At 43.9% G+C, this 72,089-nt stretch overlaps 1 protein-coding gene and 1 pseudogene across 1 annotated transcript; both read left to right on the plus strand.

The window, feature by feature from the left end:
* The first annotated feature begins 22,010 nt into the window (after nucleotides 1–22,010).
* On the plus strand, nucleotides 22,011–23,732 carry LOC122655172 (receptor-like protein 9b). The gene is made up of 5 exons (XM_043849391.1): nucleotides 22,011–22,336; nucleotides 22,512–22,670; nucleotides 22,849–23,004; nucleotides 23,292–23,453; nucleotides 23,551–23,732. Exons 1-5 carry the CDS (start codon nucleotides 22,096–22,098, stop codon nucleotides 23,730–23,732), a joined length of 900 nt encoding a protein of 299 aa, XP_043705326.1. The 5' UTR covers nucleotides 22,011–22,095.
* Nucleotides 23,733–25,568: 1,836 nt separating this feature from the next.
* LOC122655173 lies at nucleotides 25,569–37,458 on the plus strand (annotated as a pseudogene).
* The last annotated feature ends 34,631 nt before the right edge of the window (nucleotides 37,459–72,089 follow it).

Genomic DNA, 72,089 nt, shown 5'->3' on the forward strand with positions numbered 1-72,089 from the left:
ACGCAAACACATAGGGTACGTATCCACATGAAAGGTTCTGATAGAAATAGAGGCACTAGAGATCGACAACATGAAAAGGTTCTAATCATAAGTAAGAATAAAGTCAGGTGTAACATATGTGCTTTGAGACCAATGATATAGCAGATCAAACAAAGCCAATTGGATCAGGCAAAGTAAAGTGATGATAGTGGAGTACAAAGGAAGAAGATAAAACTAACCTCAAACATATTCAAATATCGAGTGAAAAGCACTGGTAAGAAACTTTCGCAGTGGATAAAGTTGTGGTTCTTTATACAAAGAGCAATAACAGCAGCCCATTGACTGTCCCAAAATTGGCAATTTGGTATGGAATCCCACAGATCCATGCATTGTTTGATCCAATCACTGTCATGGAAAATCATAGGCCAGTTGATAGTGATACTCAGAGACCAAAACTCACAATGAAAAACAACTACCTAAAAAGAACAAGTTTGATATTCTTACTGTGTGTAGAAATCCTGGTTGTTCAAATTTGTAGGAAGAAACAATCTCACAAACCCAGCACCTTCAAAGGATGAGTTATGCCATGGATTTTCCAACAGTGATCTGCAAAGTTTTTAACTAAATGATGTCAACTATATAAACCAATTCAACCTACTACATAAGTTTAATGCAAGCAACACTCAGTTCTTAATAATGAGCAAAGTTACAAAATGATAGTTCAAAGGTTGGAATATAATACAAAACAATTCCCATTATAATTTAACACCAATTTTTTTTTTTTTTTTAATTAATTTATTAATTTATGTTTTTGGGGGCAAAGTCTCAAACGAAAAAAACAAATAAAGTCAAAATTTTGCCTTCACAAAATTCAGAAATATGGAGGGGCAAGGTGTTATTAGAAAGGGGAAGGGGAACAAAAACAGAACAACATCCAGCTACAGAAAGACCGAGAAATAATCGAGGCTTCTTATATCAGTTCTTTGTAATGCATCCATACCACTATTATATACAAATTTGGTAGCCAAAAAGATATGTCATCCATTAGATACTCGAGGCATGTATGCAATGAAAATAAGTATTCTTACAACCCAAAAGTTCCTGTGTCATTAAACCTATTCAAGTTCCCATCACAAATGGATCAACAATTGTTGAAATAGGCTGCTTACACGATTGGGGTAAGCAGTCCTAGTTTGATTAGGATTAGTCCTACTAGTCCTAGCTGATTAGGATTAGTCCAAGTCATGTTAGGAGTAGTACTAGTCAGATTAGATTCTTTTCTTTTCTTTTATTTTTATTGTTTTACCCTCAGTCGAGTCCTATTCTGGCATTCCTAGTTGTATTAGGAATTCCTAGTAGGACTAGGATTGAGGTGTTATTATTCCTATTTGTACTTTGATCAGATTTACTTCAAGTTATTATAAATAAAGGGGCTTGGGTGATCGATTCTAATCACTCAAGCATTCATATCAAAGTTGTTTACATGGTATCAGAGCCATCTCTGATCTGAAGAGCAGCCTCCCCCTCGATTTTTTTTGGTTTTCTTCTCCAACTCTCTCGGCTGCTGGTTTCCTTCTTCTCCAACTCTCTCGGACTCTTTATTTCATTCAGGGCAGCATCTTTGAGGTGATTCAATGAAGAATTAGCTACTGCCCTCAATGACACCTCACTGAAGATTATACAAACACTGGTGTGATCTGAAACTGCCGTAGGTTTCCTCCAACCCTTTGAGATCAAGCTGCTATATTATTCAAGCTGGATTTTTGTTTTTTTTTTTGGAGATTGATCCCTGCACTTGCTGATCTACACCTTACATATTTCAGATTGCAGATCTGAATCCAATCCACATCTGATTCGAACCTGCAATTACCTACATTTAAATATACCTAAATTTTTTAAAAATTTAGGGCTTTTTATTGGCTCATCCAAAGGGGCCAATTTTTTGAGGGAATCTTCTCCACGACAAGGGAGATACTCGATCCTTGTTTCAGCCTATTTTGACGGCTGAAACTCATACAGTTTCAAAACCTAGGGTTTCACTCGATACTATAACCACCCCTATTAGGGTTTCTTATTACATCAGGCTTATTCTCCACCACTTGCAGGGCATTCGATCCAAGTTTCAGCCCATTCCGATGGCTGTAATTGCTGCCACTTCAAAACCCATACTTCAGATCTGATTCAATTTTTTGAAGATTTTTTTTTTGTTCAAATTTATGGATCGGTTTCTACCTGAACTATGGGAGATTCAGAGACAACTACTACTACTTCTGGAGGGGATGGTCAGACTAGGAATGACTTCCTTCCCTATACTGCTGCCATCAAGCTTGATGATACGAATTATTTAATCTGGGCCAGATCACTATCCTTGACTGTGGCTGGTAAGGGATTCACTGGCCATCTTACTGGCACCACCAAACAAGTTCTTTACTTTTCAGGTTACTCGGGGGCGAGCGAGCTACGGCGGCGAGTAGCGGCCTTGTCTACTTCCTACGAGGAGGAGAAGAAAATGAGGGAGCTCATGGAGGAGCAGGCGGAGTCTTCCACGGCCACAATCTCTAAGATGACAGAGGTAGCTAAGGGTCACAAGGACGCGAACAAGTGCTTTACTGAGCATATTACGACGCTGGAGACAAATTTGAAGAAAGCTAAGAATGACGTTGCCATAGATTCCTTCGTGGTGGATTTTGTTGTCTTCCAAAAGAAGCAGCCTCAAGTTATCGACGAGGCGGTCAAGGCGGCGCTGGAGGCCTTCAAGTCTTCAGATGAATTGAGAGAACGTATGAAGGAGGTGAGACGTAAGGGCTATACGACTGGGGTTGATGATACTATGAAATACATCCTCGAGACGACTCCAGGATATAACTTCTCTGGCTTTGGTTACTATGTCCCACCCGTCCCCGCGACCCCGGATGTGCCCGAGGGCGCAAAAGATCCTGTGGATAAGGTGGACCTCCCAGCCCCAGCGTCTTCTCCTAGCACTGGCGTGTCTCCCATGGAAGGGCCTGTTCAACCTACTTCTCCTCCTGCGAGCATGACCTCAGCCTCTGCAGACCTCTTGCTGGATCTCTCCCCTACCAATCCTTCTTTGGACGCAGCCCTTGTTCCTGATCCTGCCACCTAGAGTTGATTGCTTCCTTCTCCCTTCTCCTTCTTCTTTCTCTTCTCTTTTTTTTTTTTTTTTTTATATGTAAAGATCTGCCTTGTCAAGAATGAAATTTTTTTTCTCATGTATCGGTCCACGCCCTTTCTTTTAATTGGCATTCCCTATCTGCAAGCTAGATTACTCTTCAGGTCGCGCCGCTTTGCCTATCTTACCAAGCTTCTCTTTGAGATTGACTTTCTTTTGACATTTCCCTTTTTCAAGACACCATCGTCATTATGACGTCGCGTCTTTCCAAATATTTTCAATGGATTTTCCCAACGAGCCTTTATTGCCTTTTCCTTTGGATTGACCTTTCGACTTTCCCTGTCATTTATGGGAACTAATCCTGGAATTGCTTTTTCGATAATGACGTTCTTTGAGTTTCTTGGAGAAACTCTAAGCCATTTAGGGTTGGACACGTGCCCCTATAAGTATAGGAACTGAATCGTGGCCCCTTTATTTACGCCACTCATCTTCTTGGAGTGGCGTGCGGTTGCTGGGGTCTGGCCACGTGGCTCCTGACGTGATTTATCACTTTATGCGGCTCTGGATTTCAAACCGTCATCCTTCTGTATTTGTACCCTTTTCACAGTTTACAGGAAGTGTGAGCCAATAGGATTAGCCCACGTGGTCCCAAGCTTTATTCATTCCTTGAGCTATTTGAGCAATCGAACCATCATCCCTCCCCTTTAAATAGGGGTGGCATATCCTAACTCTTGTATCATTCATAGGATCATGGCTCCCTCTGCAGGTTTACTATCCTTCATTATCTCTTGTCGTTGCGTATGGGTCCGTCGCTTCTTTAGATGCAAAGGCTTCAAATTTTGAAGACATAATCTGATGCTATTTTTGGCTTCAATCTTCCATCGACAATGAGCTTCACGGCTTCAATCCTCAATCGACATAACCTGTCCTTCGGGCAATTGGCTGTGGAATATCCCCTTTGTGTTTCCTTCCATACCAATCTCTTTTGGGTGGCAAGGTAACTACGAAGGGGTAGAAAATCTGGTGGAGACCGGCGTCGTTGCTTTCCATTGCTAACGTGCTTGGAAGGTTGGGATGTGGAGCTATCAAAGCTATCGAAGGACCCTAAGTCTCCTCACGTTCACGTCTCTCCAACTCTTCTTCTTGGTCGAGGAGGTGGAGGGGATGACTGAGCTTCTTGGGGCCTAGAGCATTTGTATGGTGAATCCCATTTACCATGGCGGTCTTCTCCAGTTTTTGGGTCACTCAAGGGCCGCGACTTTTGATGGGCTCTGTATCAGCCCGTCTGACATTGCTGTTATCAATGCTACTCCTATCTCACCCCTGATGACCCCTGGTGCTGACGCTTCATCCTCCAGCTTGCAAGGCTATGGAACTCTTAGTTTTCCACGTTTTCTCCTTACAGGTTGTTGTGTTTATACTGAGAATGATCTCTGTAACTTTCTTGTATATTACGATCTTCGCATATACTTATATCTTCCAAAAAGGTTAATAAAAGATTCTTTTATTTTTTTTACTTGCACTTGTCTCGTATTCCTTTATCAGCTTCACGTCTGGGATGTTTAAGCTCTATTCTTGACCGAGGAGATCATGTCTTTCTTCTAACTCTGCAAGTCAAGCTTTTGTGTCAACCATGGAGGCCAGTCTTTCGCTTTCACCTCCGCGAGTTAGGCTCTCATGCTAACCACAGGAGTCAGACTTTGGTGCTAGCCCTGGCGAGCTAGGCTTTCGTGCTGACTACGGGAGTCAGACTTTGGTGCTAGCCCTGGAGAGCTAGGCTTTCGTGCTGACTATGGGAGTCTAACTTTGGTGCTAGCCCTGGTGAGCTAGCCTTTCGTGCTGACTATGGGAGTCAGACTTTGGTGCTAACCCTGGCAAGCTAGGCTTTCGTGCTGACTACGGGAGTCAGACTTTGGTGCTAGCCCTGGCGAGCTAGGCTTTCATGCTGACCGCGGGAGTCAGACTTTGGTGCTAACCTTGGCGAGCTAGGCTTTCGTGTTGACTACAGGAGTCAGACTTTCTTGCTAACTTAACGAGTCAGACTCTTATGAATGCTTGCACAGTATTTGGATCACGAAGTGATATTGCATTGATCAAAGATAACTTTACATCGATCACTTACTGATAAATTTTTTTAGATTCTCTGAATTCCATGGCCGTGGTATCTTGTTGCCCCCCGGGGTCTTCAAGCGATAGGTCCTTGGCCTGATCTGCTTGGAGATCACATATGGTCCTTCCTAATTTGCATCCAGCTTGCCTTAGTGCTGTGGTTGGGAGGCGCTAACTTTTTGCAGCACTAAATCTCCAGCCCTGAATGTCCTTTCCTTAACTTTAGAATTATAATAACGAGATGTTCGTTGTTTGTATGCCATGTTTCTCATTAGTGCGTCCTCCCTGACTTCATCTAGGAAATCCAGATTTTCCCTTAGCCCGTCTTGGTATATTCTTTCATTGAAGTTTAAACTTCTGAGTGACCCTGCCACGACTTCTATTGGGGCCAGTGCTTTGATTCCATAGGCAAGCTTGAACGGGCTTTCCCCCGTGGGCGTTCGAACTGTAGTTCGATACGACCATAGCACACTTGGTAGTTCATCAACCCATTTTCCCTTTGCTTCTGTTAGCCTTCTTTTTACCCCTGCGAGCAAGGTGCGGTTTGTGATTTCTCCTTGACCATTTGCTTATGGATATGCTACGGAGATCGTTCGATGTTCAATGCCGTATTGGGCGCAAAATGCATCGAATTGCTGGTTGTCAAATTGTTTCCCGTTATCCATCACCAGGATCTTTGGCAGGCCAAACCTATAGATAATCTTGTCTCTAAAGAATTTCTCCATTTGTTGCCGCGTGATTTTGGCTAAAGGCTCAGCTTCTACCCATTTGGTGAAGTAGTCCACAGCGACCATGAGATATTTTCTATTCCCCGAGACTGGAGTGAAGCTACCCAGTATGTCCATTCCCCACATGGCGAACGGGATAGGACTAAGTATAAAACCCAACTCCATAGAGCGTTGCCACAGCTGCGAACTTCTGACATTGCTAGCACCTTTTCACGTATTGGATAGCATCCTTCTGCATGTTGGGCCAATACAGCCCAGCCCTTAGTATTTTATAGGCTAGGTGGCGGCCCCCCATGTGGCTCCCATATATGCCTTCGTGAACCTCGGTCAAGGCGTTCAAAGCGTTTGTGGGAGTTAAGCATTTCAGCAACAGGCCTATAATTGACCTTTTGTAAAGCTCCCCCTCTACCAAAGTATACCGGGCAGCACGACCTTGAACCTTATGCGCTTCTATTTTGTCTTGGGGTAAGAAGTCATCTTTTAGATAAGCGATGATTGGGTCTATCCAGCTGGGCTCAACTTCGATTTGCGTGAACTCTCGAGCTAGGTGAGCGGGTCCATAAAGTAGCTCAACGTATACCAAACTGTCCAGCTGCACTAGCTCTTCTTTAGTCAAGCGCGAAAGTGCATCCGCCTTTTTGTTCTCGCATCGTGGAACCCTTATTATTTCGAAGCTCTCGAACGAGCTCAGTAGTTGCTTCACTTGTTTCAGGTATGCTGCCATTCGATCATCTTTGGCGCCATAATCACCGTTGACTTGATTCCCCACCAGCTGAGAGTCAGCTCGTACGACTAGATTTTGGACCTGTACAGCCTTTGCGGTTCATAACCCCCCAATTAGCGCTTCGTACTCAGCCTCATTGTTGGAGGCGGGAAAGTGCAGGCATAGCGCAAACTATATTTTGAAGCCTTTTGGGCTTGTTAGAATGAAGCCCGCTCCCTTGACTTCCGCGTTACTCGAACCGTCCATGAACATTATCCAAGGTGGGTCATAGCTGGTCTTTTCTAGTGGCACGATCTCGTTCTCTAACTCGTTCTCGCTCTGTGTACACTTAGCTACGAAATCTGCCAGAGCCTGGCCTTTTATGGCCATTCAGGGCCTATACTCGATCTGGTACTCGCTTAGCTCGATGGCCCAGGCTGTTAGTCTCCCGGATATGTCGGGCTTGTGGAGTACCTTCGTCAAAGGTTGGTCAGTCATGACCGCTATCGGGTAGGCTTGGAAGTGTGGTCTAAGCTTCCGACCCGCTTTCACCAGTGCAAACGCGAGCTTCTTGATCTGGGGATATCAAGTTTCTGGGTCCAGGAGGACATGACTGACATAGTACACCGGTCTTTGGACCCCATCCTCTTCTCTTATTAAGGTGGCGCTCACAGCTGCCGATGATGTTGCCAAGTACTGGAGCAATTCCTTTTCAGGAACTGGTCTCGTTAATAATGGCGAATTAGTGAGGTATGCTTTAAGGTCTTCAAAGGCTCTCTAGCATTCCTCCGTCCATTGAAAACTCTTTGCGCCTGTCAAATTCTTCAGCATTTTGAAGAATGGGAGGCATTTGTCTCCCGAAAGAGAAACAAAGCATGCGAGTGCTGCTATTCTCCCGTTCAGTCTCTGTACTTCACGAACAGTCCTGGGCGGGCTCATCTCTTGTATGGCTTTGATTTTTACAGGGTTGGCCTCAATGCCTCTCTAGGATACCATATAACCCAAGAATTTTCCTGAGCTAACTCCGAAGGCGCACTTGGCAGGGTTCAACTTCATTTGGTGAACCACGCAATACTTGGAAGGCTTCATCCAAATCGGCTAGGTGATCTTGCACCCGAATGCTGTTGACCAGCATATCATCCACGTAAACCTCCATATTTTGGCCTATCTGAGCCTTGAAGATTTTGTTCACCATTCTTTGGTAACTTGCGCTGGCGTTCTTCAGATCGAAGGGCATTACCAGGTAGCAGAAGTTTTCCTGGTCAGATCGAAACGCGGTGTATAGTTTGTCTCCTTCCTTCATGAGAATCTGGTTATACCCAGAATATGCATCCATGAAATTGAGTCGCTCGTGCCCTGTTGTCGCATCTATTAGGAGGTCGATCCTGGGCAACGGGTACTCGTCCTTCAGGCACGCCTTATTGAGGTCGGTGTAATCTACACACATCCTCCATTTTCCATTCGGCTTAGGGACCATCACTACATTCGTGAGCCAGGTCGGGAACTGATCCTCTCTGATAAAGCCGGACGCTTTTAGCATCTCTATTTCTTCCTTCATTGCGGCCTGCTTCTCTGGTGTAAACGTCCTTCTTTTTTGTTATACTGGTTTCCTGTTGGGGTCTACGTGCAGGGCGTGCTTTGTGATTCTGCGGGGTATGCTTGGCATGTCCACTGCCGACCAAGCGAACATGTCCTTGTTCTTTTGTAGGAATAGTATGAGCTCCTTCGCTTCTTCCTAATTTAACGAGGACCCGATCTTAATCGTCTTGGTTGGGTTCTGTTCATCCACCGGGACTTCCACGAGCTCCTCAACTGGTTCACCCTGCTGATATCGTCTATTTCCTTCGCGGTTGTCCATGACCTCTACCTGATAGGTTGTTCCCCTACAGTTGCCCTTGATGCCCTTCAGGAACGCCGCATGGCATTCCCTAGCTTTTTCTGTTCTATCTGGCACTCCCCTATGCCATTAGGGGTGGGAAACTTGACCTTCAGGTGCTTGGTAGAAACCGCTGCTCCCAACTCGTTCAAACTAGGTCGGCCTAATATGGCATTGTAGGCTGTGGCCGCTCGAACGACCATTAAGTTGACTTTTACAATCTTTTGGCATGCGGCCGTTCCCACTGTCATCAGGAGCTCTACAGATCCTTCAATTGGGGCTGGAGCCCCTAAGAATCCATACAATGGTGAGGCCTCAGGCTTCAGCGTACCGGGCTCGAACCCGAATTGTAGGTATGCATCGTAGGATAGCATATCCACAGATGCTCCTGTATCCACTAAGACCCTGTGGACGGGTCGATTGGCTATAACTGCCTAAACCACGATAGCATCATCGTGTGGTCAGCTTAGTCCCTCCATGTCTTTATCCGAGAAGGTGATTTCAGGCTCAGTGCATGCTTTCTTCTCAGAGACTTTCGCTACTGCTATAAATCTCTGTGAGTCAACTCTTGCCCTGGTCCTCCCAAAGTGGTGAGGATTACCGGGGCTGTGGACATGTTGGTCTCGTCCTGATTTCTCCTGACTTCCTGATGATTATTTCTCTGATCGCCTTGGCGATCCCGATCTCCCCCTCTTCGGGCTTTATCATCTCTTCGCCAGTCATTCCTTGGGGTTTCTTGGCCTCGGGGGTTATCTCTTGCCTCCTTGACGTAATTCCTTAGGTGGCCTTTCTGGATCACGTCTTCTATTTCCCTCTTCAGCTATTTGCAGTCTTCCGTGTCATGGCCTATCTCTTGGTGGAACTCGTAAAATTTGTTTGGGTGTCGATCCTCAGGTTTTGAAAACATTGGCTGAGGTCATTGAAGCAGCCCTCGATCCGATACTTCCATCAGGATTTTAGTCCTGGTGGTATTGAGCGGGGTATACTCAGGACTTGAATCCCTCTCTGACCTCGCTCTCTTGTTGTCCCCCTTCTTGTCTTCCTTTTCACTCGTCCTTTTCTTCTCGGGAGCTTTTCCATCCATTGCTTTTCTCGGCTTCATGATATCGAACATGTTGGCGTATTGGTAACAATGATCCAGTAGCTATGGCATAGTCGTCACTGGATCTAGCGCAAGCAACTTTACTAGATCGTGGTTGGTGACTCCATTGTGCAGGGTGTTGAAAGCCATTGCATCGTCCAGGTCCTTGATCTCCAGGCTCTCCACGTTAATGCGGGCGATATAATCTCTGATGGACTCATCAGAGTGCTATTTGACAACCAACAAGTTACCTGCGGTCTTCTTCTGCTTTACACTGCTCTGGAAGCGGCTGACAAAGGCCTTACCCAACTCTGTGAAGCTTCGGATCGAGTTAGGCTTCAATTTGGCAAACCACAATGCCGCGGGCCCCTTGAGAGAGGTGGGGAAAGATCGCCAGGACACTACATCGGACCCACCATAGACTATCATCATGGCATTGAAGTAACTGATGTGGTCATTGGGATCACCCTTCCCATTATAAGCCTCGAATGTAGGGGGTTTAAAGCCCCTGGGAAGCTCTGCTCTCATGAGCTCCCTTGTAAAGGGATGTTGGCCCGGCCTGAAGCTTTCTTCTGGGGCTATTCCCTTCTCCAGGGCCACAATTTTCGTGTTCATCTCTCTAAGCTTACGGTCAAGCTCACTTTCTTCGATCTGGTTGTTGATGACGTTCGTGCGTGTGCGACGTGCATTCAACTCGTCCCTGAGATCTGGACGGGGTAGCCTTGGTGGGTCTACTTGATCAGTGCGTATGTCTGAGGCCCTAGAATGAGTTCTTTCGGACCGGCTGTGAGTTCTCTAGCCAGTGGAAATTGATTGATCTTCCACGTGGGGGCCTGTTCTGGGTAGGCAGGTTCCCCATATGCACTGTTCCTAGAGGAGGTAGCTCTCGCCTGGATGGGTGTGATGACCCTGCTCTACTTCCTGATGCTCGTACATCGTCTCTCGCTATCCTTGGATTCTCTTGGGCCGTTCTTGGGAGTACCAGAGGTTACAACGGTGCCGATGGTGGTATCGGTGTGCGTGGCAGACCTGCAACCGCGGTAGCTACCACAGTGGCTATCCTTAACGCCTGCATCTCACGAGCTATCTCCCTCAGAATCCCACTCTGGTTGAGAACTTGTAGTTGTAGGTCCTAGATTTGTTCAACGTTGGCCGACGCGTTAGGATCTGTCTCGGGGACCAATCCCTGGGGGAGCGGCGGCGAAGGTGGCAAAGCCTAAATTTCGTGACTGGATTGGCCTTGATTTTGCGCTGCCACTGCTTGATCAACCTCTAGTGCAATAGAGGGTTGGGTTCTCGCTACTTCCCTCGCTGTGAGTAGCTGGGGGTCGACGGACGTAGTTGTTGTCCGCGGCGTTTGGGTCTTCTTCCCTGCATTCCTACCGCCGAGAGTGTTCTTCGTTGTCTGACGAGTCACTAGGTTTTCCCTGGCTGGTGGGGCTTGAGTATTGGACGGAACGACATTGGGCTCTCCTGCCATGATCTTAGGTTCAGTTGGATAGAGAATCTAAGGCTTTGAGGATTGTATCGTTCCCACAGACGGCGCCAAACTGTTGCGTCAGAAATCCTCTCGGAGCGAATTCTTCCTGTAAGACAAGGATTAGTAGAGAGTACCGGGCCAGGCCGGTGATCTCACTCCGATGCTTAAGTTAGACCTCTGAGCAATAGTTAGAACAATTATAATTTAGATGATTTGGACGTGTGTTACCAACCCTATTTAAGGTGACGGTAAATGCGATCGTGCCCGGAGTAGCCAGAGAAAATCTCGGTGTGGAGTGAGACCATGGCTGATTGTAATGTGGGATCGTTGATGATCCATTCTATTCCACATGCCGGTTGTGGCGTAACATGGGCAGCAGTTTATTCCCTCCACGCCGGTCGACGGTTTTGGGACTGTGTCGATTCCCGATGATGGTGTTGTTCCTAACCCGTTATTTGATCCACGACCCGTTACTTGATCCATGACCCGTAACTTGATCCACGACCCATTACCTGATCCATGACCCGCTCCTATGGATCGTGGATTTATTCCTCATCACATGTCATTGGGAATTGCGACACCAACTTGATCTCTTAATTAAATAAAGAGTTGGGAAATAAAAATTATTTAAAATAATTTTCATACATCAGATTGGAGTCATAACCAGTATTATCTAATTTTTTTGAATTGTCCACTCAAGATGATAGTTTTGGTATAAATCGCTTGGACGGGTGATGAGCACATTTATGTGTGAAATCTTAGGGCATAAAACATATATTTTACCACATTGGACAGAGTTACTCGGTGCTTTCTTGTGCTTTTCAGGTTTTAGGTGAATTCTTGTGAAAATGGAGGAGATGATGCTAAGGAAATGTTTTTAAACTGTTTAGAGGTGTTAATGGCTTGGATGCATAGCCCATCGAGTCAGCTTCGCAACGGTTCAAACGGCACTTGATTCCGAGTTGAAACGAAGAAGTTACGGCCGTTTCCATAACGAAGTGCGAAAATGGTCTGTAGGGGTTTATTTGTAATTATTGACAGTCAGACAGGGACAAAATGAAGCAAAAGTTCAGATGCCAGGAGTCTTAACGCAATAACCAGAAGTTATATTTCTTGTACCCGAAAGATTCCATTTGGAGGGCTCTGGACAGTCCAACTTCAACTTGAGATATCTTGGGCTCCCGAACTCCAAATTGGACGAAATTTGGGTTTATTTTGGGTGATTTTTTGCAAGGAACACAATGGTGAGGCCTATATAAGCACCCCATGCTCCACGTTTTTTGAAGGACAAAATGGGTATTTTATTTATTCTTGAAGGAATCCTAGTCATCACCCTTACTCTCTCTCTCCTCCAACTTCTCAAGGGCACTTCTAGAATTCTACTTGGGATAGATTTATTTTGAAAGATATTCTCTCACCTATGGAAAGTTGAAAAATCAAAGATGCTTTGATTTTATTGCTTGGAGAAGATATCTTCAAAGAAAAGGAAGCACTTGTTAGAATTGGAAGTTTACTTTTCTGTAAATAGAAGGTCTATGTAAACAATCTTTCTTCTTCTTCTTTCTATTTTTTCTTTTTTCTTAGGATTCAAGGCATTGTAAAAGAGGAAGGAGAAGAGAATATTCTCTTTTCTTAGGGAATATTTCTCCTACACTTCCCTCTTCTCTCTTCTCCTCTCTTCCCCTTATAAATACCCCTTGCCCTCTGGGTTGTAAGGAGTTAGTTTTAGTTCAGTTTTTAGTTAGTTTCTAGTTCAATTTTAATTCAGTTTTTTAGTGTAATTTTTATTTCATTCACTTAGTGAAATTTTCTCTTCTTTTCCTATTTTTGGCTTAAGTTCTTAGTTTTGATTTCAAGTTCTTAATTTTGATTTCATAAGTCTAGTTTAATGATTGTAATAGTTTTAGTTTAAAGCTTCCTAGTCTAAGTTCCTATGTTGATGACAAGACATGGAGATTTAGAAGAGGAAGCCATGGTGAGTTTATTCAAGTATTCAAGCACATCAAGGTATCTCATTCTCTAAACCCTTAATCTCATTCTCCCTTTCCTCTATCTCTCTCTATCTTCTTCTTCTTCTCCCTCTATTTCTTTTATTTTTTTATATGGTTGTGGTATGTGGATGCACTTTTATTCTCTTATTTCTTTTTATGTGATTATGAAGTGTGGCTGCGCTTTTGTTATTCCTTTCAATTCGCTTTAGTTTGATAGGTTAGATGCTCATGTGTTAGGACGCCAATTTAATCCCTTAATTTTGTTAGATGCTTATGAGTTAGGATGCATTAATTTTCATTAGTTTAATTAGTTTAATTTAACACTTTAATTTGGTTCACTTTGCATTACTTTTAAGTTAATTAAATAGAGTGGCGTATATCTCCTCGTGTTCGACCTGTAGCTACGATTGACCCATACGCTTGCGGTATTATTTTAACTCAAACAACGGGACCCTCTAAGGTTGTGCTTGGTTGACAAATAATGGATAGAAAAGAAAAAGAAAAAATAATCAAAATTTTTTCAGGATATACGTATTGATAATAAATATTTGGAAAAATATCCCTCAATAAATAAATATACGTATTGATAATAAATAAAATTTATTTATTCCAAAAATATCTTGGTTTCATTAACACTATTGAGGGATATTGACCGATATACCTTTCCTTTCTCAGTCATTCACATGTGATAATAGATCCTCACATGTGATCATAGAATCTTATCTTATGTAACACAATCCCTTGTATATGTAAACACAACATTTGATTGTATTCCCTTCCTAGTTTAGATTAGCTAGGATCTTATTTCTTGTATTGTATATATACTCTCCATTGAGAGAAATCATAATCAAGGAAATACATTGAAAGCTATTATGGTATCAAGAGCCTTCTAAAACTCCAACGAGTTCTCCCCTCCCCTTCTGTTTTTCTCTATCTTCTTCTTCATGGGGGACGGCACATCTAGCCCCCTCTCCACGGCTGAGAATTCTTCCTCCCTCACCACTGGTTCTGCTCCCTCTTTTCACAATGCGCATCACTACATTTCCATTAAGCTCACATCCAAGAACTTTTTCTTCTGGCAAACTCAGATTGAGCCCTTTCTCGATGGGCAGGACTTATTTGGTTATTTAGATGGCACCATCCAATGTCCAACCGAACCTACTGTGGCTGCTACCTGGCGATGCCAAGACTCTTTGATCAGAAGTTTTCTCATTGCCTCCCTCTCTAAGGAGGTTTTTCCACTCATCCTTGGAAAGTACACTAGTCAAGAAATATGGCAAACTCTCTCCATTGCATTCTCTTCTCCTTCCAAAAGCCATATCATGTCTCTTACGATGACGTTACAAGAGATTCAATAGAAACCTGATGAACCTGTGTCACAATTTTTGTAGCGTGCCAAGTCCATTGCTGGAGAATTAAATGCAGCTGGTCACACTCTTCGACCCAGCACCTTTAATCTGCATATCTACAAAGGCCTCAAGCTTGAGTTCCAGGCTACGGTCTCCTCGCTATTGACAAGGACCGATCCGATCTCCTACGATGATCTTCATGCAATTTTGTTAAGTCATGAGTTTCTCCATGGCACCACTCTCAACAAACTTACAATCACCGATGCTACATCAAGTGGATCGTCCCCATCTGCAAACAATGTTCAACGTTCCTCCTCCCCTGGCCCTAATGGCTCTCCATCTCCTCAAAGTGGTGGTCATGGTGGTAGGGGGGTAGGGGCCGTGGTGGTTGTGGCCAAGGATTCCCCAATCAACAACCTGGTCGTTTCTGGTGTTCTATTTGTCAGCGAACAAATCATTCAACAGATCGGTGCTATTATTGTCAACAGTCTGCTTATGTACCTCCCAATCAACTTCCTTACCCTTCCCCTACCATACCTGCTGCCCACTACACCTATCCCACACACACGGCCTATGCAGCCCAACCATCCCCCTACCATCACCCCAACCCACCACTTTTGCCCAACCCATCACTGCCCTCCCCTCTCCCTTGGTACCCTGACACTGGTGCTAGCCATCACGTAACCCCTGATCTATAGTCTCTATCACATTATGATGAATATAATGGTCAGGATCAATTGCATGTTGGTAATGGTAAGGGCTTACCCATCACTCATATTGGATCCTCTTCTTTGCCTTCTAACTCTTCTCGTTTATTTTCTTTACATAACGTCTTACATGTTCCATCCATGTCTAAATCTCTTCTCTCTGTTCAAAAGTTTACTCATAATAATAATGTGTTTTTTGAGTTTCACCCCTCTCACTTTCTTGTGAAGGATCAGGTCACCAAGTCAACCCTTCTTTCAGGACTAAGTAAAGGTGGTCTCTACAAGCTTCACCCCTTACGTTCTCCAACTGCCCATCATGCTGTTCGTAGCTCTCTTAATATTTGGCATCATTGCCTAGGACACGCACATGAGCAACTTCTCTGTCATATGATAAAAATAAATAATTTACCATCTCAGTCTTCTCGTCTTAGTAATATTTGTAAGGCTTTCCAATTAGGCAAGGCCAGTCGTTTATCTCTGCCTGCTACGCATCATAGGAGTTTATTTTAGTTAGATCTTATTTTTAGTGACGTTTGGGCTCCCTCCCCTCCTGTTTCTGTTGATGGACATCATTTTATGTAATTTTTGTGGACGATAACACTAAGTTTATTTGGTTTTATCCTCTTATTCTTAAATCTGATTTTTTTATGTTTTTCTTAAGTTTCAAGCCCTTGTTGAACGCTTATTTGGTCGCAAAATAAAATCTATTCAAACTGATTGGGGTGGTGAATACCGAACTTTACCCACTTATTTTTTAAAAATTGGAATTTCTCATCGTATTTCTGCACCCCACACTCATAAGTAGCAGGGTTCTGTTGAACGATGTCATAGACACATCGTTGAGATAGGACTCTCCCTTTTAGCTCATGGGTCAGTTCCTTAAATCTACTGGCACTTTGCGTTCGACCCGGCTGTTTATTTGATTAACCGCATGCCTACATCAGTTTCTCTTGGGCTTTCTCCTTTTCAACTGGTTTTTCATCGCAGTCCGGATTATTCCTTTCTTAAGGTTTTTGGCTGCCTCTGTTTTCCATTTTTGTGATCCTTTAATAAACATAAGATGGATTATCGCTCATCCTCGTGTGTGTTCCTAGGCTACAACCCCTCTCATTTTGGGTATCGCTGTCTTAATCTCTCCACGAATCGCATTATTATTGCACGCCATGTTAGGTTTGATGAAGAATCCTTCCCTTTCTCTGTCTCTATTTTAGGACCACCACCCTCCACGCCCATTGTCTCCTCTCCGTGGGCCTCTGCCCCAATTTGGGTTCCCTCAACTCCTATGCCCACCCCATTACCAGCGGTGTAACCTCAGGCACCATTATCGCCAATGGGGGGTACCACCCCTACTCCCGTTTTACCTTTGGCTGCACCTACACTAGCCAAACCCAGTCCTCCACCCATATCGCCTCTAGATGGACCTTCCCTAGATTCCCCACCTCTTAAAACCCGTCCCCTGCATGAACTTTACCCACCCAACACCATTCCCCAATCGGCTGCTACCCAACCGTCCCAACCACCCATGCACCTACGGTCCAGGCCACATGCTTTAAATGCAGTAACTGTTCCTACTAAATCAACTTGTTTTTCGCAGGAAAATAAAATTCAGGAAGGGCGGGTTGCGATGACGGAGGAATTTAAAGCTCTACTTCGGAACAGGATGTGGTCCCTTGTTCCACGGACACCCCATATGAATGTTATTGGTTGCAAATGGGTGTATCATATCAAAAGGAAAGCAGATGGGTCTCTTGAACGCTATAAAGCGTGGTTAGTTGCAAAAGGGTTTCTTCAGCAGGACGGGCTTGATTATGGAGAAACTTTTAGCCCATTCATCAAGCCCACTACGATCCGTCTGGTTCTCTCCATAGCTGTGTCCCAAGGGTGGTCTATCAGACAACTTGATGTTAGCAATGCCTTTTTGCATGGTGTCTTAACTGAGGAAGTCTACATGACTCAGCCCCCAGGGTTTGTCGATGCATCTCATCCCCATTCGGTTTGCAAGCTGCATAAGTTGCTCTACGGATTAAAACAGGTGCCCCGTGCCTGGTTCACCTGCTTGTCTACCTTTCTCTGTACTATTGGATTTCATGGGTCTAAGATAGATACTTCTTTGTTTATCAAACATACAGGCTGTCATGCCTGCTCCATTCTCATTTTTGTTGATGATATTAACATAACAGGCAGTGACACTGCCATGATTACATCTCTTCTGCGTCAACTTTCTGGAGAGTTCTCTGTCAAAGATCTTGGTCCTCTACATTTTTCCTGGGCATTGAAGTGGTTCAGCATTCTCGTGGGGGCTGGTCTATTGAAGCGCACAGGGATGGTTGACTGCAAACCGGTCAAAACCCCTATGGCCACATCAGTTAAGCCATCAGATTCAGGGGGTGCTCTCATGTCTAACCCTACTAAATATTGGTCTGTCGTTGGTGCTCTTCAATATGTAACTCTCACTCGACCGGATGTCAGTTTTTCAGTCAATAGGGTATGTCAATTTAGGCATGCTCCAACAGAGGATCACTAGAAACTTGTTAAACGGATCCTTCGTTATCTCCAAAGTACATAGTCCAATGGACTTCTTATTGAGCGATCTCCCATTCGCTCCCTTCAGGCCTTCTCTGACGCTGATTGGGCCGGTGATAGTGCTGACTGCAAGTCCACAGGGGGATTTGCAATATTTTTAGGTCCCAACTTGATCTCTTGGACCTCTAGAAAACAACAAACTGTGGCACGCTCATCCACCGAGGCCGAGTACAAAGCCCTGGCAGATGCATCGGTCGAACTAGTCTGGTTGGAGTCTCTTATGCGTGAGCTTGGTTACCCATTGGTTGATCCACTGATCTTGTGGTGCGACAATATTGGTGCCACCTATTTATCTACTAATCCTGTGTTTCATGCACTCACCAAGCACATGGAAATCGACTTCCTCTTTGTTCGTGATCGTGTGTCCAAACGGCAACTGTAGGTTCAGTTTATCTCCACCCACGATCAGCTTGTGGATACACTCACAAAACCACTTGCTTCGACGTGCTTTACTTTCTTGAGGGACAAGCTGAAGATTCGGCCCACCTATTCTCCACCTTGAGGGGGTGTATTGAGAGATATCGATAGATATACCTTTCCTTTCTCAGTCATTCACATGTGATAATAGATCCTCACATGTGATCATAGAATCTTACCTTATGTAACACAATCCCTTGTATATGTAAACACAATATTTGATTGTATTCCCTTCCTAGTTTAGATTAGCTAGGATCTTATCTCTTGTGTTGTATATATACTCTCCATTGAGAGAAATCATAATCAAGGAAATACATTGAAAGCTATTAGACACAATCCAACAATATGTACTCCTTAGTCACAAGAAAGAAAAAATTACACAAATGAGCTGAACTTTCACATGGTTTCCTTAGTAGGGACCATGCATGGTAGACTTTGCTTTGTTCACGTAAGTCAAGTCATGCTTTGGATGAGAAGAATGACTTCTTTATCAGTTTACTTTGAATTGACTATGGTGTGAATGGGTGGAGCTTGCTTTTCTTTTTTCTTTTTAATTTCCTTGACACTGGAGTGAGAATGAGTGGAGTTTGCTTTTTAATCTTTATAATCTTTCTAGACATTGGAGTGAGAATGAGTGGTGTTTGATTTTGCTTTTTAATCGTTGTAACTTTCTTGACATTGAAGTGAGAATGAGTGGAGTTAATTTGCTTTTTAATCTTTTTAACTTTCTTGTCATTGGACTGAGAATGAGTGGAGTTTGCTTTTTAATTATCGTTTTAGTTTTCTTGATATTGAAGTGAGAATGAGTGGAGTTTGCTTTTTTCCTTCTTATTTTTTAGTTTTGGTTTCAGACTAGAATTTAATTACGATTACATATTCCAATTCCATAGAGAGAAAGTGCCAATTAGGTAAGAAACCATAGGGTAAGGAACCTTAATTAGTGAGAGTGAGTGGAGATAAGTTGGTGATCATGGAACTGAGGAGGAGCCCTTCCATGATCTCCAACTTGAATTAATTTGCAAGTAACCCTGATCCATCTGTTCACCTAATTAATAAATTGATCAGAATACTACAGATGCGTTTACTTTTAAATTAATTATAGTAAGCACACACATTTGGTTTCATTAATTCTATAGATTCTGAGCAATAATTCTCAGGATTGCAAATTTGGTTCTCATTTTTGAGACTTTTATAGAGAGAATTGCATGCTTACGGATGCACCATTTGCATTTGCCTATTCATTTTGTTAGACTTCGTTTGATTGCAAGGGGAATGAAAGGGAAGGGAAGTGAAATTTTCAAACTAAAAAACAGTAACTTTTGTGGTTAAATGTGGAGAGGATCTGGGCTCATGTGACTAATTGACTATATCACTAATTCTGTGGAGGATTCTGTGCACTGGAACTTGTCGAATTCTGGAGAGTTCTCAGTAGCCTCGGCCTGGGAAGTCCTTACGGTGAAATCTTCAAAAGTCTCTTGGGCCAGTTTGGTGTGGAATAACAATCTTCAACCTCGGCACTCCATGTTTGTGTGGCGGCTGCTTATGGCAAGATCCCTACTGATGATGTTTTTCAAAAACGGGGCATTAGCTTAGCTTCTAGATGCCCTCTGTGCAAGAAGGAAGGTGAATCAATTCTTCATTTGTTTTTAACTTGTGAGTTCAGCTGTGCCATCTGGAATATTTTCTCTTCTTGGTTTGGTATTGTGTGGGGTGCCTTCCAATATTCTGGAGCTTTTTGGGTGGTGGAAAAGAAAAATGAGAAGCTTGAACATTAAGGAGCCGTGGGCTGCTGGTCTTATTGTGGTTTGTGCTTTGATTTGGGACGAACGCAATAGAAGAAGGCAAGAGGGCTGTTCTCTTAACCTGCACCAGTTCTTAGTGTGCATTAAAGGGGAGTTAAGGAACTGTTCTTTAGCGACCAAGGAGATTAAAACTGCTCAAGACCTTTGTTGTGTGAGAGCTCTCTTGGCTTGGCCATCTCTATTGCTGCGTCTCATGGTCCGCTCGAAGTGCTTTGGTGCAAGCCTCCAATCAATTGGATCAAGCTCAACATAGACGGGAGTTCCTTGGGGAATCTAGGAAGAGCAAGGGCTGGGGGTGTGTTTCGCAACCACCATGGCCAAGTGGTTCATTCTTATAGCAGGTTTTTGGGGGTGTCGAACAGCTTTGTGTCTGAATTCGAGGCCCTTGTGGATGGCATCTCTATTGCGAGGGATCGTTGCTACAATAACCTTTGGATCGAATCTGATTCAGCGTCGGTCGTGACAGTCATTCATGCCTCGAATATTCCTTGGTTCGTGCTCCAAAGGTGGCAGGTGATTAAGCCTTTCCTTGAGACTTGCAATTGGAAAATTTTCCACTACTTCAGAGAAGCGAATCCAATTGCAGATTACATTGCAAATCTTGCGGTCAAATCTGGAGTTTCCTCTTCTAATCTGGTTTTCCCTAAATCCATTGAGGAGGAGCTAGCTCAAGATGCTTTGGGGTTGCCGAGATATAGATTCTGAATGTAGCTGTGCCTCTACCATGGTTGGAGGCTAGTCTGTGCTCTTTTGGTTGTTTTTTGTTCCTTTTGTTTTTGTTCTGCCCTTCTTAATACAATGATCATTTAGCAAAAAAAAAATTCTGAATCATACCATATTTGGTTATTAAATTTCATTTTACTTTGCATCAATTTTGATTTGGTTTAAAAAGTAAAATAAAAATTACATGTAAAATGTATCATAGTTAAATATGATAAGAAATTTAAGTAGTTTATACAATCACATGGAATAATGATTATAAAAGGTTTTTTTTAGGTTTAAAATTTTTCACTTCCCTTCCCTTTAATTTCTCTTGCAACCCCTCTAAGAAGTAAGACCATGAAATGAAACATCTATGTATCCCATTTTTTGGTTTGCCTCATTCTATCCTATGATCGTGAGTCACACGTTCAGCGATGATTTTCCAAAGTTCAAACAAAAAATTTTGCTTTTGCCCACATGGAAGGACCCACTCCTAACCATAGTTAATAAGTTCATGTATAATATGCATACACGGTACGTACAATTTATAAAAATGTATTTTTACAATCAATTGAATAGATAAAGTAAAAACACGACTCTGATATGTATGGGTACAGAGTTTTAAGAGCCCAAAGTAGTATTGATTACGAAGGGGCTACCTAAATCGTAATTGCAAATTAAGAGCTAAATTCGTGTTTATGTAGCATTAATTTCTGTAAAGACAGATTTTAATTTTTACCTACTGTTTAATTAATTAATTAATGGTCATATATAGTTCAAATAATCTTAGAAAAATTACCCTTAATACTTATTGTTGTTCATGAAGTGAATTTTTATCCTCTGCTGTTCGCTGCCCAACAGTACAGTGCTATCCCCTCACATGTTCGGGCAGGAAGGTTAAGTCATCATTTCGCCCCCATGTGAGGGGATAGCAGGTGCTGTTCGGACAGCGGACAGTAGAGGATAACGATCCAAGAATGGCTTCCTCTTTATTTATATGTTTACTTTGAATTGAGGCTATGGTGACTTCATCTCAGCCAAAAAAAAACAAAAAAAAAAAAACAAAAGAAAAAAATAAAAAATAAAAAAAGAGACGATGGTGACTAGCTTCTCTATTATTCCAATTCAATGGACACATTAAGATGGAGGCCAATAAGATAAGGAGCAACCTCTGTACCTCATTATAATGACCCACCCATCTTCATCATTTATATACCTCTCGGTTTCTTAATCTTCAAAAACCATAACCGATCGAGTTAATTATGGGAAGAAGTACTGCTTCCTCCTTTTCTTCTTCTTCTTCTTTTTCTTCTTTTGAGATGGTTAAGGGACTAAGATTAATGGTTTTTGTTAGTCTCCTCCTATGTTTAATTAGTTTTGGTCTTCCTGGGTGTGACGGGTGTCTGGAGGAGGAGAGGATTGCTCTCTTACAACTTAGGGATTCTTTCAATTACCCAAATGGCTCTGCTCTTGTTAACAACTGGGTGGAAGATGACTGTTGTAATTGGGCATGCATATCTGTCATGCGGCTTGTTTCATTCCACATACTGTGTAGTTTCTATTAGTCTCTTTGGCAAAAGAGATGTTCAAGGAGTGGGGAATAAATGGTACCCAAATGCTTCTTTATTTACTCATTTCGAAGAGTTACAATCCCTATATTTAGTTGGTAACAATATTGGAGGTTGGATTATGCTAGAAGGTACGTACGTACTTAATTTGGATCCATTCATTGACTTGATCGATGGATCATATATGTGTCTTATTAATAATTTGTCTGTTTGTCTTCCTCTTCCTCCTCCTCAATAATTAAGGATATGTTCATGTGAGTTATTACCCCCTATTGGTTACTTATATATATATATATATATGTGCAGTATTATGTGAACTACGGAATCTCGAAGCGTTGTATCTAGGTGGGAATAGTCTGGATGATGGAGGCCTTCCAAGGTGCCTTGCACGTTGTGGCCTTCCATCTTTGAGAGTGATTTATTTACAACACAATTCATTCAACCTGTCAGCTCCTCTTTTATCAGGTAATTATAATAGGGATGGATGATTGTCAAATCATTAATCTCCGTCTTTACCTGATCTGAAATTTGTGAATTCTTCTTCAATCTGATCATCAATAAGTTACTTATTATGCTTGTTGTTATATAATGTTAATTAATTTGGCCTTACTTTGATCTATGCATGTCTGGTGTGGTGGTGAAGCATTATGTGGATTAAGGAATCTCCGTGTGTTAGATCTAAGCCATAATGTTCTTAGTAATGGAAGTCTACCGCCTTGCATGTTGGATACATTCTCTTCGTTGGAAAGTCTCTCCTTATGGAACTTTACTTTTGAACAATCGCCTAATTTGCTAACAGGTACAAATCTATTTAATGCCAAATTATTTTTAGTTTTACCATAAATACAAAAAGCCATATATATATATATATATATATATATATATATATATATAGTGACTCTTTATATATATACACTACGAAAATACCCATTAATTAATCTACAATCTAATTACATATGTTAGGAGGGATGAAGAAACAATATATATTTGCGATTATTAATTACCAATTAAAAAAGTCTATCACTATGATATCATAAATTAATGCTCTCTTTTTTTTTTTTTGGGAACCCTATATATTATGTTCAGCATTATGTGGAGCAACAAGGAATCTTAGGAAATTGGATTTAAGTGATAGCAATCTCAATGTGGAACGTATACCACCTTGTCCACAACAAAATCTTTCTTCTTTGGCAAATCTTAATCTACGAGGCACTTTTACCAAAAATTACTCAACTGCTCTCTTGAAAGGTAAATATTAAAAGGATTAATTAATCTTTGTAAATTATAAAGTTATTGCAATTTGACCAATGTGTTATACAGTATACATGTGCATTAATTAATGCAGGATTAATATGTGGGTGGAAGAAACTCAAAGTGTTGGATCTACGTCGGAATGGTCTCAGTGATGAAAGCTTACCATCTTGCCTATTCCATAACAACTCTATGCTCGAAGAACTTTATCTATCATCGAATAATTTAAAAGGTTCGCTTGGCTTCTCAATAGGTACCACCAATGCAGTAATTTAGGAGGTCCATTTGTTTCTATGGGGAAAAAAAAAGTTATGATTCTTTTCTATCATATTAGCAAGCTTAGTTCTCCACTATAAAAAAAAATCCTAATTAATATTTTTGCATTATTAGGTTATTAGAAGAGTACTTAAATATTTATGTTAGTTTCAAACACAATTTCTATATTTTGTATACTATATATATACAAGCACCTAGCTATTTGTGTCACATAGAAGCTAGGGTAATGTATGTAGTAATTCAGACGCACCATTGGATGTTTAAGGAATGGTCTAAATTAATGTCAAATTTCAAACCCAAATTAATACAATCATTTTTTCACCCACTTGGACATACAATTAGGAGATCTACTATGGGTATATGCATTCACCAAATTATATATAACTAGACACATACTAAGAAGTTGGTTTGCCAACCAAAGATTCCTTCAGAGTGGGGATTAATTCAAATCTGCTTTCAATTTATTCTTCAACTCTTAATTAGTAAGGACCATATCAGCTCCCCTTATTATATAACTTCACATATGTACATATTAAATTCTTTTTCATCTATCATTATATGTATATATTCCTAATCATCCTCCATCTTCCTCAAATAAAGCTCGATTAGGGGATTGTGTTGGCTTTGGGTGATCAGTACTGGATCTTACCGGCCATTAGTATTATAGACATAAACAAATATGCCTCTTACCATCATCCACTATTAGTATTTTTTTTTGGGAAAATTTTGAAGCATTATCTAATTAAAATTTTCTGAATTATTTAAAGAAATGCACTAATATTAATTATTTGATCATAATTGTTTTTGCAACCGCTAATGGTGCTAATTGAGCAAGCTGGCCAGATTGTTTTAAAAACTTAGTGCCAGTTTGGTCTAGGTCTCTTAAATTTGGCTCAGGTCTGGCCTAGCTGGGTCTAGGCGTCCTCAACCAAGCTCTCAACCTTGGCAAGAAACTGGCCAATTGTGAGTGTAGGAAAGGTTCATACCGTGGTCATGTGGCTCGGCCTACTTTTTTGAATTTCTTTGACAACAAAATATGATAATTTCATCAAAAGTTAGGTCCAACTCAGCTCGATCTGTCTTCCTACCCGAGCTTGGCTGAGCTTAGCACATATATATGGGCCAGGCCAAGGCCAAGCTGATGATATATATATATGTCAAATTATGAAAATTATATTTATCTTGATTAACTTCGTTGATAAAAAAAATCTCTTGTTTTTTGTATGTACGCATGCCTTAGGTTTATAATCTAATAATAATTTCTTATTCCGTACGTTTCTTCTATTCTGCAGGGCTTTGTAAACTAAGAAGGCGCAGTACCTTCATCTTCACAACAATTCGATAGACAATATCTCAAATTGGACATGTTTGAGCCAATTGAATTCTTGGCACCATTCCAGCTCCTCTTATTTCTAACCTAACTTCTCTTGTCACGCTTGATCTTTCCAGTAATATGTTGGAAGGAGTGGTCTTCTTCTCTATTATGTTTGCTAATCTTTCAAACTTTTACGAGATTAACCTTTCAAACAATAGAGATTTAGAAGTTGAAACTGAGCTCGCTGCAACTTGGAGTCCATCTTTCCAACTACATTCCTTAGGCTTAGAAAATTGTAAACCCAGGAACATTCCAAGCTTCATTCCACCCAATATAACCTCATTGATCTATCTTTGTCCTACAGCTCTCTTCAAGGGACAATTCCATCCTGGTTGTTATATAATAATAATGCTACTACTCATCCAACAAATCTGCAGTCTTTGACATTGAGAGGTAACCATTTGCATGGCCCATTTCCTCTGCCCTCCTCCTCCTCCTTAAAAAATGAAACATCATCCTCAATGTCGGAACTCTTGACATTTCCGGCAACAATATCCAAGGCCAACTTCCTACAAACATTGGTGCGCTTTTCCCAAATTTATACTTCTTGAACGTGTCAAAAAACAAACTTGAAGTCTGCATCCCTCCCTCATTGGGCACCCTAGACATATTAGACTTATCAGATAATTACTTTGTAGGCCAAGTACCTCAGACATTAACTCAAAACAGCAGTTCCTTGTTACATTTGATCTTATCAAAAAACAATCTAGATGCATTAATGGCAAGTTCAGTTTCCAATATGACAAATCTACGCACCTTACATCTTGATGGTAATCTCTTCACAAGACCCTTCTCAATCACTCCATCAAGTGCACCCTCACTCGTGCTTCTAGACATAAGTAGGAACTCCATATATGCCTACATCCAAGATTGGTTGCCTGCTTTCCCAAAAATGCTCTAACTCCTTCTGAGAGGAAATCATTTTGTTGGTTATCTTCCATCTTCATTGTGCCAGATGCATAAATTACGTGTCTAGGATCTTTCAAATAACAGTCTATCTGGAAGTATACCTTCTTGCCTCAACAACATCACTTCATGGTTGAATGAATCTGAAGTAGTAGACCACAATTTTGGATTCCAGTTGATGTACGTGGGGCATAGAGGAAGCTAAGTTCGAAATAAATTTCTTCACAAAGGGAAATTTGTATTCATATGAGGGTGATCCTCTTCATCTAATGACAGGGATCGATTTATCTTTAAATCGATTATCGGGTCATATTCCATCTCAAATGGGAGAGTTGAGAGCCCTGCCTTCATTAAACCTTTCTCATAATTCTCTGATTGGCTATTTTCCAGAATCCTTTCAAGAGTTGATATTGTTGGAGAGTTTGGATCTCTCTCACAACAAGTTGGTTGGAAAGATACCTCCTCAAATCATTCAAATCACTTTTCTTACCACTTTCAATGTGGCTTTCAATCAACTCTCAGGCAAGATTCCATACAAGAACAATTTTGCTACTTTCAGCAAGGATAGCTACATTGGTAATCCGGCTCTTTGTGGACGTACCTCCAACCGAAGTCAATTGTTCATCCTCAACTAATCAACCACATCACAAAAAAGGTGATCACAATGATGAAGAAGAACAAAGTCTGCTGGACAACGACTTATTTTTCTATTCATGTGTGGCTATTTCTTACAACTTGGGATTCTGACCTGTTGTTGCTCCCCTTCTTCTCATCAGAAATTGGCGTAGGAAGTACTACAGAGCTGTGGATGGATGCATTGATTGGTGAAGTGATAGACTCTTCTGGTGTTTGTTATATCAAAAAACCAGCGTTGGTAGTTAATTACCTCTCTCTCATTTAATAAAGCAGTAAGTGATGAAGAATTCTACTATTTAAGTGTAATCTATATGCATGTTTTCTTTCTGAGGATTAATTAATTATGTAAATGCCACCCTCCCTCTCTCTCTCTCTCTTTCTCTCTTATATATGCGCTTTCCTCTGCCTGTTGCATAACCCTGGCCTTTATATTCTAGCCCCAGGCCAAATTGTGTATGCTTAATTATACAAATAAGGGCCTTGAGAAAATATGCAAATAGAGGAGGAGAGGAGTGCTGTTTTACAACTATTATGGGACTCCATCAATTAGGCAACTAATTAATATGGGATACATATATGTAAAAATGGGAGGGCAGCAAGAAAGGAATTCCCAATTCAAGCACAGCAATGACAGGGAATAACAATGGTTCTATCACTGAGTTAGGCAGGATGGAGAATAGAAAATAAAACAAGTCATGTAAGAGGGGAGTAGTAGTAGGGGTGTCAATCGGTCGGCTGTTTGGATTTATTGAGAGATATCGACTGATATCCTTTCCTTTCTCAGCCATCCACATGTGATCACAGAATCCTACCTTGTAGAACACAATCTGCACATGTGATCATGAAATCTTACCTTGTAGGACTCAATCCCTTGAATAGGGAAACACAATATTTGATTGTAATTCTTTTGTAATCCATTCCTAGTTTAGAATAACTAGGATCTCATCTCTTGTATTATGTATATAAACTCCCCATTGAGAGGAATGAAATCAAGGAAAATACATTCACGTTATTATGGTATCAAGAGCCATCTAAAGCTCCAACGAGCTCTCTCTCTATCTCCTTCTTTTTCTTTTTTTTCTACAATATCTTCTCCTTCATGGGGGACGACACTTCCAGCCCTCTCTATGTGGCTGAGAACAATCCCTCCCTCACCACCGCAACTGCTCCATCCTTTCATAATGCACACCATTATATTTCAATCAAGCTTACGTCAAAGAATTTCCTCTTCTGGAAGACTCAGATTGAGCCCTTTCTCGCTGGGTAAGAATTATTTGGTTACTTGGATGGCACAAATCCGTGCCCCACTGATGCTATTGTAGCTACTGCCTGGTGACGCCAGGACTCCATGATCAAGAGTTTTCTTATTGCCTCCCTCTCTGAGGAGGTGTTTCCCCTCATTCTTGGGAAACGTACCAATCAAGACATAGGGCAGACACTCTCCACTGCATTTTCTTCACCATCTGAAAGCCATATCATGTCCCTTACAATGGCACTACAAGAAATCCAATAGAAACCTGATGAACCTATGTCGCAGTTCTTACAACGTGCGAAGTCTATTGCTGCTGAATTAAATGCGGCTGGTCACACTCTTCGGCCTAGTACATTCAATTTGCACATCTACAAGGGACTCAAGCCTGAGTTCCAAGCTATGGTCTCTTCACTTTTAACAAGGACTGATCCTATATCCTATGATGACCTTCATGCCATGTTGCTAAGCCATGAGTTCCTTCATGGTACTACTCTGAACAAACTGTCCGTGACTGATGCTACATTGAGTGGATCCTTCCCATCTGCAAATACAGTTCAGCGTTCCTCTTATCCTGGCCCAAATGGATCCCCATCTCCTCAACGTGGTGGTTGTGGTCGAGGCTTCCCAAATCAACAACCTTGTCGTTTCTGGTGCTCTATTTGCCGGCGAACAAATCACTCTACTGATCGGTGCTATTATCGTGAATAGACTGCCTATCCCAATCAACTTACCTACCCTCCTCCTCCACCCATGCCTGCTGCCCATTACACCTATCCCACTCACCAGGCCTATGTTGCACACCCATCCACCGACAATAACCCGAACCCACCTCTTTTACCTAATCCATCACAGCCCTCCCCTCTCCCTTGGTATCCTGACACTGGTGCTAGCCATCACGTAACGCCTGATCTGCATTCTCTATCCCATTATGATGAGTATAATGGTCAGGACCAAGTACATGTTGGTAATGGTAAGGGCTTATCTATTTCTCATATTGGATCCACTTCTTTGCCTTCTAATTCTTCACGTTTATTTTCTTTAAGTAATATATTGCATGTTCCTTCTATGTCCAAGTCTCTTCTTTCCGTTCACAAATTCACTCGTGATGATAATGTGTATTTTGAATTTCACCCTTCTCACTTTCTTGTGAAGGATCAGGTCACCAAGGCAACCCTTCTTTCAGGACCAAGTAAAGATGGTCTCTACGAACTACATCCCGTGTGCTTTCCTACTGCCCATCATGTTGTTCGTAGTTCTCTTGATATTTGGCATCGTTGCCTAGGACACCCACATGAGCAACTTCTCCGTCATATGTTAAAAATTAATAATTTACCAATTTCTTCTTCTCGTCTTAGTAGTATTTGTAAGGCCTGTCAGTTGGGAAAGGCCAGCCGGTTATCTTTACCTGCTACGAACCATAAAAGTTTATTTCCGTTAGATTTAATTTTTAGTGATGTTTGGGGTCCTTCCCCTACTGTTTCTGTTGATGGACATTGATTTTATGTGGTTTTTGTGGATGATAACACTAAGTTTATGTGGTTTTATCCTCTTGTTCGTAAATCTGAAGTCTCTAATGTGTTTATTAAATTTCAATCTCATGTTGAACGCTTATTTGGTCGCAAAATTAAGTCTATTCAAACTGATTGGGGTGGTGAGTACCGCACCTTACCCACCTATTTTTCAAAAATTGGAATTTCTCATAGGCTCTCTGCACCCCATACCCATGAGCAGCAGGGCTCTGTTGAACGACGTCATAGACACATCATTGAGACAGGGCTCTCTCTATTGGCTCATGGGTCTGTTCCTCACCGTTATTGGCATTATGCGTTTGAAACGGCTGTTTATTTGATTAATCGAATGCCTACGTCGGTTTCTTTTGGGGTGTCACCTTACCAACTTGTTTTTCATCGCAGCCCGGATTATTCCTTTCTTAAGGTTTTTGGCTCGGTTTGTTTTCCTTTTTTGCGACCCTTTAATAAACATAAGATGGATTATCGCTCAGCTTCGTGCGTGTTCCTAGGTAACAGCCCTTCCCACCTTGGGTACCGCTGTCTTAATCTTTCATCCAACCGCATTGTCATTGCTCGACATGTGCGGTTTGATGAAGATTCCTTCCCATTTTCCACATCCATTTTGGGACCACCACCTTCCCAGCCCACTTTCTCTTCACCGTGGGCATCTGCCCCATTAAGGGCTCCTTTAGTTTCAATGCCCATGCCATTACTGGTAGTACAATCTCCAGCCCCGGCATCACTAGTGCGGGATATCACTCCACCAAACCGCTCGCCCTTGGCTACACCTACACCAGCCGCACCCAGTCCTCCCTCTCTACCACTAGATGGACCGTCCCTGGACTCCCCACCTCTTAAAACCCGCCCACTACATGAGCTCTATCCACCCAACACCATTCCCCAAACTGGCCCAACCCAACCAACCCACTCCATGACCCTATGGTCCAGGCCTCATGCTTTAAGTGAAGAACCTGTTGCTACTGAACCGACTTATTTTTCGCAGGAAAATAAAGTCCAGGAATGGCAGGTCGCGATGGCGGAAGAATTTAATGCTTTAATCAGGAATGGGACGTGGTCCCTTGTCCCTCATACGCCCAACATGACTGTCATTGGATGCAAGTGGGTGTACTGTATAAAAAGGAAAGCAGATGGATCCCTAGAGCGCTATAAGGTGCGCTTGGTGGCGAAAGGTTTTCATCAGCAACATGGGCTCGATTATGGTGAGACCTTTAGCCCAGTCATCAAACCGACCACGATCCGGTTGGTTCTCTCCCTTGCTGTGTCCCACGGATGGTCCATCAAGCAACTTGATGTCAGCAATGCATTTTTGCATGGTGTTCTTACAGAGGAGGTCTATATGACTCAGCCTCCAGGATTCGTTGACTCTTCTCAACCGCATTCAGTATGCAGGCTACATAAGTCCCTTTATGGGCTGAAACAGGCACCATGTGCCTGGTTTGCATGGCTATCTACCTTTCTCGGCAGTATTGGTTTTTGAGGGTCCAAAACGGATACTTCTTTGTTTATTAGACACACAGGCCGATAGGTTTGTTACATCCTTATTTACGTTGATGATATCATCATCACAGGTAGCGACATGACCATGATTTCTTCTCTTATGGATCAACCGTCTGGCGAATTTTCAGTCAAGGATCTTGGGCCGCTGCATTTTTTCTTGGGTATTGAAGTGGTACAACATCCTCGTGGGCTGGTCCTAACACAGTCTAGATATATCTCTGATTTATTAAAACGAACAGGCATGGTTGATTGCAAACCGGTCAAAACTCCAATGGCCACAGCGACTAGGTCAGACTCAGGGGGTGCATTGATGTCTGACCCTACAAAGTATCGATTTGTTGCGAGTGCTCTTCAATATGTTACTCTTACTAGGCCTGATGTCAGTTTCTCGGTCAACTAGGCAGTTAGTATATGCATGCTCCAACGGAGGATCACTGACAGCTTGTTAAACGGATCCTTCGTTATCTTTAGAGTACACAATCGCATGGACTTTTCATTGAGCGTTCCCCTATACGCTCTCTTCAGGCTTTTTCGGATGTTGATTGGGCCAGTGACAGCACTGATCGCAAGTCTACAGGAGGGTTTGCTATTTTTCTCAGGCCTAACTTAATTTCATGGACCTCTCGGAAGCAGCATACCATGGCCCGTTCATCAACTGAGGCTGAATATAAAGCCCTGGTCGATGCATTAGCCAAACTGGTTTGGTTGGAATCTCTAATGCATGAAATGGGTTGTCCACTGGCTGAACCACCAATCTTGTGGTGTGACAATATTGGAGCAACCTACTTGTCTGCAAATCCAGTGTTCCACGCGCACAGCAAATAAGTGGAAATCGATTTCTACTTTGTTCGTGATCGTGTGTCCAACCTGCAGCTGCAAGTTCAGTTTATTTCTACCCATGATCAGCTCGCAGACACACTCACTAAGCCACTTGGTTCGACGCGGTTCAATTTCTTAAGGGACAAGTTGAAGAATCGGCCAACCGATTCTCCACCTTGAAGGGGTGTATTGAGAGATATCGACTGAGATCCTTTCCTTTCTCAGCCATCCACATGTGATCACAGAATCCTACCTTGTAGAACACAATCTCCACATGTGATCATGAAATCTTACCTTGTAGGACTCAATCCCTTGAATAGGGAAACACAATATTTGATTGTAATTCTTTTGTAATCCATTCCTAGTTTAGAATAACTAGGATCTCATCTCTTGTATTATGTAAATAAACTCTCCATTGAGAGGAATGAAATCAAGGAAAATACATTCACGTTATTAGGATTTGATTAAACTGAACCAATTTTGGATACTCAACATGAAAATTATCTTCCATTAAAAAAAAAAAAAAACAGGAAAATTATCTTGTAAAATATATTCTTTTTTATTGATCAAATCTTTTTGTAGTAATTAGTATGCTCTAATTTCTTATTCTGTTTCTATTCCACAGGGCTTTGTAAACTAAGGAAGTTACAGGACCTTGATCTTAGCATGAACTTGATAGATAACATCCCTTGGCCATGTTTTAGCCAATTGAATTCTTTGCAGGGCCTTTCTCTTCAGAAAAATTAACCAAATATCAAGCACCATTCTTCCTTTTATTACTAACCTAACTTCTCTTGCCAAGCTTGATCTTTCCAGTAATAAGTTGGATGGACTTTCAAAACTTGAAAGCATTAACCTTTCAAACAATAGAGAGTTTGAAGTTGAAATCGAGCTAGACTCAACCCAGTCTAAAAACAAACTTGAACTCCCTCATTTGGGAATTACATCTAACATTCCTAAGTCTTGATGGAAATTGCTTCACAAGATCACTCTTCCCAATCATTCCATCAAGTGTTAACCCTCACACTGGAAGTTAAACTCAAAATAGACTTTGCCACAAATTAGGGAAATTTGTACACATATATGAGGGTCTTCCTCTTGACCAAATTAATGACTGGGATAAATTTATCTCTAAACCAATTATCTTATCTGGTATTATTCCTTCTCAAATGAGAGAGTTGAGAGCATTGCGTTCACTGAATCTTTCTCACAATTCTCTAATGAGTCATTTTCCAGAATCCTTTCATGAGTTGGAAAAGTTGATGAGTTTGGATCTTTCTCACAACAAGTTGGTTGGAAAGATCCCTCCTCAAATAATTCAACTTAATTCTATTTCTCTTTTTAGTGTGGCATTCAATCAACTCTCAAGAAAGATCTAATATGAGAAGTGTTGTGATAGATTCTGACTTAAGCTGCAATCTACCTGGTCGGGTCGACCTGCATAGGTAAACAACAAAAGACAAGGAAGTGCCGGCCTGAGCCTATTAGTACACTCCGATGCCTAAGTCAGACTCTGCAACAGATAATATTCCCAAGCCAAAGAACTTGAGAAAAGTGAAATGGTTGGAGTCCTTTTACCTAGATTAGGTATGCCTATTTATAGGTTTGAGGTTCTAGATGATATCCGAGCTTTGGTTGATCTTAGACGATAATGTTTGTTCCATGTAATCCTAGGTGGCGTGACTTCTACCCGACACATGTAATGCCAAGAGTCATGCCGAAAGCGTGATAGTAGTCATGTTGAAGGCGTGACCTTGACCTGACCGGGGTCCTTGGTTAGGTTAGGTTAGTTAAACATACCTACCTCTAGCTGGGTTGAACCAACCTGAGGTCGCACTCCCGACCTGAGTTCTAGGTGAACACTAAAGGTGGCTAGTTTTGTTTTTCATGTGCTGCTTGGGAATTGGTAGGAGTGAGTTATAGCTCATCATAGGCCCCCCACTCTTATCAAACATGGTTGTTTTGATGAGAGTACATCGGGTCTTCCTTCTTTAGTTCAGGTTGTATTTGATAATGCCCTTATCGGATCGGTCTTCTCCATTCGTAGGCTAATCTGATGTGACGTCCCTGTATTAACTATGGTCCATACCACCTTGGGAAGACAAATGCCATCGTGACGCTGTCCTTCCATGATCTGACGCGTGGTGTCAGTCATGATTACGCCTCGAGTATACAAATCATCGCATATTCTCGACCGTTCGATCCTTTCAACCTGGTCCATTGGATCCTTGCTGCATACCCGCCCTTCAGCCCTATAAATAGGCACTCCGCTTCTTTCATTTTTGCACTTTTCTTGTTGCTTTGTATTTGGTGCTATCTGCTCGGGTCTTTTCCTTTCTAGTGTTAAGCTCTTTCCATCGTCTAGTTTAGCTCATCCTTTTTCTTCCCTTCCAAAAAGTAAGTATCCTTTTATCCTTATTCCTCATGTCTTCCAATAGCGACTATAAACCCGTCCCTGAAAAGGGTGACGTTAAAGGCTTCAGTGAGGATAGTGACCAGGAGAGGCAAGGCTCTAGATCCTACTACTACTCTAGTGATAGCGAGAGTGGGGAGGTGGTTTCTAGGACTGTAAAAGAGGTCAGGGTAGGGCAATCCGCCATCCAACCCGATCAGGGGGTTACCGAGTCTTCTGGATGCGCACCCAAACAGGAAGCTGTCGCTCCCTCTGGTCGGGTAGATCCCGAACAGGGACAAGGTTCGGTAGGTCAAGATGAGGACGATGAGAATTCTTCTGGGTCAGATGGTGAGGAGGAAGTAGCTTTTGTAGAACCTCGGAATCGTGTCCCTTAGAGGGTCGAGGACTACGAATGTACTCTTAAGGACTCGGCCCGGGAAATTATTAGGAGGAAGTACTTCATTCCCCAAGACATAGTCATGCGCTGACCTAATCGGCATGAGAGAGCTTACTCGGCCTGTTCACCTGAAGTCTGCCTTCATCTTGGCGCCTTTATGGCGGGTTTTCGCTTTTCAGTTCACTAGTTTGTGACTGATATACTCGACCATTGGGGATTAGCCCCAGGTCAGGTCATGTCGAATTCCTGGAAGGCCATTTTTAGTTTCTTCATTTATTTGTCTGTCCATGGCCGTGAGCCAACTCTCCCCCTTTTTGCCTACTTTTATTCTTTAAAAAAGTATAACGAGGGCTGGTACTACTTCTATCGTCGGGACTTGGGTGAGACGTGGGCTCGCTTTAAGTTTTATGATGAGCTGCCCTCCTCCAATAAATACCGAAAGGGCAAGTTTTTCTTCGTGGTCATCCCAAGGAATCCACTGAGATCGGGGTGCCCAAGATCAATCTTCGGGTCGGGAATCGCGTGGTTGGTCTGACCTGAGACAAACAAGAGTCAGTGAAAGCCACTCTTCTTGGTCCCAGGTTTGATGTACACAACCTGAAGTCAGAGGCCTTCCTTTTCAAGTGGGGTCTCAGTCCGGGTCAGTCCAACCTCCTCTACTTTTTCTCACTTGTTTTTTTTTTTTTTACCTTTCTTCTCTTACAAACCAATAATATTTTTGTTATCACTTGTTTTGCAGTGAAGTTGGACCCGGCACATCTCGGTGCTCTGGCCGCTAAGCAAAAGGCGGCGAAGCAGGAGAAAAAGGTAGCTGGAGGAGCTACAAACACCCGACCCAAGCAGGCTACTGGCTCAGGAGCCCAAAATAAAGAGAAAGAGAAAGAGAAAGAGAAAGGGAAAGAGAAAGCGAAGGGGGTCATGGCTGATCCCCGTGGCAAGGGTTCGGTTCGAACCCCCCTCCCAAGCATGATAATAAGAGGAAGCAGTTGGAGGGTGATCTTCCCGACAAGCAGGGGAAGATCAAAAAGCAAGTTGAGGGGAGTCCCTCATTGGGGGTAAGTGAGGACCAACTCCCCTTGGCCGTCATCTCCTCATGGATAGCCGCTAACCGTCCTTCTCCCTTCAACCCCGGTTGGTTTGCGAATTCTGGTGATTCGGCCTATGATAATTTTTTCGTTGTTAGGGAGCTCCTGACCAAAGGTCGTCTTCCTCGGGATGCAGCTCGGCTCAAGTCTCTCTCACATGGTCGCTTTGCAGACGTGGCCTATAAGGAGGTCACTAAGGTAGCCCCTTTGATTTCCCGACAACTATTTTATCTTCAGATCTCCTTTCTTCTCCTCGATTTTTTGCTTAGCTCTTTTTCTTTTTTTCTGGGGTCTCCTTTCTTCTGTTGAGGCCATCTTGCGGGTCGAGCACCTCATGTGGTCGAATCACAAGTTGGCTTAAGAGCTGAAGGATACGAAAGGGTTTGTTGAAACCCTGACCAAGAGGAAGGAGGAGGTCGAGACTGACCTGGGCAACATAAGGATTCAGCTATCCGAGACCATGACCCTGAATGGCAAGTTGTTGGACGAGAAAACTCATCTAAATGACAGCCTCAAGGTCATGTCTGAGGAGCTGGCCCGGGTTAGGTCAGTCAAGGAAGAGTTGAAGAAAAGTTTTGCTGACGAAGTGAAGGCTGGTCGGGAGGAGGTTGTTGAAGCCTTCAAGTCCTCAAAGGCATTCGAGGATTATGTTTATGAGTATAACGCAAAGGCTTTTGCTCTTAGTGCCAACACAACTTGCCACCATATCCACAAGACCAACCCAGGATACGACTTCTCAGACTACGATCAGTACAATCCTACGGTTGAGAAGGAGGAGGCTGAGGCCGAAGAGAGACTCCGGAAAGAAGCTGAAGAGCTATTCCTATTCTCTCGGAGGCCACTATTCTTGTAGATGACGCCAAGGCCCAAGATGCTGATGTTTCTTCCCGAGCCCCCCAGCCAATGATTCCAAGCTCCCCCTGACGGTCAGGATGAAAATGAAGTCGTTGTTGACTGACCCTTATGTAATTTTTCTTTTGATATGCGTACCCTCTTTCTTTTAGTTAGTTTCACTTAGTGTTTTTTTTTTTTTTTTTTTTTGAATGTAAAGACTTTGACAGTTGGTCAGGTCGGTTGTTGTAGAGCCGACCCGTTTTGTAAATGTAAGAAATTTATTAAGTGAATGAAGTCTTCTTGTTCTTCTGTTGGTTTGCTTCTGCTGTTGTGTTTTGTTGAGAGGTAACTATTTGTATGGGCCATTTCCTCTGCCGTCCTCCTCCTTAAAAAATGAAACATCATCCTCAATGCTCAGAACTCTTGACATTGCGCCGATAACAATATCCAAGGCCGACTTCCTACAAACATTGGTGCGCTTCTCCCAAATTTATACTTCTTGAACGTGTCCAAAAACAAACTTGAAGGCTGCATCCCTCCCTCATTGGGCACCCTAGACACATTAGACTTGTCAGATAATTACTTTGTAGGCCAAGTACCTCATAGATTAACTCAAAACAGCACTTCCTTGAGACATTTGATCTTATAAAAAAAAAAATAGTCTAGATGCAATGGCAAGTTTAGTTTCCAATATGACAAAGCTATGCACCTTACATCTGGATGGTAATCTCTTCCCAAGACCCTTCCCAATCACTCCATCAACTGTACCGTCACTTGTGCTTCTAGACATAAGTAGGAACTCCATATATGGCTATATCCAAGATTGGTTGCCTACTTTCCCAAATATGCTCTCACTCCTTATGAGAGGAAATCATTTTTTTGGTTACCTTCCTATGTCATTGTGCTAGATGCAACAATTACGTGTTTTGGATCTTTCAAATAACACTCTATCTGGAAGCATACCTTCTTGCCTCAACAAGAAGCTACGTTCGAAATAAATTTTGCCGCACAGGGAAATTTGTATTTATATGAGGGTCTTCCTCTTCATCTAATGACAGGGATCAATTTAGCTCTAAACCAATTTTCTGGTGATATCCCACCTCAAATGGGAGAGCTGAGAGCCTTGCGTTCACTGAACCTCACTCACAATTCTCTAATGGGCTATTTTCAAAATCCTTTCAAGAGTTGAAATTGTTGGAGAGTTTGGATCTCTCTCACAAAAAAATGGTGGGAAAGATACCTCCTCAAATCATTCAACTCTATTCTCTTTCTACTTTCGATGTGGCCTTCAATAAACTCTCAGGCAAGATCCCATATGAGAACAATTTTGCAACTTTCAGCAAGGATAGCTACATTGGTAATCCGGGACTTTGTGGACCTCCAACTGAAGTCAATTGTTCATCATCAACTCAACCACATCACAAGGAAGGTGACAATGATGAAGAACAAAGTCTGCTCGACAACGGCTTATTTTTCTACTCATGTGTGGCTATTTCTTACCTATTGGGATTCTGGGCTGTTGTTGCTCCCCTTCTTCTCAGCAGAAATTGGCGTAGGAAGTACTATAGAGTAGTGGATGGATGCCCTGATTGGTACAGGGATAGACTCTTCTGGTGTTTGTATTATATCAAAAACTGTCGTTGGTAGTTAATTAATTACCACTCAATTAATAAAGCAATACGAGAAGAATTATATTAAGTTTGTAATCAATCTCTCTCTTTCTCTCTCTCTCTCTCCCTCTCACACACACACTATTGCATGTTCTTGGCCTTTATATTCTTGCCCAGACCAGATCATGTATGCTTATACAAATAAAGGCCTTGATAAACTATACAAACAGAGGAGGAGGAGAGGAGTGCTCTTTTACAACTGTGGGACTTTTTCAATATAATTGTGCATTATCTGGTATTTCAAGCATGTGATACATCATACTTATGTAATACATACATATATGTTAAAATGGGAGGGTCAGCAAGAAAGGAATAGGGCAGGTAATGGGCATGGGAGATTCTACTCACACCCTGAATACATTCATCCACTCCATTCGCATTGCACTTTTTCTTTTTCCTTTGGTGGGAAAGGATGGAGAGGGTTAAGAAACTAAGAATTATTCGTTGATTAATATTTCAAGATCCTATGAACAAATCTTCAATTTCTAATTCAGTTTGGAAAACTATCGACAAAAGTCATCCAGTATGATCTTAATAAACTTAGAGATAGAACTCTCACACATAAGGCACTCACCCTCCCATGCATGGATGACCTATAAATGTATTGATCCTATAAATGCATTGCTGTCAAGTCACTGTTTCAAAAATTGAAATTGAATCATTTAATTGTGATTGAATGATACGTACCTGTTAAGTACTTTGGAAGGAGAGAAGAGAAAACATAGGGAAGAGAAAAGAGAAAAGAGAAGGAAGCCGATCCTCTTGATTTTACAAAGGAAGTCAGGTCTCGTTTCTCAATAAAGAATTTTAAGGATTCAAGTCTTATCTATTTATTTCATATGGAACCTATTAAATAGGCTTAGGTAACAAAGAATTACAACTCCTATAAGTCATCCACAAAACCCACGTAAAATTCAACCCCCTGTTATCCTTTAACTCATTCCTACGATATATATACATAAATAACTAATAATAACTATAAAACTAATTACTAAACATATCCTAATTACTAAAATAAAGACAACGTAACATTGAAATTCACTATGATCGATCTAGAATCTAGACATTCTAATCTAATCGATTCTGATCAATTTCATTGGTCTATACAATAAGTAGGACAACCTCCAAAGAAAAAAGAAACGAGCAATGGAAGGTGCTAAATGGGTTTCATGACTATACCAAACCCTAACTAATATGGAAGGTGATAAAGGGAAGCCTCTCGATTGTTATTGATTGTGTTATTATTATTATTTTTTAATTACTCTCTACCAAAAAAAAGGTTTTTTTTTAACTACATTTGGTTTCAATTCTATCGATTCTAACCAATTCTCAGGATTGCAAAATATGATTCCCAATTTAATTTTGAGACTTTTAGGGAGAATTGCGTACGGATGCACCATTTGCATCTGCCTATGCCTTTCTTGTTTTAATGATTTTAGATATTAGGAAAATTCTAAATGCAAAGATCATGTAATGTTGCATAATTAATGGCGGGATTTACACTGCTAGCATACCCAGCCTTTTTCCTTTTATTTTATGATAAATTATAGTGGTTTGATAATGATGATTGGAGGTCCGAGGATTTTGGATGGCTCTGGGGGTGCGCCGTCAGGGGATTCTTAGGCCCCGGAAGGATGAGGGATTGATCTGGGGAGCTTCCTAGGGTTCCCGAGGCTGCATACGCAGCCAAGGTTGCACGGCGCCAACTCAGACCTATGCTGTTGTGGCTAGATCATTATTGCCAGTGATTGAGAGTCTTACCATCGCCAGTCCGGGATGGATCCTTGACTCGTATCAAGATCCCACAAGCTGCGTACGTAGCCCAACTAGACAAACTCAAGTATTCGCTATTGGGGAGACTAAACTTTCAATTCATGTCGATGGATAGATTACGTGATGTTGCAAAGAGCTGGGGACTGAAGGAGGGAGTTTTTATGAAATATTTAGGGAAGGGATTCATTATCTTCCAGTTTCTCAATGAGGAGGACATGACGACCACATGGAGGCAAAGCCCAATTCGAGTTGAAGGCCAAGTGTTGAGGTTTCAACAATGGAAAAAAAACTTCATGGTCGAGGAGCAGTCAATCACACATAGATTAACATGGATACGGCTGCCAAACTTGCCTCAAGAATACTGGCACGAAGAGATTCTTTTATCCATTGCAAAGGCAGTGGGTAGATCCATTGCCATTGATAGGAGAACTAAAGACTCCCAGTATTAGTACTTTGCGAGAGTATGCGTGGATGTGGATGCTTCTTTCCCTCGAGTAGAAGAAATTTATGTCGAAAGAGAGCAAGAAGGCTCTAACGAGATGTATGTCTTCAAACAGGTGGTGATCTTCGAAGACCCACCTTCCCATTGTGCAAACTGTCATCGGTACAGGCATCGGGTGGATGCATGCCCTAACCAAGAAAAGAAAAAGAGTGCAGAGGCGACTATACCGGGTGCCACCTACATTGAGGCCCATGTTCACCCAAGGTAGCACAGGCAAGAGTGGCGGGCCAGGGCTGCTCCGACAGGGACGGTGGAGGAGCTGATCATGGAGAAGGAGGTGGAGTCTGATAAGGATAGGGAACTGAATAAGAGTCCTGTTGTTGACCAGTTTGCGACTACAACAGAGAGAGTGAATAACTTGGACTCTACTACACATTCGGAGAATGTTGCATCTCCTAGCGCACACTTAAAATGTGGAGATGACGTGGCACTTGGGACAGATCTATTTACCCAGCCTGGTGTTGGACCGGACATTAGCCCAATCCATGATCGATCTACAGATGAACCCATGATTAATAACTCTCCAATCTCGTTCACTATTCGGGATAATGGGAGGACCACTATTGTGGTCCATAATGGATCGACTCAAGAGGAAGCTGCTACGGCATGCAATGCCCCGTTCACAGAGGTTATGCGTCGATGAAGCACAAGGGAAAAGCATATTGAACAGGCAAATATTATAGAAGGAACTCGCCGCAAAGGCAAACGTGTTGTGGAGATCGATATGCTTACAGACTGTCTGATTGCTCAACAACAGGATGTTGTTGACAAGCGTCACCCTAGCTCTATATCTCAGTGATCGATGAGGTTCCTATTCTGGAACATAAGAGGGGTTGGTAACCCTAGGGCAAGGGCTCACTTGCGACTGATAGTGAATGAACATAAGCCTGACTTCATGTGCCTGGTGGAGCCAAAAATAGGTGTTGATGGATGTCTGAGGTGCCTCCTCTCTTCACTTGGACTGCACTCTGATATCATTACAAACTCTCGCGAAGAAGGACACTCTAATATTTGGTTTCTGTGGAAGGAGAGCCTGGCAAGACCGGCTGTAATTCTGGACTCTGGACAACATATATCACTACAGGTTGAGCTTAATGGAGTTAAAATTGTGGTATCGGTCGTTCATGCTAGTTGTTTGCAGGCGACGCACAGGCAGCTGTGGGAAGATCTTGTGTCGCTAGCTGGGATTGATTGCCCGTGGTTAGTGATTGATGACTTCAACTCTTATCTATATGCTAATGACAAAAGAGGGCCTGGAAGATTCAATTTGGGTTCAGCTGAGGAGTTTGCTGCCATGGTGGATACAGTGGCACTAATGCCGATCCCCTCCATGGGTTATAAATACACCTGGTCCAACAACAGACGAGTGGGAAATGTGCAAGTGGTTCTCGACCGCAGCTTTAGTAATGATGCATGGTGGCAACGATATATAGGTTGTGTGCAACGTGTCTTAGTTCGAGGATCCTCGGACCACTCCCCCCTTTTTGTATGCTGCGACATGCCGCCTCGTCCTTCCAATGTTCCCTTTCATATGCAGCAATTCTGGACCGAGCATGCAGAGTTCTATGACATGGTGAGAAACTCCTGGATGGAACTAGTTTCGGGTTCCCCTCTATATGTGGTGACTAAAAAATTGAAGAGGCTTAAAGGACCGCTGAGGGAATGGGCTAAAGGGGTGTACCCGTAAATTGATCATGAGGTACTTTGCTCTAAGGCCTGTTTAGACTCTATACACTGTCTAATTGATTCAGAAGGGTTTTCAGAGGACCTGTTTGACAGAGAATTGCAGGCTCCTATAGAGTACGATATGGCTATAGAGCTTCAAGAGAAGCTGTGGAGCGAAAAAGCAAGGGATAAATGGCTGAAATTTGGTGACAAATGCACTCAGTATTTCCACACTTCTACCAGATCTCAGCGTATCCGGAATACCATTTGGGAGATTTTAAAGGAGGACGGATCGGTCTTGACAGATGCTAATGCGATTGGTGATCATATGGTGTCCCACTTTGAGAATTTTTTCAAAGGTGGGATGCCAATCAGAGATGTGGAACTGCTGACAATAATCCCAGCCACGATTTTGGGTGTGGATAACTTACTATGATTCCATCACATGAGGAAATAAGAGCAGTGGTGTTTGACCTAGACCCCATCAGTGCCCCAAGACCTGATGGATACCCAGGCACTTTCTTCAGGGTCTATTGGGATCTTATTGGCATGGAAGTGTGTAGAGGAATCCAGAGTTTCTTCAAGGAAGGAATTATCACAAAAGGGGTGAAGTGTAATTTAATGTGCTTGATCCCTAAAGTTGAAGGTGCTAACAGAGTGGGACAATTTCGTCCTCTATGCTTGGGGAATTTTTTCTTCAAAATCATCCCAAAAATTATGGCGATGAGACTGTCTGCTGTACTGCATAAATTGATCTCCCCTGAACAAGGCGCCTTTCAGAGAGGCAAGGTTATTTTTTAGAACATTGGGGTTGCATCGGAACTAACTAATATGATGGAAGTAAAGTGCAGGGGGGAGGCTTGGGAATGAAGATGGATATTCAAAAAGCGTTTGACACCCTAGAGTGGGGCTTTCTCTTCGACATCCTTGGTGCCTTTGGCTTTTCTCAACGCTGGATTCACTGGGTGCACCAGATACTCCTTACTAGAATATCAGTATTGATTAATGGCGGACCAGCAGGCTTTTTTGGTATGGAAAGGGAATTCGACAAGGTGACCCGCTGTCCCCTCTCTTATTTATATTATCAAAAGAAATATTGTGTAGAGGACTCAATGTGCTTCGCGACAGAGGATGGCTCAAGGCTTTGACAGGCCCTAGACAGGTATCTACTCCCTTTCATCTTCTTTATGCAAATGATCTTTTCATCTTTATGAAGGCGGAACTAGCAAATGTGAGGTGTGTTAAACATTTCCTTGAGGCATACGGGATGTACTCGGGTCAAGTGATCAACCTTGCAAAAAGCAAAGTGTTCCTGAGTCGAATCATGAACACTAGAAGACAACGCTTGGAGTCAGTTTTACAGATTCCAGTTTGCACATTCCCTACAAAATATTTGGGAGTGATCTTGAAGAAAGGTAGAGTGAAGCGTTTAAACCTTGCAGCTTGGAAGGGACGTTTGCTATCTATGGCAGGGCGCATTAAATTAGTTCGATCAGTGATGGGTAGCATTCCAGTTCATAATTTATCTGTTTACCTTTGGCCTGTGGGTGCGATTGAGAAAATGGAAAGATGGATACGAAATTTCATATGGTCAGGAGAAGCAGACCACTCCAAGGCGATCACTGTGCGTTGGAATAGCCTATGTAAACCTAAACGTGAGGGGGGACTTGGTATTCGACGTTTGCTGGACCTCAATTTGGTGGTAATAGCAAAACTGGCATGGACCATTAAAACTAATAAATCGGCATTTGCTGGCTTTTTGAGGGGGAGATTCGTGAAGAAAGATGGTTCACTAAAAAAATCAGTTAGGACTTCAACGATACTACCAAGCCTTCGTAAAGTGTGGGGTTTTGTCCAATCGGCTAAGCGATGGGTGGTAGGCAATGGTAGCTTCATTAGCTTCTAGTATGATAAATGGATTGATAATCAAAGCATTGCGGACTTGCTTCACCCAAATCAGATCCCCCGCTCTCTATGTACCAAGGTTGTAGACTTTGTGGATGATGGACGCTGGATACTCCCAGCAGTAGGAGACACTGCTCTTCAAAACATTTTTAACATGATCCAAGGCATGAATATTAAGCTATTAGAAAGGGAGGACAGGCGGTTTTGGGCTCACACGAAATCCGGGTTGTTCTCGGTAAAATCGGCCTAGGATGAGTTGAGAACGAAGACGGTTAAGCCTTCATGGCATTGGGCAATCTGGAATAGGGATCTTCACCCTCAATCTTCGGTGTTTGGATGGCGATTGGCACATGATGCGCTACCAACTGATAACAAAATATGTAGCAGGATGGTGCCTATGGTGTCCAAGTGTGAACTGTGCCTAGCAGCTTGCGAATCGGGGCAGCACCTATTTCTAGAATGTGTATTCTCTGGCCAGATTTGGAGTGAGGTACTATTACTCTTTAATGTGGTTTGGAGTGGCTTCCCCTCCATCGAGCTTCTCTTCTCCTGGTGGCGTAAAAAGACAAAGATATTCCCTCACCCCAAAGCGTGGGATGCCCTACTCATTATTATCTACCAGGAAATATGGATGGAGCACAATAGGCGCTACTATGACAACCTCAGAAGATCTCCATTGCAAGTGGCAAAGCTATGCTTTAGAGAGGTGATGAACTGCTCCAGGTTGCATTGTCACACCCCAAACCATCCCCTGGGAGGATTTAGGCAAGTGACCGGATATCCTACGACATCAACCAATCCCCAAGGATCTAGAAGCAGTATTTACACGTCACAAAACACACATTGAGGTTAAAAGATAATAAAAGAATATCAGAGTGCAATGGAAGATCGAACTACCCACAGATGATTTATATCATCAATAATAAAATTCCAAGTACCTATGTTATACCGTATACATATCCATTTACATTCAATAAGTACATTGTCTTGGTAATTACACTTTTTGAAAGAAAAAAACTTAAATAATAACAAAATCGTCGCTAAGCAACGAGATGAGGGAGATCTGCAATTCCATCGATAGCTTCCCCACCCATAAGCAAACCCGTACCAGCAAAATCATCTAAAAGAGAATATACAAGAGTGTGAGCTCCACCGAGCTCGTGAATGAAATATAAACCATGCATGCACATGCAAGCACAACCAAATGAGTCCTACATGATGTGCAGATCATTTCATTTATTAGCCACCTAACATCACAACTAAGTTAGGTTAGTGCTACTACAATCCCCAATACATGTATCCCTGGTGCGGGCTTGGTTACCCCTTCCCGCGACACACCCATTGAGTTGTCGGAGAGAACCAGTCAGCCCCCGCGCACTAGTCCTTGGTCAGCCCGAACAGCCCTCTATGATTAACCTGTGGGTTAACCATCGGTATTTAGCTCAATTCATTTCCCTTTTATTTTTGGATTTTATTGTGGCATAAAGCCCGGCATACAGCTCATGATTTAATTGTGGTTTAACACCCGGCATATAGCTCATGATTTAGTTGTGGCTTAATGCCCGGCATATAGCTCATGATTTAGTTGTGGCTTAAAGCTCGGCATATAGCTCATGATTTAGTTGTGGCTTAAAGCTCGGCATATAGCTCCTGGCATTAATTGTGGTGTAAAGCCTGGCATATAGCTCCTGACATTAATTGTGGCATAAAGCCCGGTATATAGCTCATGACATTAATTGTGGCTCCCACAGGCATCCAACACCTTAACCCTTGTTGGCAAGGGTGCGTAGTACGGGTGATGAAACCCTAGCCCCATGTCTATATGGCATCATATGAGTCAGGCGGTGTCAACCGTATCCCATAATACAGGCTACCACAGGCCTCATTTCCAAGCCAGCTATGACATCTAATCTAGCAATTTCACATACAAGCATTATCATACATTTCCAATGTTCATCAGATAAGATTCAGAATTCAAATGAGAATATAAAACAATTTAAAATAATTAAAGAAAGTAAATATTGTTGTTGTTGTCATGACCCATCAGTCATGTTACACCTACACTCATGGTGTAATTTCACTCACCTTGGTTTGATCCTACTGGTTCAGATGTTTGTTCATCTCCGGTCGGTATCTGGCTGTGCACCTCGAGCACGGAAACAAATCCTAAAGTAATAAATCAAAAATATGTTATTTTAATTATTCGAAACTGTTTTGGATAACCCAGTGTTAGTCTAGGCTCCCAGGTCTAACTCAGTGCTCAGTCTGAGATCACTTTGAATTCTCTGGGCCTTGCACTGGGCTTTAGGCCCATGTCCCGGTGCATCATCCGAAGAATGTAGCTTAGCGTCAATATGGTATTTTACCACTATAATACATAGTTCTAGGTCACAATAGTCTTACAACAGAGTCCCTAGGTCAGCAGTGTTGCAGGACCAACACAGACAAGGTTTCCAAGCCCTACGGGGCCCACTTGGGTACCCAAGGTATACATAATTATGGACAGATGTGAGGAGGGGTATTTTGGTCATTTTCCACCTCCTTACACTATTTATAGTCCATATGTGGAGGTCCCCCAAGTCAAATCAGCAAAACAGTGAAGTTTTCATTCACTGGGTGATGTCTGCATCGCCTAGTGCCATCACCCAGAGATTGTAAAACCGGAATCAGGTTGAGATTCCAAGGTTTTGAACCATGGGGAGTGCATGGATCCTCTGCTCATGCATGTTAGGTCATCTTGGACCCCCAGGGGTATACTTTGCACTGGTCCATGTGGATTTTCACTTGGGCCCACCACTTGCGCGGAGCGCCAGTGTACCAAGTAAATAGTAACCCAAAGATAGCTTTAGTTGCAAGCCATGGTTTTGGCTGCATGCAAAGCTGGTTTTAGGTATAAAATAGTAATCCAAAGCTACTACCACCTAGGGTTAGGTTCCATGCAGCCAGGGCATGCAATCAGGACTCCAAACAGTCAAATAACAATGCATTTGGCAATGCAGCCATGCACAGCCAGATTTCGGCTTCAAGAACAGCAAAACAGAGCTGTATTTTTACTCAAATATCTCAGATCTTCCATGCTCCATGCTTGCATGGCAGATCTGGAGCAGTTCTAGGCAGTTCCCAGCTATTCTAGGCTTTCCTTGGCCAGATCTGCCTCCATAAAGCATAGATTCAAAAGAGGAAACAGAGAACAGCAGCAGCAGCCTATTAGGGTAAGGATTATACCTAAGTTTTTGGTCTGAGTATACTGCTGCAACCGAGTTTGGGTGCAAGGTATGCACTCCCTCCTTCCTTCCTCTTCTTCTCCTTCCCTTCTTCCTCCTTTCTCTCTCTTTTCCTTCTTTTTTTCTCTCTTTTCCTCTCCTCCACGGTTTGAGCAGTGCAAGGGCTCTAAAATGAGGCTGAGGTCTCTATTTATAAACCAGCCCTCAACTAAGGTCTATTTGGCAGCTTAGGCCCATTCCAAGAATGTGTTTTAGACTGATTCTCAATCATTCCGGGCTCTCTGGTGGGGTCCACAGTGATCCAAGAGTATGAGGTGGTCCCTCAGACTCCCTTCAACCTATGGGGGGTGTTCATGGCCAATAGGGGTGGTCCCCACACATCTGCAGATTAAAATACTGCATTTTCCCACTCTGGGTGATGTCTCTGGGTGATGTGTGCATCGCCCAGTGCCATCGCCCAGAGATTTCATCTGCAGAATTGTTTGGATTGAAATGAAATTTCTGTCCATTTAGAGACATAATTGGATCATAGTTCCTTCTAAGAAAATGAAGCCCTATGAATCTATTTTCTATTAAAACTAGAATCAAAGAAAATGAATATTGGATTATGGAGTTATGTTATTTTTATTACACAAAGGTCAACCTGTCAAGACAGCATGATCCGATTTTGACAGCAACTTGACCTAAACTTTTAACTAACTTAGAGACATAACTAGGTAATGGTGTTTTCTAACAAAATGCAGCCCTATGAGTCTAGTTTCTAAAAAAATTGGAACCAACACAAATGAAGTTCTTATGATGGAGTTATATCATTTTAACTAAGAGAAGGTCAATCTGTAAATTAGCAGAATTTGTCATTTATGTTGGAATTTAAGATGTATGTATGGAATTGGGTTCTCATCATCAAATCAATCATTAAAATTGATGTTTGGATTTAAAAATGTTTTATCTAAAACATTCAAGTTGATGAGGGTCATCATTGGTTTAGCCTAGAACTAGGATTTAAGTCCAAGGGTCCTAGAATCAAGGGATGGTACCTTCCTTAGCCAGTACATTTGGTGGTCAGCTGTACAGTCACAAGGAGTTGGTGTTTGCCTTCTTAATGGTATGTAGGTCCTCACCAATGGGGCTACCTCATTATGTTCAACCTCGGGTTCAATGCACCACAGTATACTGGTAGCCTTGACCTCGGATTCTGGGCTTTCAACAAAAATTCCAATTAGCCCCTATTTTTGGGCGGGGGTTTTACATTCCCCCAACCTTATAAAAATTTCATCCTCAAAATTGAACGTGTCTAGTGATTCAAGCAGATAAGGATACTTCGACTGAACATTCCTTGATCGAGCCGACTATTCCATAGTACCTTTACAACAAGATAATCCGGTTGTGGAGATTGTGCTTCTCACATCCCACATTCTCTTCGGGTTTCTCTTGACAGGTCATAGCGGTAGCGAGCCTAAGTGGTTCTTAAGTCAAGACATGAGTCGAGTCCGGGAGATACTTCCTCAACATCGGTGCATGGAACACGTCATGGACTTCTGCTAATCAGTGTGCCATTGGTCATAATTCTCGGGTTCAACTCCCCTTTCATATTGAACCACATTACCCTTTTGGTTGGCGATTCCTAAGGAAATACTTGATTGTCTATGATGTACTTCAGACCCTTTTTGTTTTGTATTGGCATTGCTCATTGCTTCTATTGAGTTATAAAGATTTGGTCCTCAAACAAATCCAACTCTCGACAAGTTATCCAAATTACTCGTGGGTTGATTGTTGTAGGGTTCAACTCGATCTTAAGGGCCTAAGGAAAATCGAACTTTCAACATATACCTCAAAAGAAGTCAAATGATCCAACTACCCCCGCATATTTTGCCTAATAATCTATACTTCTACGACTTTGGGTTGTGTGGTATAAGTCTTCACCATCTTTCCTACATGGCTCTTCTTATGAATACTTTAACTTCTAGTTTCCCAATACCTAGTCTCAACTTTAGGATGAATTGGGATATTGATGGAATCCCTATTGTTCACTCCCAATAATGGAGGGGACATTCGGTGACCAATTATCCCCTTCATACCTATTGTTGAGCAGGGTTTTGTCGGATCCTTTAGTTCCAGTTTCATCTTGATCTTGGTTGTTCTATTCGTTTGGTTTGCGGTATAACGCTTTACCAAAATCTAACTATGCGCCTACAGTCTTTTATCGTCCTCCTAGAATCTACATACAATTATAGAATTTCTAAATGGATAGGGCCCATAATCTTCATTTAATTTCACAATGTTTCAATTGACAATGTTAACCACCAAGTTGTGTTCTAAGTTCTTCGAGGGCATCCTCCTCTTACCAGTAAACTTAATAGAACAAAGGAGTGTGATGCACCGCAATCAAAATAATACTCGAACAGGTGAGAATGATATGGGTAGAGTACCTGTTATTATTTTGAATTTGCCTCAGCTTCCCTTGTGTCCAAGTCATATACTTGTTTTTGGACTCCATTGCTTTGGAACGGGAAAAGTCGAGTAGTAGGTGGATCTCGTCATGGCGCACGAAATCTGCGATGATGACAATCCCTAGCCATGTGTCCGGGCTACTTGCAGACATAGCATCAAATGTTTGACTTAGACGATCGGGGCATAGCCGTAAATTGTGATGATTGGCTCAAAGCATGGGGACAATACTGTGTAGGCTGTTCGAATACTGGATGAATGGGTTGATATGCTTGACCCATTTTAAGCCCATGGTTCTGTGCCAGGCTAGGGCTTAAGCTAGATCCTTGGAAGGTCTCGTTGGGCCACTCTAAATTTTGGAAGGCGTTAGGCCCCTTGCCTAGCCCCATTGATACTGTGGTCCCCTTGTTCAGTCTATCCTCTATCGTCTTGGCTTTATCGACCATCTGTACATAGGTTTGAATATCCATGACTGACAGGATGGACCCGATGGAACAAATCCTCAAACTGCTATTGGTAATCTAACACTGTCTTCGATCCTTGTACGAGGGTAGAGAATTCAGCTTCCTTCTTGTCTCTAAAACTCTCAGGAAAATAATTCTTAAAGAAGACTTCCTTGAACTGATCCCAAGTGGGGTTGGGATGAGTCGCCTCCAAATTTGGTCGCGTCAACTTCCACCATGCTTCAGCCTGATTCTGCAACTGGTACCCGACGCATATCAACTTTTGGGCATCGGTACATTCTAATACAGCGAAGGCTTTTTCCAAAGCATTAATCCATCTCTCTGTCACACCCCAAACCACCCCCTGGGAGGATTTAGGCAAGTGACCGGATATCCTACGACATCCACCAATCCCCAAGGATCTAGAAGCAGTATTTACACGTCACAAACCACATATTGAGGTTAAAAGATAATAAAAGAATATCAAAGTGCAACGGAAGATCGAACTACCCACAGATGCTTTATATCATCAATAATAAAATCCCAAGTACCTATGTTATACCGTATACATATCCATTTATGTTCAATAAGTACATTGTCTTGGTAATTACACTTCTTGAAAGAAAAAAACTTCAATAATAACATAATCGTCGCTAAGCAACGGGATGAGGGAGATCTGTAATTCCATTGATAGCTTCCTCGCCCATTAGCAAACCTGTACCTACAAAATCAACTAAAAGAGAATATACAAGAGTGTGAGCTCTACCAAGCCCGTGAATGAAATATAAACCATGCATGCACATGCAAGCACAACCAAATGAGTCCTACATGAGGTGCAGATCATTTCATTTATTAGCTACCTAACATCACAACTAAGTCAGGTTAGTGCTACTACAATCCCCAATACATGTATCCCTGGTGCGGGTTTGGTTACCCCTTCCCGCGATACACCCATTGAGTTGTCAGAGAGGACCAGTCAGCCCCAGTGCAGTAGTCCTTGGTCAGCCCGACCAGCCCTCTATGATTAACCTGTGGGGTAACAGTCGGTATTTAGCTCAATTCGTTTCCCTTTTATTTTTGGATTTTATTATGGCATAAAGCCCGGCATATAGCTCATGATTTAATTGTGGCTTAATGCCCGGCATATAGCTCATGATTTAGTTGTGGCTTAATGCCCGGCATATAGCTCATGATTTAGTTGTGGCTTAAAGCCCGACATATAGCTCCTGACATTAATTGTGGCGTAAAGCCTGGCATATAGCCCCTGACATTAATTGTGGCATAAAGCCCAGCATATAGCTCATGACATTAATTGTGGCTCCCACAAGCATCCAACACCTTAACCCCTATTGGCAAGGGTGCGTAGCACGGGTGATGAAACCCTAGCCCCATGTCTATATGGCATCGTATGAGTCAGGCGGTGTCAATCGTATCCCATAATACGGGCTACAACAGGCCTCATTTCCAAGCCGGCTACGGCATCTAATCTAGTAATTTCACATACAAGCATTATCATACATTTCCAATGTTTATCAGATAAGATTCAGAATTCAAATGAGAATATAAAACAATTTAAAATAATTAAAGACAGTAAATATTGTTGTTGTTGTCATGACCCATCAATCATGTTACACCTACACTCATGGTGTAATTCCACTCACCTTGGTTTGATCCTACTGGTTCAGATGTTTGTTCAGTTCCGGTCGGCATCTAGTTGTGCACCTCGAGCACGGAAACAAATCCTAAAGTAATAAATCAGAAATATGTTATTTTAATTATTTGAAACTGTTTTGGATAACCCAGTGTTAGTCTAGGCTCCCAGGTCTAACTCAGTGCTCAATCAGAGATCACTTTGAATTCTCTGGGCCTTGCACTGGGCTTTAGGCCCATGTCCCGGTGCATCATCCGGAGAATGTAGCTTAGGGTCAATATGGTATTTTACCACTGTAATACATAGTTCTAGGTCATAATAGTCTTACAACAGAGTCCCAGGTCACAGAGTATTGCAGGACCAACACAGACAAGGTTTCCAAGCCCTACGGGGCCCACTTGGGTACCCAAGGTATACATAATTATGGACAGATGTGAGGAGGGGTATTTTGGTCATTTTACACCTCCTTACACTGTTTATAGTCCATATGTGGAGGTCCCCCAAGTCAAATCAGCAAAACAGTGAAGTTTTCATTCACTGGGTGATGTCTGTGTCGCCCAGTGCCATCACCCAGAGATTGCAAAACCGGAATCAGGCTGAGATTCAAAGGTTTTGAACCACGGGCAGTGCATGGATCCTCTCCTCATGCATGTTAGGTCATCTTGGACCTCCAGGGGTATACTTTGCACTGGTCCATGTGGATTTTCACCTGGGCCCACCACTTGGCTACCAGAAGCTGCCCAGATAGCCCAGTGAATAGTAACCCAGCATAGCTTCAACTGCAAGCCACGGTTTTGGCTGCATGCAAAGCTGGTTTTACGTATAAAATACTAATCCAAAGCTGCTACCACCTAGGGTTAGGTTCCATGCAGCCAGGGCATGCAATCAGGACTCCAAACAGTCAAATAACAATGCATCTGGCAGTGTAGCCATGCACAGCCAGATTTCGGCTTCAAGAACAGCAAAACAGATTGGTATTTTTACTCAAATATCTCAGATCTTCCATGCTCCATGCTGGCATGGAAGATCTGGAGCAGTTCTAGGCAGTTCCCAATTGTTCTGGGCTTTCCTTGGCCAAATTTGCCTCCATAAAGCATAGATTCAAAAGAGGAAACAGAGAACAGCAGCAGCAGCCTATTAGGGTAAGGATTATACCTAAGTTTTTGTTCTGAGTATACTGCTAGAACCGAGTTTGGGTGCAAGGTATGCACTCCCTCCTTCCTTCCTCTTCTTCTCCTTCCCTTCTTCCTCCTTTCTCTCTCTTTTCCTTCTCTTTTTCTCTCTTTTCCTCTCCTCCACGGTTTGAGCAGTGTAAGGGCTCTAAAATGAGGCTGAGGTCTCTATTTATAGACCAGCCCTCAACTAAGGTTTGTTTGGCAGCTTAGGCCCATTCCAAGAATGTGTTTTTGGACTGATTCTCAATCATTCCGGGCTCTCTGGTGGGGTCCACAGTGATCCAAGAGTATGAGGTGGTCCCTCAGACTCCCTTCAACCTATGGGGGTGTTCATGGCCAATAGGGGTGGTCCCCACACATCTGCAGATTAAAATACTGCATTTTCCCACTCTGGGTGATGTGTGCATCGCCCAGTGCCATCGCCCAGAGATTTCATCTGCAGAATGGTTTGGATTGAAATGAAATTTCAGTCCATTTAGAGACATGATTGGATCATAGTTCCTTCTAAGAAAATGAAACCCTATGAATCTATTTTCTATCAAAACTAGAATCAAAGAAAATGAATATTTTATTATGGAGTTATGTTATTTTTATTACACAAAGGTCAACCTGTCAAGACAGCATGATCCGATTTTGACAGCAACTTGAGCTAAACTTTTAACTAACTTAGAGACATAACTAGGTAATGGTGTTTTCTAACAAAATGTAGCCCTATGAGTCTAGTTTCTAAAAAAATTGGAACCAATACAAATGAAGTTCTGGTGATGGAGTTATATCATTTTAACTAAGAGAAGGTCAATCTGTAAATTAGCAGAATTTGTCATTTATGTTGGAATTTATGATGTATGTATGGAATTCGGTTCTCATCATCAAATCAATCATTAAAATTGATGTTTGGCTTTAAAAATGTCTTATCTAAAACATTCAAGTTGATGAGGGTCATCATTGGTTTAGCCTAGAACAAGGATTTAAGTCCAAGGGTCCTAGAATCAAGGGATGGTACCTTCCTTAGCCTGTACATTTGGTGGTCAGCTGTACAGTCACAAGTAGTTGGTGTTTGCCTTCTTAATGGTATGTAGGTCCTCACCAATGGGGCTACCTCATTATGTTCAACCTCGGGTTCAATGCACCACAGTATACTGGTAGCCTTGACCTCAGATTCTGGGTTTTCAACAAAAATTCCAATTAGCCCCTATTTTTGGGCAGGGGCTTTACATGCATGGGGTACAAGTCAAGTCAATCCAAGATCTGGTAATTGCTAGGAGACTGCAGTGTGTAATTTCCAAGCCCCCTGAAAGGAAGATCATTCAGGTAAGATGGAGACAACCCCTGGTTGGCTGGTGGAAACGAAACATTGACGGATCGTTGTTGGGAAACCTAGGATCGTTAGGAGCAGGAGGAATTATTCGGGACCAACATGGTTCTGCTATAAGATGCTTCATGGACTATCAGGGGGTGGGGACTAACTACATGGCGGAGATGAGAGTTTTCTTCATGGGAACTAAGCAGGCGCAAGAGTTGAATATTGGGTGCTTATGGATTGAGAGTGACTCGGTGGCGGTTGTTTCAGCAATCCTTACTCGCTCAATACCATGGTGCTTCATGCAGGCTTGGTGGACTATCTCTTCGTATCTTGACACAATCCAGTGGCGAATCACCCACTGCTTTCGCGAAGCAAACTCGGCTGCAAACGCCCTAGCAAATCTTGCGGCTGAGGAAAGGACTTCTACCTTTTGGAATACCACCCCAAGCTTTGTCGCTCAGGTGGTTAATTAGGAAGCTCTCGGCAGACCCCACTACAGGTTCCCATAAGATGTATTGCAGTTTGGGTTTTACCCAAATCTGATTTGTAAGAATTCCAGGATCTGCCAAGTTATTGATGGCAGATGGCTGTGATTTTCTTTTGGTAGTTTCCAGTCACTCTCTGTAACACTTATTCATTTCATTCTTTAATACAAATTTGCTGACCTTTAGCAAAAAAAAAAGTGGCAGGATTTACCTTTAGTTATTTATTTATATATTTTTGGATTTGGATTAGGTTTTAGCCCATGGATTAAGGTAAGTTTGAGAACTCCCAAGGCAGCCTGGGCTGGTTGGGCTCTGTTCCGAATTTATCTATTGAAATAGCCTTGGGTCAGGTCAGCCCAGCCCAGCCCAAGTACGGACCAGATTAATCTGGATTGATCAGCAGCCAATCCACTAGTCTTGCTCAATATTTACATATATAGGATGCCGGCGCGCGGTATCAGCTAAGATTGGATGGATATCAGCACTGAAGGTCTCAAATTGGATTAGAATTGATAGGCCAATCCGGTCCTTATGATGTTTAAACAGGATATCTATTGATGGTATTCGCTATTGATTAGTCAGAAACCGTTCACTGAAATCGAACCAAACCGAACTGTGATCAAACACTTAAACTTGCAAATTTGCAATCACTATTTACCCATTATTGACCGTGCGCACAAGGTGGAATTAACCATGACCCAACTCAGAACCGGTCAGCATCAACGACTCCATGAGTTAGAGATCATGGAGGCAAAAGAATCTTTTCTCGCAAAAATTGCGAGGAACTTGTAAATATTGTAGCTACTCTATAAAAAAAGGGGGGAAAAATGCTAATGGGTTAGTATCGACAATTTATAGAGTGAAGGTAGAGATCAACCTTGGAAAAGGAAAGAAAATTTTCATTTTCCATTAAAGGATATTATAGTTAGGTCTACACATACTCAATATTTTTATACCAATTAAGGTGTGCCAAAATAAGTCTAATATCCCGTATATGATCACTTACCAGGACTTAACAGACTGACTCCTCCAATATCAACACTGACCAATTCAGTTTTAGAAAATTACAAAAAAAAGGATAGACCATATATGTTAGTCCACTCAAAAAGGAAACCTTACATTTGTCTTTGGGCCTTGGGCTTTTAATGCCTAGGGAGTGTGAAAACCAACCAGAAGAATAAGGAATTATAATGTTGTTAGTTATATATGATTGTAGAAGAAACAAAATCTCATCATCATCATCAGGAAATATTCACTACTTAATAATACTATCTAAACCCTATATATCCTTAGGATTAATTTTTAACTTGGGCTGTGGGCTGATTGGAAGATTTGTTGGTAGATTTAGAATAGGAACAAGCCCCAAGTCCAACCTAATAAGTGTAAATTCCCCAGGGCCAGCCAAGTCTGAGTTGCAATCCTAGCCTCTCCTACTTACGTGATACACATGCAAAGTAAGTGCCATCAAGCCTATATGGGTATATAGTTCGGTTCCGTTGGCTACACGTACTAACAGGTGAACGTACATGTGAGAGCCAACAACTGTCCTATTTTTGCCATTTACAAGGAAAGGAGGGGTTTTTATGGGAACTAAATTAAAAAGTGCTTGGCACTCACATGTACATTCACCTGTTGGTACGTGCAGATGATCCATTCTCGTATATTATTCACTTGCTGCACCGCCTGGAACAACTTCACCGTCACGCACACGTCCACTGTTTAACAATCGTCAAGTCTCTAGTACCCTTCTCTTTTTTTTTTCTTTGTCAATACTAAGAAGCGTTAAAGGAAAGAGAAGCATGATGATGCTATTGAATGGAGTTAGTCATGACCATTAATAGAACTTGACTCAATGACCAAATGCAATAGTAGTAATCACCAAAGAAAGAAGAAATTAAACAATAGAAGAGATGATTTTCCACTAATAATTATAGAGGAACCATGGTTGGAGAGCCTTAACTTTCTTCTTCATGTATGCAGACATGTTTTGGAGGATGATCGAGAATGATTTCTTTATGCATTTGCATTGAATTGACTAAGTAGTGACTTACATGGGCCATTTCCTCTGAGTGCGGATCCTGTCCGTGTACAAGTACTGATACATCCAATATTCACCGGGCCAATCAATGATCGCCATGTGTCACAGGTGACCCATTCCATAGCCAAGGAGAATGAACCAAGTCCCAGCACCCGGGCGCGGCCTCACCCAGGCGCAGCCACCACTAGGGCGCGGCCTCACCTAGGCGCGGCCACACATCAGGGCGCGGCCTCACGCAGGCGCGGCCTCACCACCCAGGCGCGGCCACCACCCAGGCACAGCATCGTGGGCACGTGAGGTGGGGGCTACCCATCTATGATCCAATCGTATCACTAAGACTCATGCCACTATCAGGACTCTGGGCCGCCGCTTAGAGGTCACGTCACCCAGACGGATTCAAGCACCAATGACGATATCACCACACGCGGGATTCAAGCACCAAGGACGTTATCACCACACGCGGGTATCTATCCACGAAGGATCCTGATGCCACCAGGGCACTCCCTCCCACGGGGAGATGGCCAATCAGGATAGAGCCCTGTTACCCAGGGCCTCTATCCACTCAACGACACAATCGCCATCAAACTGGGACTCTCCACACCGCCATATGCTACTATAAAAGGCAAGGTACACAACCCCATCAGAGGACATCTAATCTCATATTGAATAATCACTATTCATCTGTTTGCACCAGGAGATCTAACTTTGGCATCGGAGAGCCCTAGGTCGGGACCACACCGGTTCTCTCTGTTGACCCCTTTGGTCCACTTGCAGGTGATGGCCCTCGCAGGACCGCTCGACGATTTCTTGACGCAACAAGTACCGTTCAAGGTTCTCCAAGGCCATTCATATTGAATCCACAGTGGAACCCACAGGAGGAGTATATTCCATGTGAGTTGACCCTGGAAGGTCTTGGACGGTACTTGTACAAGGATAGGATCTGGTGCCCTTCTTGAAAATATGAAACATATATCATTAATGCTCAGAACTCTTGACATTTCCGACAACAATTTCCAAGGGCAACTTCCGAGAAACATTGGTGGGCTTTTAACCCAATGGATGGGGTGGTATGAGAGAGGTAGGGTGGTCCTTTTTCAAGGGATGGGAGAGAGATAGACACAAGGTTGGCATCCCTCGGAGTACATTCTATCAATATCAATGAATGTATCGAATGCAATTAGGAAAGAAGGAAGAAATTAAACAAAAGAGCTGATTTTCCACACGGTTCCCTTAATAATTATAGAGACCACCATGGTTTGAGAGGCTTAGCTTTATTCATGTGGACATGTTTTGGATGAGAATGACTTCTTCAAGTCTATACTTGGAATTGACTGTGGTAGTGTCTGTCATCTTCTCTATTCCAATTCCATAGAGACAAGCTAAGAATCAAAATAATTAAGCACGCTTAGTGCCTCAGTGGGCAGCGTAGAATGGAACTACAAATTCTGTTCCATTTTTCCTATTCCAATTCCCATAGACAAACTAAGAGTCAAAATTGACTGTGTAGTAGTAGGATCCATTTATTCATTCATTCACTTTTAATTTGATTGATGTGCCTTTTTTACATTTTAATTAATTTGTAGTTTTCTCAAAATTAATTGACAAGTTGCAGAGGCTCTGCTCTTATTCCCAAAATTAAAATTAATTACCCCCTATTGCTTGCTTATATTAATTTGTAGCATTATGCAAACTACGGAATCTCAGAAGGTTGTATTTAGGTTCAAACGGTCTGGACGATGGAGGCCTTCCAATGTGTCTTGGACGTGGCCTTCCATTTTTGAGAAAGATTTTCTTAAAGGCCAATTCTCTAAACCTATCATCTCCTCTTTTATCAGGTAATTAGCAAACAAAACAGATGAAAGTGTTCGTGCACAGTGTTCAATTGGGAAAATGAGTTGCAGGTATTTCATCTGAACATGTTCTTGCATTGAGGAGATGTGTTCTTGCGCAAAGAAGATGAATTGGGTTTTTATCAAACCCTAAATGGTCGAATGCTTATTCTATCCTATTAGCAAGTGTAAATTGATCCACATTTACTTAATTCTAAAATTTTTAAACCCAAGTTCACAGAATGGGTGTATTTGTTAAAAATTTTTAAAAAGTAGAGGGGCATCAATAATTATCCAAATTGATGAGTGTTTTTGTAATTACGTGATACCTCAGTTGAGGTACACGTAAATTTTTCATTTGAAAATTTACCTTTTAAGGAGAGCATTTGAGACTTAGACAAAACTGCAAAAGGTCCTTCGTGGATAAGTACTTCCATAGAAGAACGATTTTGGCAACTAATTCCTAGAAACAATATTGATGTGCTTTTCCCACTTTTAGAATTCTTTAACATGTCTAAAAATAAACTTGAAGGCTGCATCCCTCCCTCATTTGGGAATTTAATTAACATAGATCCATTAGACTTAACAAATAATTACTTTTTAGGTGAAGTCCCTCATGGATTAACTCAAAATAATACTTCCTTGTCACATTTGAGGTTTTCAAATAATTGTTTACATGCAATTGGATGAGTTTCCAATATGACACAACTAACATTCCTAAGTCTTGATGGAAATTGCTTCACAATATCACTCTTCCCAATCGTTCCACCAAGTGTTCCCTCACTCAGGAAGTTAAACTCTGATACATCCAAGATTCACCGGACCAATCAGCGGCTGCCACGTGTCACCGAGCGACCCGCTCCAGAACCAAGGAGAACCAACCGGGGGTCCCACCCGGGCACGGCCAGCACCCAGGCGCGGCCTCACCAAAGGAGCGGCCTGCACCCAGGCGTGGCCTCTCACCCAGGCACGGCCTGCACCCAGGCGCGGCCTCTCACTCAGGCGTGGCTTGTACCCAGGCACGGCCTCTCACCCAGACGTGGCCTGGACCCAGGCGCGGCATCGTGGACGCAGACGTGATATACACGGACATCGGGGTCACTCGTCTATGACCCAATCGTGTCACTACAGACTCATGTCACCACCAGGACTCTAGGCCACCACTTAGAAGTCACGTCACCCAGACGGATTCAAGCACCAATGACGTTATCACCACACGCGGGTATCTATCCGCCAAGGATCTTGATACCACCAGGACACTCCCTTCCTCGGGGAGATGGCCAATCAGGATAGAGCCCCGTTACCCAGGGCCTCTATCCACTCAACGGCACACTCACCATCAAACTGGGACTCTCCACACCGCCATTTATTACTATAAAAGGCAAGGTACACAACCCCATTGCGGGACATCTAAACTCATATTGAATAATCACTATTCATCTATTTGCTCAGGAGATCTAACTTTGGCATCGGAGAGCCCTAGGTCGGAACCACACCGGTTCTCTCTGTTGACCCCTTGGTCCACTTGCAGGTGATGGCACTCGCAGGACCGCTCGACGATTTCTTGACGCAACAGATTGGCACCGTCTGTGGGAACAACGCTAGCCATTACAGCTACTAGCTCGCTTCCATATTCATTCAATGGCACGAAGGAAGACTACCACCACCCACAACGGAGCAAGGAATGGATCACCACCCCCAGAGTGCTCTCGCCACAGAGCCAATGACCAGGACCATGTCCCTCTGGAGGAAGAGATCCCCCTTAATAACCAGTTTGTGGTCGACGAACCCAACAATGACGAGGCAGACGATGTGGTGGTGGAGGTGATACCTGACTCCAATGCTTCAACCATTGTGGGTCAGATCAATGACCTGCAGCGACAAATCCTCGATGAACAAAGACTCTTTCGAGAATACTTGACACAGCGTGCGACGTCTCACCGCCGAAGGACGTCGCCATCAACAAGGGTGGAGTCCGTACCTCGACAAGAGCCGAACCCTAGGAGATCATCTCCCAGGGGCGTGGGATCAGAGAGACTTGCGCAACGGGCAACCCCTACTCCGCAGCGGGGGGAGCCTTCCCAGCGTCCCAGGAGAACAAGAGACCTCTTGCTGCGGTCAGAACATGGGAGGACCCCAACACCCAGGGCGAGGGTGCCTAGCCCGCAGAGAGTGGTCTAGAGGTCTGTGTTCGACGGACGACTTGAAGAAGGTCACATACCACGACGAAGTCGGACCTACAGGGAGGAAAGCCCCTCACCTTCACGACAGGGTTCATCACGGCGTGACCATTCACCATCCCGCCAACACTCAAGGCCTGAGGGGACATCCAGGAGAGAGCGTGAACGGGGTCGCAATGAACGTCCAGCCAGGCGTGAGGGACAGACACGGAACAAGGAGCTCGATCGAAGACTCCGCGACCTAGATGAGAAGCTGGAAGGGCTGAAGAAGCAGACCAAAGGCGAGACACATTCCATACCTGGACAACACCCATTCTCGACAGAGATCATGTCAGCCACGCTACCTTCCAGGTTCTGACTACCCACCTTTGAACTTTACAGTGGTACCACTGACCCTAATGACCACATCAACTACTTTAATGGCATGATGACGCTGTATGGTGGGTCGGACGTGGTCTCCTGTCGGGCATTCCCTGCATCCCTCAAGGGAGCAGCCACATCATGGTTCTCCAGGCTATGACCGAGATCTATATGCTAGTTCGCAGAGCTATGCAAACAGTTCATCACCCGCTTCCAAAGCAGTGTCAAGTAGAAGAAGACCATCGTCAATCTATTGAACGTGGTACAGAACCTTGGGGAATCTCTCAGGGAGTACGTTGGCAGGTTCACTAAGGAGTCCCTAGAGGTTCGAGACTTGGATGACCAGACACAGCATGCAGCCCTAGCAGGAGGTATCAGGGACCTGGACCTGATCAAGGACCTGGCATGTCATGAGACCAGGACTATGAAAGAGCTCCTGGAGCGGTGCAACGAGTTTGCAAATATGGCCGAGGTACTACAAGCTAGAACGAAGATAATCGAGGCCAAGCCACAGGACAACAAGAGGTCAGCACCTGATGACTGCAAAGAAGGTAAGAGGTCGAGGACAGAGCATCTACAAGAGAAGGACGACCGCCCCTCTAGGAGGACAGACCATTGCTCGGAGAGAAGTGAGAGGGCAAGCACCCCCGAGTTCACACCACCGAACACCACCAGGTCCCAGATACTCATGCAGATCCAAGACCATGACCTACTCCATTGGCCACGGCCCATGCTAGCAGGACCAGAGAAGCGAAACCCTAACAAGTACTGTCTCTTCCATAAAGAGAATGGGCACGACACAGAGGAGTGCTATCAATTGAAGAGAGAGATAGAACAACTTGTAAGAGCAGGAAGCTTGAACAAGTATGTGAAGGGGAGACGTGACAACCGCTCAGGCCAAGGGGACAGAGGTCGTGACGGAGATAGAGTGGAACCGAGATGAGAAGAAAGAAGAACAGATCGAGAGAGAGACCACCCAAAGAGCGGAGAGATGCAACATAACCTAGTGGCACCAAGGGACCTCCTATCCTCACCATACTTGGAGGACCGGGGCAAGAGTCCACCAGAAAAGCTAAAGCCCATGCCAGGTTCATGGGAGTGGCAGAGAAGCCAAGCAAGATAGCTAAGACCAAGGCGGTGATCTCCTTCTCGGATGAAGACCTGGAAGGACTAAACTTCCCACATGAAGATGCCCTGGTAGTACAGGTGGAGGTAGCCAATCGACCTGTACACATGGTACTGATAGACACAGGGGCGTCTATTGACGTACTCTCCTTGGACGCCTATCGACAGTTTGGGTTCAGGGACGATTAGCTCAAACCAGAGCCCACTTACCTCCACAGATTCTCAGGTGCCACCGCCTCCATCAGAGGTACCATAGAACTACCCGTCACCTTCGGGGTACACCCTCGACAAGTGACTATCATGGGGAATTTCATGGTTGTCAAGTCTGTGGTGTCCTTCAACGGCCTCCTAGGGCGACCATCTCTGACAGCCCTTAGAGGAGTCATATCGCCACTTCACCTGAAGATGAAGTTCCCCATCGAGAATGGGGTAGGCGAAGTCCGAGGAGATCAGAAGAAAACAAGGGAGTGCTACGCCACCTTTATGAAAAAGAACAATGGTAACACCCGTGGAATGGCACTCTGCCTAGAGAACATGGTCAATGACCAGAGAGTTGAACTGACAGAGAGAAGAGGAAGACCAGTGGAAGACCTCATCCCATGGCCCCTCAGCCGGGACGACCCCTCCAAGGTCGTACAGGTTGGCTCGCAACTAAGCAAGGAATAGAAAGAAGGGCTTGGACACCTCCTCCAAGCGAACATGGATGTCTTTGCATGGTCGACCTCCGACATGCCTGGAATACCACGTTCCATAACAGAGCACCGACTACATGTCGACCCAACCAGGAAGCCCATTCAACAGAAGCGGCATAACTTTGCCCTCGACCGACAAGCAGCAATCAAGGAAGAGGTCGAGAAGTTAAGCCAGTCAGGGTTCATCAGAAAGGAGAAGTTCCCAACCTGGCTCGCAAACGTGGTCATGGTACCAAAGCCAAGTGGGAAGTGGAGGATGTGTGTCGACTACACCGACCTGAACAAGGCATGCCCAAAAGATGAGTACCCACTGCCCAGGATCGATCTATTGATCGACGCCACCGCCGGCCATGAGATGCTAAGTTTCATGGATGCCTACTCCGGGTACAACCAGATCCTCATGCATGAGGGTGATGAGTCCTACACTACATTTCAGACGGACAAAGAGAACTACTGCTACAACATCATGCCGTTCGGGTTGAAGAATGTAGGGGTCACCTATCAGAGGATGGTCAACAAGATGTTCGAGGAGCAGATCGGGCGCAACATGGAGGTATATGTGGATGACATGCTCATGAAAAGCATCCATGCCAACCAACACCTGACCGACCTAGAGGAAGCATTCACAGTACTGAGGAGGAACTAGATGAAGCTAAACCCTGCAAAGTGCGCCTTCAGTGTAACGTCAGGAAAATTCCTGGGGTTCATGGTCTCAGTACGTGGAATAGAAGCCAACCCATCCAAGATCAAGGCCATCCAAGAGATGGCACCTCCTCGAACGGTGAGGGAAGTGCAGAGGTTGAATGGAAGGGTCGTCGCCCCTTCCAGGTTCGTGTCACGATCAGGTGATAAGTGCTTACCATTCTTCAAAACATTAAAGAACCTTCGAAGCCCTAAAGATTTCACATGGACAGAAGAGTGCCAAAAGGCGTTCGAAGAATTGAAGGAGTACCTAGAGAGCCCACCACTACTTGGGCGACCAGAACCTAATGAAGAGTTGCAACTCTACCTGGCTGCCACCCCTATCGCGGTTAGCGCAGTACTGCTGAAGGAAGAAGACAAAGTCCAGAGGCCTATCTACTACGTCAGCCATGTTCTGATCGATGCAGAGACCAGGTACACTAGGATCGAGAAGGTAGCCTATGCATTTGTAATCGCAGCTAGGAAGCTACGACCATACTTCCAAGCCCATACCATCACAGTCCTCACAGACCTACCTCTGAAGAAGATACTCCACAAGCCAGACGTCTCCGGACGATTGATAGTATGGGCGATGGAGTTAAGTGAGCATGACATCAGGTTCCAACCAAGGACAGTCATCAAAGGCCAGGCTCTTGCAGATTTTATTGCAGAGTGTACCCTGTCTGAGATCGAACCAAAGATAGGGGAGCCCGAGGAGAAGGATCGCGGATCGTGGGACATGTTCATGGACGGGTTGAGTAACGCAACGGGAAGCGGCGCTGGCCTCATATTAACCAGCCCCGAAGGATTCCGTATCCAATATGCTCTCCGATTCACCTTCCAAGCATCCAATAATGAAGTAGAATACGAAGCACTGCTAGCTGGACTCCGGGTGGCCAGAGCCATCCAAGTCACACACCTATCCACCCGGAGCGACTCCCAGCTTGTGGTGAATTAGGTGAATGGAGAGTACGAGGTGAAAGATGATAGGATGGCATTATATCTAGCACGTGCTCAAGCATTGATCGAGGGTTTCATGAAGTTAGAGATGGTTCGAGTTCCTAGGGACGAGAACGCCGCCGCCGCCGCCGATGCCCTATCTAGGCTAGCCAATGAGGAACTCTGAAATTTGGCTAGTGCAGTCTATGTTGAGATCCTGCATGAGCCAATGTATAAGGAAAAGCAGGTTAACGAAATCGAGGAGGGACCTAGCTGGATGGACCCTCTACTCAACTACCTCCAGAACGACGTCTTACCAGAAGACAAGGCTGAGGCAAGGAAGATCAGGATGAGAGCTGCAAAGTACACCGTCCTAGATGGGGTACTGTACAAGTGGGGGGCAATAGCACCACTACTCCGGTGCCTAGGACCCAAGGGGGCAAAGTACGCCCTAGCAGAAGTCCATGAGGGGATATATGGAACCCACATTGGGGGACGAGCCCTAGCCTATAAAATCCCACGCCAGGGACTATACTGGCCACGAATGCAAGAGGAGGCCATCCAATATGCCAAGATATGCGAGCAATGTCAGTTGTTCACCCCAGTACCCCATCTACCCGCCACCAAGCTGACATCAATCCTCAGCCCCATACCTTTTGCCATGTGGGGACTGGACATCTTAGGTAACTTCACCGCAGCACCGGGAAATAGAAAGTACCTAGTCGTCGCGATTGACTACTTCACCAAGTGGGTCGAAGCTAAACCCTTGGCCAAGATAACAGAGACAGAGATGGAGAAGTTCGTCCACGACGACGTCATCTACAGGTTTGGGGTACCACAGATCCTCGTCTTAGACAACGGCAAACAATTCAACAACCCCAAATTCCAAGCATTCTATCACAGCTACAACATCGACTATCGGCCTGTATCGGTAGCATACCCACAGGCTAATGGTCAAGTGGAGGTCACCAACAGAACACTGCTGAAAGGAGTTAAGAAAAGGCTAGAGGGAGCCAAAGGGAAATGGGTCGAAGAGCTACCAAGCATTTTGTGGGCGTACCGAACTACAGTATGGACACCCACAGGAGAGAACCCATTCCGCCTACCATATGGCACTGAAGCATTGGCGCCAGTAGAGGTCTACGCCATGTCCAATAGGGTTCTACACTTCAACGAACGTACCTATATCGACGAACTATGGGCGAACCTAGACTTTATAGATGAGGTCCATGAGAGAGCACTACTAAGGAACGTCGCCTACCAACAACGTACTGCCAGGTACTATAATGCCAGGGTCAAGGAAAGGCTATTCCACCAGGGAGATCTAGTCCTACAGAGGGTAAGTGCATCACAGCCACAGAAGGCAGGGAAGCTGTCAGCCAACTGGGAAGGACCCTACATAGTCTCCAAGCAGATACGTCCAGGGACCTACCGCTTGAAGACTCCGGGGGGCAAGAAGGTAGACCGTACCAGGAACTCAGAACACCTGAAGAAGTATTACCAGTAGAAGCAAACAGCTCCATCAATAGTACCAGTCAAGTAGTAGCAGTAGTGGTAGGGGTAACAGTAGTAGTAGCAGCAGCAGTAGCAGTAGACGACATCACTGTTTCAAGGGCAATTTGAAAATTTTCATTCAAAATAAAGAGGTGTTTCAGGAATACTTGTCTTCTTCTACCACTCAATCGAATCACTGCCACTACACCAAGGCGTTACGCCACCACTGAGGCTTTATGCCTAAGGCAATATGCCACCATTGAGGCTTTATGCCTAAGGCGTCATGCCACCACTGAGGCTTTATACCTAAGGTGCCATGCCACCACTGAGGCTTTATGCCTAAGGCAACATGCCACCATCGAGGCTTTATGCCTAAGGCGTCACGCCACCATCGAGGCTTTATGCCTAAGGCATCATGCCACCATCGAGGCTTTATGCCTAAGGCGTCACGCCACCATCGAGGCTTTATGCCTAAGGCATCATGCCACCATCGAGGCTTTATGCCTAAGGCGTTATGCCACCACTGAGGCTTCATGCCTAAGGCGTTATGCCACCACTGGGGCTTCATGCTTAAGGCGTTATCCCACCACTGAGGCTTCATGCCTAAGGCGTTATGCCACCACTGAGGCTTCATGCCTAAGGCGTTATGCCACCACTGAGGCTTCTTGCATAAGGCGTCATGCCACCACTGAGGGTCTACGCCTAAGGCGTCATGCCACCACTGAGGGTCTACGCCTAAGGCGTTATGCCACCAAGGTCCGATGACCGCCCAGGCGCAAGGCCACCAAGGTCCAATGACCACCAAGGCACAACACCACTACCAGAATCCCATGACTATCAAGGGTCATAGGGCACTAATGCGCAATCAACCACCAAGAGACAATGCAATCAAAGAAAAGCAACAGCGATTATATAGAGAAGTCATAATAGTTACAACTCAAGTTCAAAAAGGAAAAAGTTTAAGATGTCTACAAGATTGGTACGGCCATAGGGTCAAAGGGACCACAGAGGGGTGGGTCACCTCCGACCCAGCAGGAGACATCATGTCCACCTAGAGAAGGCGCGCAGAAGCACCCCCTCAGGTAGGGCAGCCTCCACCTCTGACACTGGAACGCTCTCCACCACCGCTACACCAGGAAGTGCTGCAGTAAACTCAGAGAAGTCATAATCGGGGGTCACCTCCAGGACACAAGCGGCTAAGTCCCGGACCCCTCCCTCATAGGCAGGTTGAAGCTGCGCCTAATACAGCGCCAAGAATGCCGAGGATGCCTGGAACTCAGCCAAAGCTCGGTCGCCTGCAGATGCCAGCTCCACCTCGTGACTCCCCCTCAACAAATGAAGCTCCTCCTCCAAGGCAAGAACCCTGGCTGAGCTCTCGGCCGCACCACCAGAGGTCACACGAAGCTCCTCGGACGCCTCCAGGAGCTTCCCGAACACCATCACGAGCTCCTCCGATGCCCTCTGTGCATCGGCCTCGGCCCTCTCACTGTCATCGATCTGTCCCTGGAGTGCCCTCTCCACTTCACGCAGGGTGCGCTGTATCTGTACCTCATGAGAAGCGTGACCCTCCAGTCGAAGCACCCCCACAGCAACATGGTGGTGGACCTACAAACAGCATGGCAAGCGATAAACACTCTAAGTATAAGTGGAGCCGCAAACATGACAAAACAAAAAGGAATAACTCACCGAAGCCATATCATGGTAGAGAATCTGGGCCAGACAAGCATCGCTAAGCCTCTGCAAGGCCACCCTCATGGTAGGAAGCCTACCCTTATCCACCCATTCCGGCGACACGCCAGCTCCGGCCAAGGTCGAACCCTCCGACACGCCCAAGGTAATCACTAGGGACTCATCCATCGCGAGAAGATCAGTGGCAGTACCACCAAAGGAACTCACCCCTTTCCCCTTGGAGAGGGGCAATGCAGAAGACCCGGAAGGGGTGACAGATGGAGGCAGAGGCACAGAGCCCGAAACACCATCATCATCAGGAGAAGTACGGGGAAGGAGGACACGCACACCAGAGCTCGTCACATGGGCATGTCCTGGACCACCGTTTCGCTTCGCCCCAATAGCCACAGGCGCAGAAGGACCACCAACATCTGTCACTCCAGCAGATGGACCACCCTGAGAAGCGCCCTTCCTCCGTAGATTGCCACGGAGCAAACTGAAGTCCGGACGCATATCCACTGCATAGACCACCCAACTAGTCAGATGACATATCTATTAAAATACAAACAAGCCAATCAAGTACAAAAGACAGTGCTCTTACCAGGACTTAGCTTCCAGAGGGACAGGAAGGCCTTCAAGTCCAACTCCTGGACGTGGAACGGATCACGACCCAGGCACAGCTTGAGGGAGTCACCCTCAAAATCACTCAGCTCAAGCCCCTGGTTGACCCTCTTGAGGTCAATGACTTCCCTAACAGTCCGTAGTGGGCATCGGGGGACCATGGAAAAAAAGAAGCGATCCCTTCAATACTTCACATTGCTAGTGATCCCTGTGAGAAGCTCCACAGAGGCATAGGGCCCCTTGAGCATGCGGCGAGCAAAGTGATAACATCCATGATTCCCTTTCTTCAATAGATAAAAGTGGGAGAACAAGGGAACAGTGGCGGCATGCCTAGGCGGGTGAAAAAGACATAGAAACCCAAGATCACCCTCCAAGAATTGGGCAACACCTGCCCAGGGGTGAGGTGCCAATGCTCTAACACCAACTCGACAAAGCGAGGGATAGGAAGGCGAAGGCCCTGGAGAAAAAAGGAACGGTAGAGACAGATCTCATCCACATGGTGAGAGAAGGCATACTCACCAGGTCCAGGAATACGTAACACGACCTCAGTAGGAATATGGAACTCCTCACAGAGGGAGACCAAGTCAGAAGGGGACAAGATGCTAGCAACATGACCCAACCTATCAGTAGGACCGGCAACTGAGGATGCCGCCCCAGAAGGCCTACAATCCCTACTGGAACCAGAGATACTAGAAGGTCCCACACCCCCATCAATAGCACTGGGGGAGGGTATAGAGGATGGAGTACCCACAGAAGAAGGCGATCCTGGGGAACGCTCCTCTGAAGATCTAACCCCGACTGAAGCAGGGCCAAGGTCACTCGAAAACTACATGAATGACAAGAGAGGAATGGACAAGAAGCTAGCAAGAAAAATGAAATGAAGGCCACCTATAAAGTATAAACAGCAGATCCATCACAGACAAGAAGAAGAAAAGTGGAGAAGCATGAGGGTCCATCACATCCACACCGCGGCCACCATAGGCGCGGCCTCACACCTACAGGCTGCGGCCACCCAAGTGCGGCCTCACGCAGGCGCAGCCACCCAGCGGCCTCACGCCCCACAAGCGCGACGACCCAGGCGGGGCCTCACGCCCCACAGGCGCGGTGACCCAGGTGCGGCCTCACGCCCCACAGCTGCGGCCACCCAGGGGCTGCCTTGCGCCAGCAAGCACGGCCCCCTAGGCGCGGCCACACCCGCAGGCGCGGCCTCACCTACGCGTAGCTTTGCATAAAAAAAAAAAAAAAAAAGAAAAAAAAGAAAAAGAAAGAGAAGGGGTTGAACTTACCTCAGGGGGAAGGCGATCGCACGGGGTGGCAGGCACACGACGACGTGGCCACGCCACTGGCACGATCAAGTGACAGAGACCACGAGAGGCAAGGCACTCAAGCCAAGCACCACTCAAGCCCTCCAAGTAAACAAGGCACCAAGTGAGCACAAAGCAAACACAAGGACCTAAAATCAAGCAAAATGGATACTAGTCTAGGTGACCCAAAGACAAGCACATGGTGGGCACCAAAAAGAGGATAAAAGACAAAAGTACAATGCAAAGGAGAAATTCAAGAAGAGCAAAATGGGAGACAAAAAGTAAGAAAGAGAAATGAGAAGTGAAAAAAGAGAAAGTGAAGAAGAGGAACATATATCTACAAAAAACAAAAGAAGAAAAAGTGTAGGAGGAAAGGTTTGAACCCCCAACCTCTCCTACCTCACTAATAGATTTACAGGCAAGCCCCACAAAGAAAGTTTATTCGCAATGGACCCCTCACTATGTAAAGGCATCTACTCTCTTGGACATCCTATCTCAAGAGAGTGGGGGCAAATGATACATCCAAGATTCACCGGACCAATCAGCGGCTGCCACGTGTCACCAAGAGACCCGCTCCAGAACCAAGGAGAACCAACCGGGGGTCCCACCCGAGTGCGGCCTGCACCCAGGCATGACCTCACCTAGGCGCGGCCACACCCAGGCGTGGCCTGTCACCCAGGCGCGACCTCTCACTCAGGCACCACCTGCACCCAGGCGCGGCCTCTCACCCAGGGGCAGCCTCTCACCCAGGTGCGGCCTGCACCCAGGCGCGGCATCGTGGACGCAGACGTGATATACACGAACATCGGGGCCACTCGTCTATGACCCAATCGTGTCACTATAGACTCATGTCACCATCAGGACTCTAGGCCACTACTTAGAAGTCATGTCACCCAGACGGATTCAAGCACCAATGACGTTATCACCACACGCGGGTGTCTATCCGCCAAGGATCTTGATACCACCAGGACACTCCCTCCCGCGGGGAGATGGCCAATCAGGATAGAGCCTCGTTGCACAGGACCTCTATCCACTCAATGGCACACTCGCCATCAAACTGGGACTCTCCATACCGCCATATATTACTATAAAAGGCAAGGTACACAAACCCATTGCGGGACATCTAAACTCATATTGAATAATTACTATTCATCTATTTGCTCAGGAGATCTAACTTTGGCATCGGAGAGCCCTAGGTCGGAACCACACCAGTTCTCTCTGTTGACCCCTTGGTCTACTTACAGGTGACGGCACTCGCAGGACCGCTCGACGATTTCTTGACGCAACAAACTCAAAATTAACTTTGCCACTCGGTGGCTTCAGAAGCTTTGTGTAACTAAAGCCATTGTTAATTCACACCCTCCTCTTCAATAAATTCCCCGTTTACCAAAAAAAAAAAAAAACTTTACCACAAATTAGGGAAATTTGTTCACATATGAGGGTCTTCCTCTTGACCAAATGACTAATGACAAAACACGTTTAAAATGGTAAAAATACGGAAACACGGTTTTGAAATGTGCTTTTGCTAACAATGAGTGAGATGCACCCCAGGGTTTAACTAGGAATTGGAGTGAATCAATTCGAGACAACTGGACTGGAATCTATTTGATTTGGTCTTGAAATCAGCATATTCTAAGCACCTAGGGTTTTTTCGTACAAGCAACCCAATTCAGATTAGAGATATCAGGATCAGTTTGAATCTTAGAACCCTGGAACAACTTAACAAAAAGCAGACCAAAGCTTCTTTTTTTTTTTTGGTGTAAAGACCCCACAGAGGGGGATATATTAAGCTGAAAACGGCACGAACTACTTTACCAGGGAGAGGAGATCTTCAGGAAATGAGGACTCCAAGACTTCCACGAGGATAGGAAATGGTCCATTTAAAAATAGAATGATATAGCCTTTGATTGTGAAGCAATCACAGGCTCCCCCCCCCCCCCCCCGTTTTACTTTTCCACCGAAAGCAGAGAACAAAAAAAAATAAGAATCATCTTCATATGGGCATTGAAGCCATTGGTTAGCATGTTTTTAGGGTTTCGGTCATTTTCAAAATTGATAGGATATTAATAAGTATAGGCACGGATCTACTATATCAGATAAATTTACCACTGATTGTCTTTAAAAATATATTTTTTTGACTGTTCTACCCTTTATTCATACCTTTCCATTGATACATTGTCGGCATAGTATCAATATCGATCACCTTCAAAACCGTGCAATATCAGCATATTGAGCAACCCGATATCAGCTAAAATATGGGCGGCATGGTGGTACAATGGAACTCCAAATTTTGTTCCGTTTTCCCATCACCAGTTATTGTTAGGTTAATTTTCCCATCAACAATTGGATCAACATATTAACTATTCCAATGGAGATTACTTCTTGGACCAAATTCTGCTCCACGTGACAACATATGTTCCATGGGCAAGTAAGAAACACGCAAAGAGAAGTATA

Source organism: Telopea speciosissima, chromosome 3, assembly GCF_018873765.1.
Source record: "Telopea speciosissima isolate NSW1024214 ecotype Mountain lineage chromosome 3, Tspe_v1, whole genome shotgun sequence".
NCBI classification, from domain to species: Eukaryota; Viridiplantae; Streptophyta; class Magnoliopsida; order Proteales; family Proteaceae; genus Telopea; species Telopea speciosissima.

Excerpts from the sequence above, each read along its gene's own strand:
- LOC122655172 (XM_043849391.1), top strand. The coding sequence starts at position 22,096 with ATGGCTCTGCTCTTGTTAACAACTGGGTGGAAGATGACTGTTGTAATT. Across the intron at positions 22,337-22,511 it reads AGGTTGGATTATGCTAGAAG|TATTATGTGAACTACGGAAT; the intron begins GTACGTACGTAC and ends ATATATGTGCAG. Across the intron at positions 23,005-23,291 it reads ATCGCCTAATTTGCTAACAG|CATTATGTGGAGCAACAAGG; the intron begins GTACAAATCTAT and ends TATTATGTTCAG.